Here is a 69,772-nt window from a genome sequence, read left to right on the forward strand (position 1 = left end):
CAACAACTAGAGGGGGGAGTATCTAACACCCCTCCCCTCTAGGATGGAACATTCTAGTGAGTGACGTAGTCGCGGAGGTAGGCGGGCCTTTGGGTCAACCTGCTGGACCTGCGCAGTTCAGATGGTTGGGTGTCCTCACGCTGGGCGGTCGGACCCGTTGCTTCTCCGGACTCGTCGGACGGGGACTCCTGGAACCTACCGGAGGTCCCGGGCGCCGCCGAGATCATTCGCCTCCAGGAAAACCTCGAACCGCAGCATATAGGCGTCCCAGTCGTCTGTGGCGGGGTTGAACGGAGGCGGTTGGGCATAGGTGGCCATTCTGACTCTCTCTCTCTGGGTTCACAAATGGCTAGTATGCCTTCCTGTGCTCCAGGTGGAATCGCTGCCTTGTGACCAAGCTCTTTGTAGTGAGTTTCGTTCTTTTGTCTGCCTAATTGCCTTCCAATCCCACCTTCGTCGCCAGTGTTAGATAGGGTAATGTAGGCACTCAAGGCAAGAGATAACATCAGCTCTTTATTAGGTCAAGTACAGACATCCACTGAATGAGTGGTCTGGCAGCTCCCTTTTTAAGGGGAAGCTGCCCAGCTCTTCAGCCAATCAGGGGTCTCTCTGTTCTACCTGAAAAGAGAGGACCTGAGTGGAGACTACTATTGTCCTTGTCAACAACTAGAGGGGGGAGTATCTAACACCTTTTGAATCAATTGTCCAGAAATTAATAGAATCACAATTTTAAATATCCAATCAACAAACAGTTGAAACCCAATTTAAAAAGAATGTCAAGGGGTTATCTCTTCCAATCACTTTTATTTGTTCAATAATATTCAGGGATCTCCTGGATAAAGTTCTTATTTGATGTCTAAATCTCCAGTGTTTTTAAAGTAAGTAATTATGATCCAGCATATATAAACGATTATTCCCAGAGTTGCACAGTTCTCCTATTAGCAGCACATGGCACTCTACTTCAACTTGCTACAGTCTCTCTGTATTATTATTGTTGATAATTCTGATTTTAGTTATTTTAAATTATAGATCCAATAAATCTAATAAGTGGGCAGAATATATATATTTGTGTTACAACCCCGGTATGCCCAAATATGGGAGGGAGCTCACTACTCCCCCTTTCAGTCCTTCGGCTCATTACAGAAGACCATCCAGACAGAAAACCATATTTTTATTTTTAATGTTGCCTTTGCTGTGTTTGTGTTGTATTTGTATATACATACATACATACATACATACATACATACATACATAGAGAGAGAGAGAGAGAGAGAGAGACAGAGAGAGAAAGAGAGAGAGAGAGAATCCTAGGAGCTGTATTAAAAATGCCTTTTCAATACCATGTTTTTATCTTTAAGAGTTCAATTTTCTTTTTCTTGTTTTTTTTTTAATTTTTTCTTCTTAATTCCTCCAGTATTTTTTTAACACACTGTATGCCACTGGCAAATAGTTCTAAATATGCTTCCCCCTTGGATTCCTTGGCGTCATTTTTCAATATAAAGTATTCTTTCACCCAGTTCACACACCACTCACTTTCTCCGCTCCAGCAGTCTTAGGTGTTCAGGATGTCCCCCGGCTTCATGGCAGCCATGCTTGCTGCCTCTGCTCCTCATCTTCGGATAAAGGGGCTTCCTAGTCAGGGAGGAGAGAGGTGGCTCTCCTAGACCTGGCAGGTGGCCCCTCCTTTACTTCACCACTCTTCCAGAGTGGCTATGGCTCAATTTGAGCCTTCTGACATAGAGGGCTCGGATTGGGGCTGCAGAGCTCACGGTCCTCGCTTCTGAAGGCGCTGGAAGTACAACCGGAAGGCCCTATTGTTTACATTTTGTTAGTGCTTAATAAACATCATGTTGTCTGGGTTATTCACTTTGCTTAACGTAATCTGTGTTAGATTACGTTCTTAATCTCCACCTCTTTTTCCAACCACTGGTAAAATAAAGTCCATGTTTGATAATAATGTGTCTTCTTTCTGTTTAGCCTTCCGCGTAAGCCTGTCCATTTCTGCACAATCCAGTATCTTCCTAATTATCTCTTCATCTTCTGTTCTTCATTTTTCCAATATTGTGCAAATATAATCCTCGCTGCTAAGATGGGCAATATTAAATATATAGTTTGCTTATCAAGTTTTTCTGATATTATACCTAATAAAAACAGTTCAGGTTTAAAATCTACATGTTTTCCTCTTCTCTAACCAAAACGTTTTTGCTTTTACACAAGTCCACCACATGATAATACCTGTTTTTTGGTTACATTTCCAATGTCTGTTAGACATATTTTTAAACATTTCAGCTAATCTAGCAAGTGGTAAGTGTCATTTTATATACATTTTCTTTATAAGAAGTTGCCATTATCAATTAATAGTTCCTTTCCCATAAGTTTTGCCAATTCTCTAATTTTATATTATAAGAAAGGTTTTTTTTTACCCACAATGCCATGGTGTCTTTTACTTGTTCGTCCTCCATTTTCCAGGTTAGTAAAAAAAGTTTTCTTAATTTTTCATCAGAGTTCAACAATATCTGATTATAAAAGCCATACTTTTTCATGTCTTTATTATATCTAGATTGTATTTGCAATTGAGGCCACCCTGTTAATATAATGCCCTGGTCTTCAAGCTCTTGCTTAGATTTTAATTTCCCTTCAGTGTCCAAAATATCTTTATGTCACAATTTTTTCGAACTTCACCAGATTTGGGTATGCGTTTGAGGCAGGACATAAAGTAAAGCAGGACATAAGAGTGAGACAAGACATGAAATGAGGCAAGACAGAAAGAAGGAATAAACAGGAAATTTAAAATTCTCACCTGCCTCATGTTCAGCTAAAATGCAGCCAACCACACTTATTTGCAAGTCACCTGTGACCTCGATCTACGAGAGGAGACCAAGATGTTTATCTACTTTTGCATAGTAACAATAGTCTATAGATCATGTGACCAATTAATGCTGACATATTACATTTCCGTGTCTTGCTGTTTTGGAAAGATATATAAGAACTGACTTCTCTATAAGTCTTTGTTCAGATGTTAGCTTCGGCTTGAATGCTCTGAACTTTTGCGCAAATAAAAACGACTTCTTTTGGTTCCAAAGTCTGAGTCTCTTAATTTTCTGCAACACGTTGAGAACCATTCTGGGATTTTCAAATAAATCTTATTTTTTATTTTCCCCCATATAGATAATAGTTTCTTATATAGTGATTTTGAAAATATCTGTGAAAGTTATTCTTCTCATACCATAAGAAGGCATGCTAATCCAGTTGTAAATCATGTCCTTCTAAATGTAACAGTCTCTTATGTCTAAGGGTTATCCATCCTTTTAGCTATGTTATCACACATGCTTGGTAATAAGATTCTTGTAACATTTTCAGTGTAATCCTTGCCAGATAAATTCCAGGATCAGTTTGTTCAAGTCATCAAATAATTTTTCAATTTTTATATTAAAAAAGTATAAAATACCCATTTTTACAGTAGCAATCCTTCCCAACATTGATAAATGGAGATTTTTCCATTTTTTCCAAATCTAATTTTATTTGCTTAAATAATTTTATATAGTTATGCTATTTTATAGTTGCACATCTTGCCGTTAGGTATATTCCCAAGTATTTAACCACCTTAACTATTTGCAAGTCCACTTTTTCTGCCAATTGTTCTTTTTGTTTGTGTATAAGGTTTTTTGACTGTAACTTTAGTTTTTTCTCTATTTTCAATCTTGCTACCTCTCAAAAAGCCTTCTTTTTTAATAGTTTAGGAATTGTCTCCAATGGTTCTTCAACAATAAATACTAAATTGTCTGTGTAATGATGTATATATGCTTTATGTTATATCTCAAGTTCAATTGTTATGCCCAGTTCTTTATGCATGTTAGGAAACATTTCTAGTCATGTGATCTGGGGGCAGGAAGTTGCTGTAAGACGGCTGTTGCTGAGTAGACCAGCCTCTGGTTCAAGCTCCTTGCTGTCTGTCTTTATATTGTGTTAAGTCATCACAGTCTGCAAATGCTTGTAAATTATATCTTTCCTCTTATCTCCATTCCTTTAATTTCTGAATCTTGTCTAATATTCCTGTTCAAGATTTCAAAAGTCAATATAAATAGTAAAGGGTGATTGCAGGCATCCTTGTCTTGTTCCAGGACAATTTCTTAATCAATTTTTTCAAACTTTGTTCCTGTCCTGGCAACGCATTTGGTGTTCTAGTTCCTTAGTATGTCTCCTGCAAATCCTACATTCAGTACTGAGGCACAAATTAGCAGCAACAGTCCTCTAACTGCCAGCGTAAGATTTGGTAGCTGTTTTTTTGAAAACTGTCCACAAGGCTACCAGCATGGAAAGGTTTGAAAGGATAGTTAAATCATGAAGTGTAAAGCCAACAAGTGTGAAAAACATGGGGCTATGTGGGTGCAGAGGTACATGTAACTATAACAAATGCGAGGATGAGGCAGCTTGCAAATGAAAGGACGGACAAACCCTCGTGGGTAGAACTGTATAAAACTTTAATACAAAGTTGGCTACAAAAGAAACCTCTTCCCAGCCCACAGGGCTTCTCAAGAATTGTCCCAGGGCCTGGGCAGGCTGACAGGCATCTGCAGCGGGAACCTGGCTTGCAGAGAGAGCAGAGGAGGGGTGCAGCCCAAGTGCATAGAACCATTCTCAGAACTTGCTGTTAGCTGGAGGGGAAACACGGCTCTGCAGAGGTGGAAGTTTTGGGGAGAATGGCTGAAAGAGATGCAGGTGTCTGGATGTACCAGGGCAGAGATTCATTCTCTGCTGTTGCCCCCCAGCGCATGGATCAGTAATAGACACCCCCCCAGCCCCAACTCTTTGGGCTCCAAGGATCCGCTGAGATTTCGGGTCAGGTCCCCTTCCTGAAGGAAGAAAAGGCCAGCTGGCTAGGAGTTGCAGGCTTGGCCCCAACTCAGGGTGAGGGAAGAAGTGAGGGGGCTGCTACCTGGCTTGGCTGGAATGCATAGCAGCCACAGTGGTGGCACGATGGGGACTCCTGCGCCGGATGAGGGGGGCTGAAGCCGAGTTGATGGCCAGTCCTTGCAGGGCAGCATGGTTGAGAGGGGCTCCAACAGACGGGAAGGGGAAGCTGCTGTATATGGTGCCTGCGACGTTTCCAGGGTGGGACAGGCAATTCAGGGAGCTGGGGCTCAGGTACAGGGGTCTCTTGCTCGAAGAAACTCTGCCTGGAAAAGGAAATGGCATCTGGAGGTCTTGGGCAGAACCAGGCAGGAGATCTGCAAGTCCATAAATGGACCCGAATCTCTTCTGCACCCCAGGATCCACAGCAGCTCCAAGTCCAGAATCCCCTCTGCCCCTTTTCTGTGGCCAAAATGATTGCCGGAGGTGAGGTGGTTCTCAGAGGCAGAATGGCCTTGTAGCCAAAACTGACTGTGGGAAGGTGCTCCCCTTCCCCCCAATACTATTTCCTCCGCACAGGGCCAAAGGGGGCAAGGAAGTCTCTTGGTCTGGCCCAGGTTTGCTACTTTCTAGAGCCCTTGTGCTCTCCTGAGCCCTGGAACGCTGCCCCACAGGGAAGGCCCCTGCAAGGACCCCCAGCTCCCAGCCAAACACTCACTGCATTCTGCTTTATTCTTGGCACTGGCAAAGCGCCGCCCTCCTGCTTTCAGCATCCGTGCCAGAGTGCAAGGTTCGCCCACCATGGCTGTGCCCAGCCAGCTGAGATTCCTGGGTGGCTGGAAGTGGAGTTGTGGCTCGCGAGGGGGGCCAAGGCCCGAGAGGGCTCCCAGGATAGTTGGGATGAAGCCTTGGTTTCCCAGCAGCTGGACTCGTGCTGTGGGTTGCTGCTGCAGGATCTGGCGGCCGAGCTCCTGAGCTGAGCCCCTCAGGAGGGAGAGGGGGACAAGGGTCATCAGGTCCTGGGTGTTGTGGTTGTTGAACACATCCTGGAGAAAGTGCGGCTGGAAGACAAAAGCATCAAATTGGAGTTTTGGGAAAACAACCTTCCTGTCCCATCCACCAGTACCCACCAGGCTCTGAAAGGTGCAGGTTTTTTGCAATGACTTACCCTGCCCTGTAGGGGGCAGGTTGTTTAATACCTCAGATTGGGAAATGAGAGTCGGTTTGGTGCCGTGCTTAAGGCACCAGGTGAGAAGTCAGCTGGGTGACCACAGGTTGGTCCCACTCTCTTAGTCCGAGGAGGGAGGCAGGAACAAACCACTTTTGAAAAACCTTGCCAGGATAGCTGCAGGGACTAGTCCAGGCCATTGCCAGGAGTCAAAACGTTGACTCAAAGGCACACCACAAATCAGAAAATTATTAACGGCATATTTGGGCCTTCCAAATTAGGCAATTGATTGCTTTATTCTGATTTTTTTTGTCAAAAAAAATTGCCATCATTTTGGTGGGCATGGCTTGGCAGTGGGTGTCATGTGACTGAGTGTGTGTGAGTGACATCAAGTTGATCATGGCCACTCAGTCACATACTCCCCCCCCCACCTAGCCATGCCCACCAAACCAGTAGTAAAAATTTTTAGAACCCAACACTGCTCCACAGGATGTCACACTAAAGATTGTTCTAAGAACCTGAACATAAAATAATCCATTTAGGTTAAGGGGGGTGGGGGGGGGTGGGGAGAGAGATACTGGCTGAAAGTTGGGAAAAACTAATGACAGTAAAAAGACTGAAAGTAGAAGCAGTGGGTGTTAGGGATGTAACCCTAGGCTTGGCTTGGCAATGTATATAAGCTATGATTGTTACAAATGTTATTGTTACTTTAAATGCTTAAGAGATGTAATTGGTTGTTACCTCAAGCAGCCATAAGAGGGAGCCAGAATGACTGTTATCTCTGTTTTGTTAGAAGCTGATCGGTGTATACTGAGGTATTGTGGTTTGTTACTGTTTAGCTATACTTTGTGTGTTAGACTGACTATTTTGATAACCGAATTACTGAACCGTGTATGACTTGGACTGTTAACCGGACTCTGAATACTTCTATATTTCTACATAGTAAATTACTATATTTTTGTACTATTCAGTGTCTCTGTATGCTGGTTTGTGCGTGTTCTTCTATACCACTCTCATTACGCTTCTCTGCATACTCGCTCTCCTAACGGGAACCTTAATTACTTAACAGTGGGCTCCCATTCATCAGATGGGAAGTCTTTATTCTGAATTTCTGCCCTGAGCTGGGCTCGCATCACATGGCCAAATGGTCCTGCCCAGCTACAGGCAGCCTTGAGTTTCCCCATTGGACCACGCTGGTGCCCAGCCCTTTCCGGGGATGACCGGTCTGTGCAGAGAGTCACCTGGCATTCAGAGACATTGATGTGGGGCCTCTGGACTTCCACAGGCTTTGGCTCAGCGCTGCGCAGCAGGCGGGTCAGCTGGTCAACAATGCCAAGCCCCCGGATGAGGTTTTCTCGCCGCAGGAGGGCCTTGACTCTCTCAACTTCTTCTTCCTCCACTATGGCTTGGGGAGTCATGCTGTCATACTGTAAGGAGACCATCTGGCAAGCAGAACAGCAGCTTGTTAATTCAAAAATGCACATATGCCCATTTAAATGAACTTTTAAACACTTTCCAGAAAGCAAAACCAGAGGCTCTTTTGCTATGCATTCCAGCCAGAGTCCTCAGTATCAGATTTCAGCCACTTGGTGGCTTCCTTTGAAGGCAACACCGATTTCTCCCAAGTTCATGCAGGCCTGTGTAGAACTCCACCTGGACTTCATTTGGGCAGAAGTCCATGTATTTGCCATGCAGAAGCTAAGGGAGTCCCCCACCCCCACCCCGCTCGCAGGGCACCTTGGGGCTCCAGGTCTTGCTGTGGCTGTACGCCATTCGGGTGAGGGCAGCCTTGCCCTTGATCTTCTCCTGAGCCTTCTCTCCAGCTGACTCCCCCTGCAAGCTCTCCTTCACTTCCCGTTTCTTCCTCCCAACTGTGTTCTCCCTCTGCTCCTGCTTCTGACGGATCTCCTCCAGCTGCTGCCTGGGGCGGAAAGGGCCACGCAGTCAGCAGTCACAAAGACTGCTCTTACACTTGCAGACTTTCATTAGGACCCAAAAGCCCCATTTCTAACCGCCCCCCACCCCACCCGCGCGCTACCTGGCACACTCTTCTCTGGCCTTGGAGGCTACCGTCTCTTGGAAGAGGGATCCACTGTGCTTGAAAAAAGGGCTGTACTTTTCAGTGCCATGTGAGGGAAAGATGCGCCGGTAGTGGCCCAGGTGACTGTTCTCGTACTTCTCTGCTTGGGCCAGCCAGGCGGCCTGGCTACTCTCCATCTGTTCACGCCTGGAAGATAAAAAAGAGCTGGCCCTGAACCACAGACCCACTGGGCCATAGGAAATCTTCCTGCACTGGGCTTCTCTCTCTCTCTCTCTCTCTCTCTCACACACACACACATACCAGCCTACACTGTGCAGTGTGTGCACATTAGACAAGCTGTATTTTAGACGATTAATTTTATTATTGAAGGACTACAGTGCTCTTGCTCAATCCAAAGTGCTAATAAACCTCAACCTGAATGTTGAAGAAAGTAAAAGTGAGTTTTTGGTTTTCTTAGGAGAATATCTGTGTGCAGAATTATTATGCAACTAAATGAAAAATGAAATGTTCCCCATCTTGCTTGTTTTCATCTATTAAAGTGAGAATAAACAAACAACTCAAAATGTACAAATAAACTTTTCTGACATTTAAAAAAATACAGTATATCAGTGACCAATATAGCCACCCTTCTTTTCAATAACAGTCATAAGCCTTTCATTCATGGAAACTGTCAGTTTGTTGATCTGTTGACAATCAACTTTTTGTGCAGCAGCAACCACAGCCTCCCAGACACCATTCAGAGAGAGCTACTGTTTTCCTCCACCATAAATCTCCCATTTAAGAAGAGCCCTCACGTTCTCAGTAGGTTTCAGGTCAGGTGAGGAAGGGGGACATGTCATTATTCTGCCAACTTTAAGCCTTTACTGGCTAGCCACACAGTGGAGTACGTTGATGCACGCAATGGAGCATTGTCCTGCATAAAAATCATGGTCTTCTTGAAAGATACATACTTTTCCGGTTCCGCTGCTTGAAGAAAGCGTCTTCTAAAAACTGGCAGTAGTTTTGGGAGTTGATTTTGAGTCCATCTTCAACCCAAAAAGGTCCAGCTAGCTCACCTTCAATAATACCAGCCCATACCAGTACCCCACCTCCACCTTGCTGGCGCCTTGAGTAGAAGTGGAGCTCTGTGCCCATCACTGATCCAGCCACAGGCCCTTCCATCTGGTCCGTCAAGAGTCACTCTCATCTCATCAGTCCCTAAAACCTTTGGGACATATTCAGCTATGTCTTGGCCCAGTCTTGCCGTTTCAACTTATGTGTCTTGTTCAGTGGTGGTTGGGTTTCAGCCTTCCTTACCTTGGCCATGTCTCTGAGAGCACTGAACACCTTGTACTTCTGGGCACTCCAGGTGGGTTGCAGTTCTGGAAGATGACAGCACTGGAGGATAAAGGGTTCCTGGCAGTTTCACATTTGATTCTTCTCAAATCTTTGGCTGTTAATTTGCGTCTTTTTCTCAACCCATTTCTTGCGGCAACAAAACGTTTGATGGTTCTGTGATCCCACCCCAATATCTTAACAAGGGTGCTGCATCCCTCTGAAAGACCTTTTACAACTTTTCACTTATCAGAGTCAGTTAAATCTCTTTTTTTCGCACATTTTGCCTGAGGAAAAGAAGCTGCCTAATAATTATGCACATCTTGATATAGGGTGTTGATCTCCTTAGTTCACACCCTCCCTCAATACACCAATACAGATCACCTGAATGGGCTTGCATCCACTAAGCATTCCCGTTTATACAGCTTGGAGGTAGAAAAATGCATAAAAATGATGATATAGTCAACATATTTACTTGCCTAATACAGGTCAACTTATAACCACAATTGAGCCCAAAATGTAAGTTGCTAAGTGAAAAATTTTTTAAGTAGGCTTTGCCCCATTTTATGACTATTCTTGCCACAGTTGTTAAGTGAATCACTGCAGTTGTTAAATTAGTAACACGGTTATTAAGTGAATCTGCCTTCCTCATTGACTTTGCTTGTCAGAAGGTCACTAAAGGTGATCACATGACCCCAGGATACTGTAACCCTTTTATCAAGACAACCCAGTTACCAAGCATCCAAATGTGAATCCCATGACGAATGGGGATGATGCAACAGTCATAGGTGTGAAAAATGGTCATAGCTCACTTTTTTTCAGTGCTGTTGTAGCTTCAAATGGTCACTAAGTGAACTATTGCAAGTTCAGGATGACCTGTAATTGTGTACAGTTCAGATTCTCCGCTTGCTCTATGACTGCCTCCCCTGCGGTGGCTGGAGAGAGAATGGCGAGGGCCCTCTGGCAGGGGCTCACAGAGTTACCTGGCCTCTCGGGGCTGCTGGTGGGGCTGCAGAAGGCGCTCCTTCACCCGCCTCTTGTCTTCTTCCAGCACCTTCTTCTTATCACAGGCCCGCAGGTTGATGAGATTGATAGCATCGCAGAGTAAGGCATCCTTCACTTCCCGGTCCAGACGTGAGTCCGTGGTAAAGCTGGGAGAATGGTTGACCTGAAAGAGTGATCAAAGATGCCCCCCCAAGGCAGCATTTGTATTCATTTTGACCTGAGGAACCAGGGGAATCACAACGTCTCTTTGATCTCTCTTCTTGTTTTCTAATTTCCTAAAAAAGCAGCTTCGTAAGGCTGTATGTAGGACCTAGGTTAGGAGAGAATACTACTAAGAATATCCCAAGAGGCAACTCGACTTTCCAGTTTCTCTTTGAAAACGTTTTGCTTCTCATCTAAGAAGCTTCTTCTTGGATGAGAAGTGCAACATCTTCAAAGGGAAACCAGAAAGTTGAGTTGCCTCTTAAAAAAGCACCTTTGGGACAACCATGACCGGGACAGCTGAGAATCTCCATAGAAACTACTCAGAATAAAACATGGGTATGTATCCCTTCAGGCAGAGGAAACTCTTCCTTTGGGTCTCAAAGAGAAGCACTCAGGAAATTTTCTGCTGAAGGAGATGATGGGAAGGGGTGGCAACAGAAGCTGAGTGGACGGTTCTTAATTTGAAATATCTGTTTCTACTGCTTGATGGATGTTTAAATAAATTGCCCTACTTCATCCCCAACTTTCAAAATCTCTGAGCAGGATCTCATTCCCATTTATTTCAAAATTCAACATCTTCTAGAGCATGTAAACCAAAGGGCAAGACTTCCTGCTTCAGATGGGAGCAGATATTTAATTTATATCTCACCCATCTCACCGTTGAAGGGCTTGGGGAAGGATACCTACCTCCAGAAGCCACGGTTTGAGCTTCCGATCAAGGAGGATGTCAAAACCCAGGATCTCAAAGCAGGCACAACCAGAGATGTGGTTGGGGAAGCAAGTGCGATAGTTGTGCTTCAGAACCGGGTGAGCAGCAATGAGCGTTTTGATTATGATGTCCTCAATATCCCGCCACAGTTCAGCTGTGTCATAGCTATGCTCCCGCATCCAAGCGTTCAGGGTGGACAGCTTCCTGTTGAGTCAAGGGAGGGGGAAGAGCTGCCCCAGGAGCAATTCTACTCCAGCACTGCCCCAGGGTCACTGAACAGCAGCCACCCCCACCCCCCCGGCTTTCCCTTGGTGTGCAGCCACATTCCTCCCAGTCACAGAGGGGTGCAAAGAGAAGCCTATGGCTCCCAGCCTTGTCCAGGGTGGGTACAGCCATTTGCTTGAGGGCAGAGAGACTTCTCCCAGCTGAGATGGAGATCCTGACAGGGCCTTTCCCACCAGGACGCAGGTTGCCTTGTTGCCCCCTCAGAAGCTGCACAGATGAGGCAAGTCAACTTCTTTTTTCAAAGCAGCTCTTTCATGGAGTTGAGAAAAGTGGAATTTCCTACAAATGGGCACCTGGTGTCCTATTCCACACACACGCACACACCCCCTAGTCCCTAATAGCAGAAGTGCTGCCTCCTCTCCTGCAAGGGAATGGGTACAAGCAATACCTCTTGCTGCCCATGTTGTCATCCCGCACAAAATTCTCATTATGCTTGTTGATGGCATAGTTGGTTAAGTGCATACAGATGTCATCCTACGAGAGAAACATTGAGAGGGGGAGCCTGACTCTCCACTCCTGAAGGCCGCTGGGATTCTCCCATTGCCCACCTGCCTCACCTTCTCCTTGTTCCCCTGTACCAACAATATGCCAGCCCAGGGAGCCCTGCAGGCCCAAGGATGGCATTCACCATGTCAGGTTCTCCATAGTCATTCCCAAAGCCCCATCAGACACCAACAGCTTATCTTCCTACAAAGCGAATGCCAGTTCCTGGGCTTCTTTACCAGGTTGCTGCTGTTGGGCTCGATGTACCTCATGGTGGCAAAGCGGGCCAGCCCCTCCTCATAGACAAAGATCTTCAGGGGGTCGCAGGAAGTGACCAAGACATAAATGCGCATGTCAAACTTAAAGCCATCAATGAGGAAGGGCTACAAAGAGAGGATGAGAGACTGAGGGAAAGGAACAATTCCCAGAGCACCCGTAGCCAAGACCACATTCTCAACTGTCTGGGGCTCTTGTCTCTGTCCCAGGGCTGGATAACTGTTGGCCCCCAGGCTCCTGGGCCTACCTTAGTAATATACTGCTGGCAGATCATGTGCTCGCCATGCTTTATTTCCTTGGGGTTCCGGGTAATGAAGATGCCCCGCCCCTGGCAGCCACTGTCCGGCTTGCAAATGTACGTCCTGTTCTTCCTCATTCGTCCATAGGCTTGGAAGTCCCCATAGCTGCAGAAAGACAACATAAGGCAGTGATGACGAACATTTCTCTGCTCGAGTGCCAAAGGGCCCATGCACAATACCACACGTCTGCGTGCCCACACCCATAATGCAATGCCCTCTCCCTATGCATGCATGCATAACTCCCCTGCACTCCCCCCCACGCATGCCTGCAGGCCTCACAGAAGCCTCCGGATTTCCAGTAGGCCTGTTGGGCCATTTTTCACCCTCCCCAGGCTTCAGGAAAGCCTCCTGAGCCTAAGGAGGCAAAAAATGGCCCCAACGGGCAAACCGGAAGTTTGTTTCCAAACTTTCGGTAGGCCCATTGGGCCCGTTTTCCGCCATCCACCTGCTCCGGAGGCTTTTCTGAAACCTGGGGAGGGTGAAAACGGCCTCCCCCACCCCCTGGAAAGCCAAAAATCATCTGGCCAGCATGCACTTGCACGCTGCACCTGACCTAGGGCAATGCCTCGTATACCCTCAGACATGGCTCACGTGTGCCATAGTTTTGCCATCACAGACATAGAGACTGGCATGTAACTGACCCACGTGCCTCCAGCATCCCATGCCATGTCAACTGAGAGGGTTCCCTGTGGCTGGCACAACCATCACTGCCTCTCATTCACTCACTCAGCTGGCAAGCACCAGGTGCGAGGGAAGATGCAGTACTCCTTGGGAAAGAGCCTCAGCATCCGGTTGAGGTTGCGGGCCAGCAGGTCCTTGCGGCAGATCTCGGCCATGCCAGGAAAGTGGTTGATTTTCTGGAATGAAACAAAAGCAGGAGAAGGAAATGGAAGTGTCTTGGCACAGCTTTCATTTTGTTGCTCTGCAGAATGCTTTGCCCCACTCCTCAGTCACAGAATGCATCTTCCCAAACAGTTTTAACATTTAAGAAAATGATTATGAACACATGTAAAAACAAAACAAAAAACCCAACCTCCATAATAAAAAATAAAGGCACATTAGCAACTTTTTATTCATTTCACCCAATAACTAAACAAAGTGAATTGCTACATAAGAGAACATGGGGGTGGAGTGGAAATACTATAGATAGGAACCCAGCTATGGCCCCCTTCAGGTGAGTCCCTATTCTCATGCTTCTGAGGCTCTTCTCATCTTTTCCCACTGTTGGGAGCTACATGGAACGGGCAGTATAAGCCCTGCCACAAGATATCCCAGATCCTAGTGCCTCTCCCTTTCCATCTCCCAACTCCTCAACTCCAAGAAAAGGCTTCCCACTTTAAGAACTTGGCAGTCAGCCATCCTTCCCAAGCTATAAAAGAACGGAAACCAGAACTTCATTTTCTCCGCTCCCTTCACCCGGCTGTGCTGGGTACCTGGAACCTCTTCATTTCCATGACACGCTCCAGTGAAACTGAGCAGTCAGTCCAGTAAACAGTCCACTCCTCATCCTCCCCCACTTCTTTCAGGGCACAGCGCCGAGCAGCACGCCTAACTGCAGCAAAGTAAGCAGATGGACAAAGCTGGTTCCAAGAGGCATCCAATCATCTTCTGGCCTTGCTTGCAGGACCAGAAGCTACAGGTACCTGAGCATCAGGAAGGATCATTCAGATTATTCAACCCCTTCAAGGGAGTCCCTGGAATCCTCCCTTTCCCAGCAAGAGATCCAGTGGCTCTCCTGGCCCAGATCAGACAGCACTGGCTCATTCCTGCGTTACTGCACAAAGCTAATCAAGGAAGACTTTATAGCCGACTCCTGCCTGCTTCTCCCCTCCCCCACTCCAGAAACCCCCGGAGATTTGTTCGTTAGACAGGAGGAGGAGAGGAAGTCAGGTTACCTCCGGTGGTTTCGCTTTTGCTTTGGTTCTGTGCCAATCTCTGGGTGCAGAGGGTGCAGAGGGAAGCGCCAAAGAAGCCGCCTTTACTCACCGCTTTCGTATTTGCAGTTCGCGAGGTTGATGGAAAGCAGCCTAGGGGGAGAACGGAGAAGGGCGTCGCGCAGGGCGGGAGAGGGGCAGCCGGCGCTGCTGGCCTCCCACAAGAAGCCCTGGCCGGCCGGCCGCAGGAGGAAGCCCGGGCCCGGCGTTGCACCCCGCTCCCGCCCGTCCTCAGGGAGCGCACCGGTGCCTCCTCTTCCTTTTTGGCCGGGGCTCCTCCGCCTCGGCCTCCTCCGCCGTGGGTTCCTCCGGGCCGGCCCCGGGCTGTTCCCGACCGGGCTCTGGGCCTCTGTCTGGAGGGGAGGCGCGCGGAGGCTCCTTCGGCTCGGCCTCCGGCCTCTTCAGGCATTCGTTGGCAGACTCGTCCGACAGGCCGCCGTCCTCCTCTTCCTCGTCCTCCTCGTCGCTCTCGTTCTCGGACTCGCTGCTCTCTTCTCGGCCGATCTTCATCCTCTCGGGCCCTGGGGCGAGAGCAGCGGCCGGGCCGTCAGTGCGGCGGCAGCGATTGTGACAAGCGCAGCCATTATTACTGCCAGCCTCCCGCCCGCCCAGCCGGGACACGCTCCCCGCGCACCGGTGGGGAAAGCCTCGTTCGCGGTGGGCCGGCCTGGCTCGCCCGCCCCGCTCACCGAGCCCGGCGGCTCTCCTGGCACAGCGGCGGCGCCTGAGGCTCCCTCGGGCCGCGACGCGGTCACCATGCCGACCAGGAGCCCCGCCCTTCAGGCGGTCTACGGAGCGCGTGCGGGGCCCTGGCGCCACGGCAACGAAGGACGCGAAGCTTTCGTCATCTCTGGGCGACGGGATGGTCTGGCGGGGCGCCCCTTGCGGCCGAGAGGTTTCTGCTCGGCCCGTGTCGGGCAGCGGCAGCAGGCGAGCGAAAGTCGCGCGACCGTGTTGCACAACTCTCAGCTAATTTTTTGGAGCTACCAGGACCCGGTGAAGGCAGAGGGAGGGGTGAGCTTTAGAAAGGGGGGGGGGTCCCCTCTGTTCAGCTGTAAAGCTCTCCAACTGGCTGATCCTTACAGGCGGCAGTAAACTAAACGTACATGCAACTGATGTGATTTAGGGTTCAATAGGAAATAAGATAGAATCCCTTGAAGACGGCGGTGATGCCAGTCACTGGTAGAGGTCTTTTAAGGCCCCCACAGGATGATTTAATTGGGTTTACTGTAATGAAAAACTCAGCCTGTGATTTCCCTCCTAGTAGCAGTGAAGCTCTTCCTCAAAATTGCTTACAGGCCTCTTTAAATACCCCCATAAACAAACAAACAAGCTTCTTTGCCAGAGGTATTTTATTTTCCTTACCAGTTATTAAGCTTTGTGCTTTGTCTCCCCAGTCTTACTCCTTAGTTTATACATCTTATTAGTCTGTAAAGAACACTATCCATGCCCCATAAATGGCTGGGCTCATCTGGCTGAACTTGGACTATCTCAAAATTGTAAATTCAGTCCAAATTTCATACATGCAAAATCAAATTTGAGAAGGGGAGTTGGGTGTCCCAGAAAGACTCGGCAGAAATGCCTCCGCCTCCGAGTCCCCCAACTTTCCTCAGCCTGGCTTCCTCTAGAGCAGCCTCACCTGGGGAAGGGAAGACCATTGAGGGAAGGGAGCAAGTCTCGGAGGAGGTCCACAAGTTCTCGCTGGAGCTGGGCTAACTGGCTGTCTGGCAGGAGACATTGCTGAATCCTGTGAAGTGCTGAGGCCTCAGTGAGGCCTTCGTATTCCTGGACGGTTTTGGTGGGCAGGTGTCCTGCTAGTTCACAAACGGCCACATTGAAGGCCAATTCTTCTTTGGTACCGAAGCAGGCTTTGCGCGCCCAAAGGAGGACCCGGAGGCCAGGTCGAGCTCTGGAGCCGAGGGGGCCCGCGGGGGCAGCCCCGCGAGTGGCGAACAAGTTGTGGGCAATCTCTCGCTGGCTCAGATGGCGGGTGGCCCGGCCGATCCGATGGGCCAGCGGCTCCACCTGCCGCACGTCGTCGCAGTAGAAGAGGAAGGCGGGCGCTGGGGCTTCCCGCAGCAGGTAGAGGCCCGCTTCGGGCAGGAGGGGCTCGCCGGGAGCGGATTCCACCGAGAGCTCCCAGTCCAGGTAGAAGCCGTGCAGGTGCAGGTGGTTGACGGAGGCGAAAGCGCCCAGGCTGTTGAAGCCCAGGCGGAAGCCGGGGTGGGCGCTGAGGAGCACGGCGTCCAGCCCCGCCAGTAGAGCCTCCGGGGTGAGGACCTGCGGCAGGGCGAGCGCGGGGTCCGGGATGAGAAGCACGTGTCCCCGCTCCAGCGGGCTGACGTTGATGGCCACCAGGGTCCGGGGCGAGCTGGCCAGGTCGGGGCGGCGCCGGCGGAGGCAGAAGAGGATCTCCTCTCGCCGGATCTGGCCGAAGTTGAACTGCCGGGGATCGAAGCTCTGCCGGACGCTGCGGACCTCCTGGGGCCGCCGCCTCTCGGTCGCCCGCTGCACGTTCAGCTGGGCCACCAGCGCCAGCCGGCCCGGCAGGACCCGCGTCTGCAGCCGGCCCAGGCGGTAGCGGAAGAGGCCCCGCCGCAGCCGCTCCTCCCAGCCTTCCAGGAGCGCCCTGTCGAAGCGCGACCAGGAGGGGCTGCCGGCCGGCCCCGCGCCGCTCCTCGGCCACTCCGGCCCGCGCAGCACCAGCTCCTCCGGCCCGTAGCCAAAGACCTCGGGGGGCTCCGCGGGGTTCCCGCCGCCCTGGCCGGCCTCCCCGAGCCCCTCCGCGGCCATGCGGGATGCCAGGCGCGGATCCCGCGGCGGGACTTTCGCAGGGAAGACGCCCGGCCGGAGGGCCCCCAGCGCCCGCCTTGGCCGCCCCGAAGCTCCGCGTGGCGGCGGAACCGGCTCCCGGCCGCCCTTCGACCCCGCAGGCGCTCCTTCTGTCCGAGCCGGCCGGCTGGCGCGCTCCCCCTCCCGGCGCCGCGGGGTTGTCGGGCAGCCGCTCCGCCCAGGGGTGGGACGAGGGGGAGGAGAAGGAAGAGGTGCGCGAGGGGAGCCGGAGCCGCGGTTGCCAGAGGGACTGATGGGGTCTTCGGGCAGCCGCCTGCCGCGCGACTTGCTGGGCGAGTACCAGGTGCGGGAGGCGAGTACCAGGGAGGGGGGGAGGGGGGCTGCTGGGGGTCCTGCCGGCCTGCGCGGCCCCTGACCGTCCCTCTCCCGCAGGAGCTGACCTTCCTCAGCAAGCAGGAGATCCTGCTGTGAGTACGCGGGGCGGGGGGGGGAAGGGGGGGAAAGAGCTGCGGGGGGAAGGGGGGGCGGGGGGGTCCCCGGGCTCCCGGAAGCGCCGCAGGGGCCGAGCCAGCCGCCGCCCTTTGCGCCTGGGGCCGGAAGCGCCGCCTGATCTCCGCCTCGCCTTGCAGCGCCCACAAGCGCTTCTGCCAGCTGCTGCCCCGGGAGGCGCGTGCCCAGGCCCTGCAGACGCGCGTGCCCGAGAGCCGCCTCCTGACGCTGCCCGAGCTGCGGGTGAGCCGCCCCGGAGCCTCCCGCTCCTCTCCCGGGCTGGGCGGCGGGGTGTGCGTGTGTGGGGCCGGCACTGAAGCCCCCGCCCGGCTCTTGCAGGCGAACCCCTTCCGCCACAGGCTCTGCCGCCTCTTCTGCACGGCGGAGAACGGCGAGGCGGCGCTCTCCTTCGAGGACTTCCTGGACCTGCTGAGCGTCTTCAGCGACTCGGCCACCCCCGAAATCAAGTCGCATTACGCCTTCCGCCTCTTCGGTAGGGCGGGGGGCGGGCAGGCTGCCTCTCTGGAGGGGGGCTTCGAGGCGCTTGGTGGGCCAGAGAGGAACGCCTGGGGGGGGGAAGGCTGCCTCGGGCTTAGGGTGGGGCTTCAAAGGGAGGGTCCCGAGGTGGGGGCTGGGGTCCCTTCTCTCCTGGCCTCTGGCTTTCAACCAGCCTGGGCCATTCCTCGCCCTGGAGCCTCTTTCACCAAGCAAGGCAGGGAAGTTCATCTGCTTTCATCTCCCCCCCCCCTTGCTGATTACATGGGGGAGGGTGTCTCTGTGTCCTTGAATCTGCGTCTGTTATTAGAGACCCCCTTTCACCTGCCAAATGGGGGTGGGCTGGTCTCTCACACCTGAATGAACTCGGAGGTCAGCCTTTCCTCCTAAAGACCCCTTAGCAGAGCTGAGAAAGCTTCTAGCTTTGGGAATGCGAAGTGCAGCTTCTTGCCCCATTTTCTCCCTAGATTTCGATGATGACGGCACTCTAGATAAGAAGGATTTGGAGAAATTGGTGAACTCCCTGACTGGAGGAGGAGGAGACAGCGGGCTGAGCTTGTTGGAGATGGAGCAACTCATTCAGAATGTGAGTGGGGGGGGGGGGACGTCAGGAGGGCCAGCAGAAGGGGCACATCCAACTCTGACCCACAATGCCCCCTCCCTCTTTGGGCAGATCTTAGAGGAATCTGATATTGACAAAGATGGGACCATCAACCTCTCCGAGTTCCAGCATATAATTTCCCGCTCTCCAGACTTCACCAGGTACTGCCTGTTTTTTTGGGTGTGTGTGTGTGTGTTTAGCTTTGGCTGAATCAGTTGGGGTTTTTTGGGGGAGGGACAGTTGTGCTTTAGAAGGAACCCGGTCAGCCTTTGATGATGAAGTCGTCCTATCTTTTTCTTCCAGCTCCTTCAAGATTGTGCTCTGATTCTTTTCTTCTACAACTTGCTCGAAGATTCCACATCTCAGAAAGTGGCTCATTTTCTCACAGAAGCCCAAACCTTGACCCCGTCTAGCTCCTAGAGCCCCTTAAATCAGGGCCTTGCAGCCATCTCAACCAGCCAGTATGGGGAGGGCAAGGACATTGGGAGCTGTGGCTGCCATTCTTTGCTTCTGCCTCACCTGGAGGGTCTGTGCGATGGCTGTGGGAGATCCAAACTCTAAGAGCAAATTGTGGCAGGGCTTTGATGTCCCTCCTGCTCCTTCTGCCTCATGGAGCAATGGAGACTTTTCCTATTGCAGGGTCTGAATCACTGGACCATTTTTCTTGCTTTCTGAGTGGTGGGGAAGAGCAGCAGCCATTGGCCTTTGATAAATACATGGGTGACGTGATTTTGCCTGATTTCCAGTTTGCTAAATAAAACTCAATAAATGGAACCCACTCATGTTCCTCCATCTTTATTTCACTTACCAAAGAACAAGCTCCTCTGTATCGCTCCCAGCACGGCGGAAGGAGCCCAGCTTTGCCTTTGAAGGCGCGAAGAACAGAAAAACAGGACTTTTGCCGTCTTGCCAGTCTTTTCACACATTTCAATCCAACCCTCTCACGTAGATGGGAAGCTGACAGGAGTAGGACTGCGGGAGCCCTATCCGGTCCTTGGCCAACAGCTGTGGCAGCTGCCCCGCTCTCTTCCCTCTGGGAGCCCAAAGCAGCCCACCAAGAAGCCTGCTTCCAGTGGCGCAAGGAACTTTCCCTGGCGGGTCCTCGTGGAGGGTCCTCGGCCCATCCAGGCTTTTGATACCTCGGGTGGGTGGGGACTCGGCCTTTTCACAAAGCAGCCGCTCCAGTTGGTGGAACAGGCCAAGGGAGACGGTTTATGGTCACAGACCACAAACAAGGATCAGCTAATCAACAAACTCCTAAACCAGAGCCAAGCCCCACGTCAGGGCAACTGTACCTGAGTTCACCAGTGAAGAGATCTGCTGGAAGCAAATGGCTTCCCCCTCTTCAGGCCAGCCAAGCATTTAGTAATGGGGCAATTATTTAGAGCACCAGATAAGGTCTGAAGGGCAGCACAGGAATGGCTTAAATGGCTTCACCCGAACACGGTGCAAGAGTCACTACTCTTTCCGTCCCTGGAAGGCAAGAGATTAAACCTGTGTGAAACAGACGGATTATTAAATGTTTCGCTGTGATGTGATGATCTGGAGTCCGGATGATGGGAGACAAAACTTTTGAAATGGGCTCCTTTTACGAGCAGGCTGAAGCTTCTGTTGTTCTGGAGGACACCCTGAAGGATGCTCCTCGATGCTTTCTGCTCATCAGTGGGTGTCGCCTATTACCCACTCCCTTCCCCAGGAGCAGGTCTCTGGTTTTACACACAAAGAAACCACACGGGGGAGTTTTTCTGACACAAAATGGTGCACTAATTTCCCCCCTAGTGCACAGTTCATTAGCGGTCAGACCAAGGTATCTCCCAGGCTCACCTTCCCGAAGACAGGATGATGCTCAACCAGGGTATCTCCTTTCACAGGTGACTTCCAGGCGGGTCTTTGGTACCACACAAGCTACCCTCCCAGCAACGGTCCCCCACAAGGCCGAAGAAAGGGGAGCCAGGTGCCCGCAGACCCTGAAGAAGCCCACAGGCAGGTTGTCCCATTCTGTCCCCTCCTGGCAGTGCTTGTAAGGGCTGCACCGCTTGAGCTGAAGGGCAGCCTAGAACAGGAGGCTGTACCTGGTTCTACATCTGGAGGCTACCCCTAAGTGGCATTACTGCCATGGCAGGAACCCTGCCGCAGAGCTAGAGTGCCTGGCCCTGTTCCCTAACTGAGTGGGGCTGCCCTTCTGCCAGAGTATGATGACACCAGAAGACTCCGCCCTGCTCCTTTCAAGCCCACAGAACGGCACCTCTTGGGGAAGGTCACACAACTGAGTCCTGGATCTCAGAGCCAAGGCGAACCCGAGGGCGCTGGGCGGGACCCAACACCTCCACAAAAGTCTTGGATATATTAAGTGGTCGCCGATCAGACTCCAGAAAAGCCACAGTGGGGCAGGCCAGGGACTCGTGCCCAGGCGTGCTCACCACCAGACTCTCGCACAGAGCCTGGTAGCCCTTGTGGTCTGCCAGGGCACCAGACACGTTGAGGCCGGAGAGGGGAGGCATACTCTCAGCGGGCAGAGTCTCTCTGTCCTGCGAAGTCCTGGGCTGGGACCAGCTGCATCGGCCTTGCTTCAGGCAGACCTTCAGGCTGACCTGGTGCTTGTGCAGCGTGAAAAGGATCAGCAGAGTCAGGGCAACACCGAAGAGCCCACACATCACAAGGAACTCAGTCCAGTAGGTCCTGCCCTCCAGCAGCCCTGAGATGTCCTCTCCCGAGATGCTCCTGGAGGTGCTGAGGGTCTTCAGGGGGTCTTGGGCAGGCACCAGCTGGGCCCAGAGCCCTGGCTCCACACTCACACAGTAGCTCGCCATCAGCTGCCGGAAGCTGCCCTCATGAGACCAGCATTCGTAGCGCCCCACCTCGGCTGGGCTGCCCACCAGCAGCAGCTCTCCCTTGGGCAGCACCAGGACGGCGGAGCCAAGGGCAGCCCCGTTGCGCACCCAGTGCCGAGAAGCCAGGTTGGACAGCAGTGGGCAGGGCAACGGCATCACAACATTGGGCTGGAGCACCACCTGCTGACACGGGGCTTGCTCTCCTGGAGGAGAGAGAGAGCCCGTCAGAGCTGGCTTCGTAGAACCAGCATTCTCAACAGCCAACTTGGCTCCAGCACAGGAGAAACCGCTCCCCTCCTTCCCACAACTTTCAGATCCCAACCCCATCAGATGTGACCCGTTACCTTCTGAATGGCTGAGTTCCACGCCGCTGGTCTGGCAAAGCTGGCTTGTCTCAGCCCCTTCGATGTCCTGAACCCAGGTCCTGGTGGGAGAAAGAGGGTGAGGCCTGGGAGAAAGGGGGAGCAGCAGGGGCACCCCCGAGGACCACGTGCCCCTGTAAGTGCACCACGTAGAGAAGAAGGGCAGCAAGGGACCGGGACAAAGGAGGGGCTGCTTCCCTCACACCAAAAGGGTTGGAAGCCAGCCTGTGGCTGGATCCAGGAAGCACTCACGCTGACTGCAGCGGCCAAGGGCTGGGGAGGAGCAGCTGACAGGCCCCTCCACTCCAGGCACAGTAAGGGTCTCCAGCCAGGACACATTCTCCACAGCTCCGATAGAGGCTGCAGTTGGCTACGGGCACCTGTGCCAGGGCATCATACGAGGCAGCATAAACCAGACCCTGCAGGAAGAAGAGGAGACCTTCCGGCATCTTCATCCAAGAACGTTGGAAGAGGCTGTGCCACAGTTCCTCTGCCACCTCCCGAGGGCAGAGGCATTGCCCTGGCATCAGGAGAGATGCCTCTGCTTTGATTAGGGGGGGAGGGGGTGGGCTTCTGTTCTGATCCAGTGGCAGCCGTCTCTTGCGAACGAAGCAGGGAGCCAGGAATGCATCCTTCCCAAGCAGCAGAAACAAGGCAGCAGCAGCTGCTGCCTGCCTGGCCCTGATTCAGAAGCCCACCAAACCCCTGGCCCAGAGGCTGCCCAGCCACCTGCTTCTCTCCCGCAGGGTCCCCCGGCCTCCTCTTGGCTTCCGCTCTTGCCTGGGTAGAGTCCAGCAGCAGTTCCAGGACAGGTTGCTCCGGAGGGAACAGCTGAATCTCCTCAATGATCCGGACTCCTCGCCTCGTGATCACTGCCTTATGCAGGCGGCCATCATCTGCAAGGCACAAGAGGGGCCCGTTAAGAGGCCCTCATGGGCTGCCCCCATGCCCCTCTCCTCCTTCCCTGCGAGGAGGACTCCTCCTTTGCTTCTTTGCGTCCACCATCTGAGCTCCGAGAAGATGGGAAAGGCCCACCTTTAGATCTAGCATCACCTCTGCCGTCTTTCCTTGGCTTGCATTGATCCCCCCTCCTTTTTTCCCCTTCAAATTCCGTATCCGCAACTCACACATTCTGCACACAAAGCCATTTATATGCTGGCTTGATCAGCCTGAAGCCGTGGCAACAGAATCAATGAATCTGGCTTCCCTGCCCACCTTTCTGCCAGTCGTGCTCACCTGTGCCCAGGAACAAGACATCGTAGGTTTTCTGCAGACTCTGGACACGCTGCACACTGAGCTGCCGGTAACGAGAGCGAGGCTGCACAAGGAGGGCCTGGCTCTTCACCGCGCTGTTCATGAGGAAGTGGTCCTTGAGGTAGTTGAGAACCCGGTCCGGCATCTGCAGCGAAGAGCTGATCTTCATCTGGCGGCTCTTGCGGTTGATGCACTGGGAAGAGCAGGAGGTTTCTGGTGAGCCCTGGGATGGGGGGTCTCGAGCAGAGCCTTCGCCCATCCCTGGGCCTCCCTCCCTCCCTCCGGATTGCTCTGGGGAGTTCCTCTTGGGCCCACTGCTCTGCGAGGCTCCTAGCCTTCAACTGTTTTAACCGAGTGTCCCAACAGAGGCTTTCTCAGGAAGGAACTTTGCTTGCTTTTTCTCACCACCACCCCCCAAAAAAAAGACTAGAATTTGGATAGTGCTAAGTTTGGAAGTTTAACCCAAACACAAAAGGTAGGAGCAGCACAAGAATTTACAAAATCTGTAGTTCAACTTCTGTAGTTTTTAAAATAATGCAGTTAAGATGTCTAGACACTCACAGAATTATTCTGCCAATAACATGCAGGCAAAGATGAGCATTTGCCGATCTACGGCAAAAAAGCAGAGCAGCAGCACCAGACTTGCTCCTGACAGTGGCCAGGGCGCATGGCTGGCTTCCTGAAATGTGATGGGGAAGAGGAAACATCTGCTGCACCAGGAATCTGAATGGTGGACAGGGAGACCCGCCGTGAAGGAAAGCTGCAGTTTCCTTTGCATTTCAAACGGCCCACCCCCCCTCCCCCCCCAGCACTGGCCTTTGAGCTGGCTGGCCCTGAAGGGTGTCCCTCTTTCGGCCTGGTCCCAGGGGCTACAGGGCTGGGCTACAGTTTAACTTGGAAGCTTCTTTTTCACAAGGAAATCACATTTCTGGTGCATCCTGCTTAATCATGGATTAATCACTTGGACCAGTTGGAAGTTTTTCCAGCCCCCCCCCACCTTTTTTTTTCTGTTTGGAGCAAAGGGGGCCCATTCCAGTCACCCACTTCAACTCCTGCGGAGAAAGCAGCCCAGTTAAGGCACCCCCAGAAAGTGGCTGTTCAACCTCGTCTTCCACACAGCACCAGAGTTTAGTTAGGTGTGTGGATTAAGTGAGGGGACAGCAGTGACTTTTTGAGGACACCGGCTGGGACCACTCCTCACTTTGAACCCGTGAGGGGCTTCGCTGGCTGCTCTGATTTCGATTTAGCAGTGATCTCAATTCCCCATCAATTAGCATCAACCAATGATAACACTGACAAATTAATTTGAAGCCTTTATAGGAAACAAGACGACTACGAGAGCTCTCAGCAGAGTCCTCCCTAAAGGACAGGGAGCAAAAGGGGAAATAAAAGGAGAAATTAAATCACCAGCTTCTCCCAGCTACCCCCAGTTGTGGAAAACTCCCATCAGAATCCTCACTGCTCCCTCCTCCCTCCTTCAGGGGTGATGCTCCTCCACACGGGAGCAACCAAAGCCGCCCGGGGGGCCTTTGCTGTCACAGAATTCCCATAGTAGCTCAGAAGAAACCGTTGGGCTGAGCAGCTGGAATGGGGGCAAAGGATGGTTCCTGGCTTTTACACAGCGGCTTCCTACCAGGCTCCTGTCCTTTTCAGCCTGGCACGTCTTCCAATCCCAACAGTCAGGAGGACCGTTACTAACTGCTCCATTTTGGAAGGTCTCCTGATGCGATGGGCAAAGCCCAAAGGGGGGACTACCCAAAATAGAAACTGCAGCCCCCCCCCCAATACTTCCTCACACGACCCTTTCCCAAAGGCTGCTGGGCCTTCGGCAGTAGCCCCTCCCCTCTGCAACCTCTGTATAGCAGATATTAACCAGACCCCCTTTTAGCCCAGACCTTTTACCCCCCCGAGCTCTGGTGAGGTTGAAACAGGTTGGTTTGGACTCAATCATGGAAGTATAAGATTTTATTTACTCTCAGATCCATTTGATCATTTCAGCTTTTATAATCTGAAATGATCAAGTAGATTTGAGAATATTTAAAATCTTGTACTGTAATCAAATATTTGTTCCGTCAAGCTGGCAGTAAAAGATTTCAATTCCCTTTATGGTACAGTTGCTAAGCACAACGTCACAATGACTGTGACTTGCAACTTTCTGCTGTTTTCCCCGTTGACTTTGCTTGTGGGAAGAAGGTGGCTGTGAAGGGGACAAATTGCCTGATGCAACAGTATGTGTGAAAGACCTTGGGAGCCAGGAAAAGGAGGCTCCTGAGGGAATAGGAGAGAGGGCTTGTCCACAGCAGCAAACTGGGTTGGGGGAAAAGAGGAGACCCTCCCTCGGTTTTTGCACTATAAAGGAGACGGCAGACTTGCCAGACAGAACACCCAACCAGAGAAGCTAACTCTACTGAATTGTAGAGCTCCACTAACAGAACCCGGCAGGTCTCCCTGTCTCCCACACACCATTCCATGTGGCCTGGGACACTGGTGCCCACTGCAAGTGCCAAGCGCCTGAACGGCAATCCCTCGCTCTGCAACCGATGCTGCAACAGCCACAACTTCAAGGATCAGTCATCAACATTTCTTTCAATGTCACTGCAACTTCTAGTGTTCACTGAATAAGCGGTTGGTAAGTGTGAGCGGCCTGTACACCTCTCTCTCCCCCTCCCTCCCTCCCTGTGTGTGTGTGTGTGAGAGAGAGTGTGTGTGTGTGTACCCAGAGCAATCAGTAATGTTCTGTTCAGATTAGACGGTCTGTCTTAGTAGTAACCTAACCAAAGAGGGAGGAGAGGAAGAGAGACGGGCAGTGGAAGCCACTTACTGCTCCAGGGCGGGGTTCTGGCACAGGATGGACGTCTGTGTACCACTGTTGGGTCTCCCGGTTGACCTCTTTGTAGAGCCCGTCAAAGGCTTCCTTCACATCGGAGATGGAGAAGGCACACACCGCTGCAGCCCCAGGGCCTTTCCTATCCCTGGCAGAGAGGGGCCGGAGAGGCAGCGTGGGCCATGGCTGCCCAGAGAACACCCTTCCCCCCATTCGCCTGCATGTTGGGCCTTAGTCACGAGGTGCCGCTCTGCCTAGGCCAGCCCCCTCTGTGGGTGCTTTGGTGCCAGTCCCCCTCAAGACTCACCACTGAGAGGTAAAGACCCCATAGAAGACCGTCTCTGGCCATCCGTCGCCTGACGTCAACACAAACATGTCCTGGAGTACGTTGAAGAGGAAGCCGTCCTCTGGGTGGGAGCAGAGCAGCTGAGCCTTCAGGAAGGTCGTCCATCGTCGCTGGAGCACACGCTCTCCGCCCAGGTCACCCTGGGAGGGGGGGAGGAGGAGGAGGAGGGAGGAAGAACAGGAACAGGGGGAAGAAAAGCCAAAGGTTGCCTCTCCCCAGCCACTTTCTCTGCCTCCTTTTCACCTCGGAACGGCCCCTCAGCCACTGAGCTCTGCCCCGCCAGCCTTCCGCCCTTAACGGAGCCCTTTGAGCCCCGGGGAAACTCTGGCAGCCAGGTGCAGGGCAGAGAGGATGAGGAAACCAGGACAGCTGCCAAGGGCCACGCAGCCCCAGCACTGGTTTCTGACAAAAGCTTAGCAGAGAAAGGCAGGACGGATTTTTGCACCAAACAGCCATTCGCTCCTTTCCATCTCACTGGGAGGGGATGAAAAGGTTCACCGAGTGATCCTGGAATCACTCAGCAGACAGCGGCTCCTCCTCCTCTACCTGGTCCCTTCAGGGAAGGAAGGTAAGATGGGCACCAGGCAGACTCGGAGGGAGGCCAGGAGCCTCAGCTGGAAGAGCAACTCTCTCGTCTCCCTCCAGGGCTGCCCTTCCCTGCTACCCTGAAGGAGTCCTAGCAAGAGGAGCAAGAGTCGCTTTCCATCTGCCACCACCCACGGATTTGAAGGGAAATGCCCCTTCTGGGGGAGCCCCAGAGCTGCCCGAGGAGCTGGCAACCTCCCCCGATGGTGCTTTGAAAGAACTAGCTCCTTGTTCCGATGCCGGAGTCGAGTTCTCCCCGGAAGGCATCTGGGAAACCAAGCGGTGCGCTGGCTGCCTTTTGGCACTCAGAGGGTTGCCAGCCTGGTCAGGACACCGCAGCCAGCGTGGCACTGCAGAGGCAGAAGCAGATTTTGCCCCCCCCCCCCAATGCCTCTCACCTTGCACACGCGTGCAACACGGGACACGACAGTGTCTTCAAAGAAGTCAAACTCCTTGCCGGTTTCACTGAAGAAGAAGTAGATCTTGCCATCCTCATCCTCCAGGCTGCTGCTCTCCTGCAGGAAGGCTGAGCCCACAAAGAACGGCTCTGCCCAAGACGAGGGGGGTCAGGCCCTTCCTTTAAGGGCCCCAGAAGAACCAGGAGGGAGGAGGGGAGGGGGAGCTGCTGCCACTGCCCAAGGGCTTCAACAGCCTTCAGGGTCCTTCAGAGCGGTCCCAAGTGCCAGTCTCTGGGCACAGACTCCGTTGGCATACATAGGTAAAGTGGTGGGACCTCCCCCTTCCCCCTCTTATTCCTTTGGGGAAGAACTCCCCTTTGAATATTTATTTGGCCAAGTGGGATTAGAGACACAGGGAATCTGTCTCTGGTGCAGAAGCTAATGATGATAATAATAATACCAACAGGAGGGGGCAGTAAAGAAGACAATAAGGATAAATAATAATACTACAGCCATATTATGGGTAAATACACAAAGACATTAGACTGAAGAGGGCCAGCCAGGGGTGGGATTTAAGGGTTCGCCGAACTGGGCAGGTCCTCAGCTAGAGGATCACCCGAACCCGTGCGAGCCCACAGTAGCCCCCTCTTTTTAACGGTTTAAGCACGTTCAGTTCCAGATTCTTCCGGCTGCACCTCAGGCCGGTTGTTCAACCTCCCGTCTATATGCAGAGCGAGCACCGTCTCCACACGAGGCCAATGACTGTTGTATCATCTGCCAACGTCCCTACTTTAACCGAGAGGCCCTTAGAGACGCAGCCACTGATAGAGTCCTGGAGAGAGAGAGCCCACCGCCCTCCCCATTGGCACCTGGGCTAATTGTCCTGATTGTGATTGATGTGACTTTCCGTAGCTTCACCTGCTGCTTCCTAGCTCTCAAAAAGCTGATGGTCCACCTACAAACATAAACAGGCTCAGTAACCTGAATCAGTTTAGCGTGGATAATTTCTGGAATGATGGTGCTGAATGCCTAAAAGTCTACGAAAAGACCCACGCGTGGTCCCTGGGGATTCAAGAGGTTGCAAGCTCCTCACCGTAAACAAAGACTTGGAAATGCCTACACTGAACAACCTCCATGCACAGCAGTTTCTGCAAAGTGGCCAGAATAAGACATGAACGTATGTGGGAAGCAAATCCAAAACTGCTATAATTACATCTTTTAACCTGGCTGCTTTTTAATTTCATTTAATCTCATGTTTATACTTCATGTTTTAGGTACAATTTTCTGACAGGGTACTAAAGGCAGCTTAAAAATAGATGAAGCAAGATAACAATGTTGTAAACATGTGACTGCAATAAAATGAAGGGTAATCAGCAGTCACATCAATCCAGCAATTGCCCAAGAAGTGATTTGCTCAGATCCTAGAACCTTTATGGACCTGCCTGTGTTGGCTTCGTGGCAAGAGCCGAGAGCTCTGGGACTCCACCTAGGAAGCAGTCACAGATTGCCCTGGTGGAGACTCATCCAAACCTGGCCAAGATCACCCCAGAGCTGCCCCATGCCGAGTAGCCAACGGGCAGAGACCTCCACATCCAACATCAGAGCCCAAAGAGAATCTAGGAAAGCTACTGAAAGGCAAGGACCTCTAAGTCCATGGAAAGAGCACTCTGCCCTGCTCCGTGCTTGTCCACCTTGAGTGGCAGGGATGTTATCTAAGCACTGTACAAATTCAATCATCCCTCCCCACCAGGTGCCAACATCATTGCACTCCTCCCATCCACTCATCACACACCTTGCAACCAGTTGAGGGAACTTTCTGTCTTGATGGGCGGGCGGCTGCCAAGGCTGCGGAAGATGGTGGGCTCGTTGCCCTGAAACTTGCTGACAGTCCCCGTATACAGTTCCCCATCTGAAAGAAGGCGGCAGCCATTAGAGGGCCATGGGAAGCTTCCTGCCTGCACCACCTGGATCTCCCCACCAAAAGAGTGGACAGAAGATCCTCTCCCCCATATTGTTCATGGTCAATGAGCCCAGGGGAGCTTGTCCTTCCTTGCAGGCAGCAGCCTCTCTCCCTCCACCCGAAGGCACCCAGGGTGGGCTCTTTGAGAACCCCAAAGCTCCTTACCAACCATGATGGCTGTAGATCTGTATTCTGGGTCAAAGGGGCAGCGTCCCTTCCCGTCCTCCAGCAAGAGCTGTCCCGAAGGGCCTCGCTGCAGCTGGAAGGCCGGCAGGCTCTGCATGAGAAGGAGGCAATGACTGGTGAGTCGCCAGTCGGAAAGGGTCGGAAAGGGCAGACCCACAAGCCCCACCAGCCTGAGCTGCCCAACTATGCACAGCCCCATTTTCAACCTGTCCTCTCTCCTGCCCTGCAAACTGATCTTCCATGCAATTTCTGTCTTGGGGAAGACCCTGGATGCAAATTCTAGCAGGGAGCCCACAGGAGGAGGTTGCAGAGCCAGGCAGTTGTGCCCACCTCCCCCCACAGCGGGCAAGGGGCGCTGTCCAGAAGGTGGCTTCAGGCTGGGTCTTCCCACTACTTTGGAAGAAGAGGGCTTGATCCTGCACAAGACTGATGTCGGGCACAAAGAAACACACGTTATGCCTACAGTCTGGCAGCCTCTCTAAGGAACAACTAGATAAGGTTCCCAGGAATTCAGGGAGGGATGGTTTGGGTCCTTTGGCAGTTGCATGCAGCGACTCCAGACTAGCTCTGTGCTTGATCCCCACCCCCCCCACCCGGCTGCCCAGAGCAGCTGTGAAAACCCTCCACCAGGGATTCACTTCAGCCTGGGGCTAAAACATGCCTTATTCTGAAGATTACCATCTCAAACTAGATTAAAGACATTCAGCTTTTCTGGAGTGGGGGGGCACTCAGAACTCTGAGCCTGTTCATGCATAGTAGGCAGGACAAGCGTAACAAGGAAACCGGCTCTGATGCAAATAAAGTTAGCCTCATTATTCTGTTCCACAAAACATTCAACTATTTGCAACTACTGATGGCCTCAGGCTAGGCCTTGCTAAGCCAAAGGAGAACAACAACAAGGGCTGGGGGGGGGGGGGAGAGGTGGTCCTCACAATGTAGGTGCAAGTGGGGCTGAAGGCGCTGGTCCCGCAGGTGTATAGGTGGGTCTCGTTCAGCTGCAGGAGGACCTTGATGTAGTTGTGGCAGTCTCTCTGCAAAGGGAGGGCGGGAGGAAGAGGAGGCGGCTTCACTCAGGACCAGCCAGCCACAGGCAGCTCCTGCTGGGTTTGAGTTGCCCTGGGAGGAAGAGGCAATGCCCCGATGGGTCCCAGGCTCCCAGCGGAGTTGAGCCCTGCTCTTCTTGCCAGAGTTTATCCGGCATTACCCACCTGAGGGTCCTTGCCCTTGAAGATGCACTGCTGTTTCTTTTCCTCCTCGGCGTGCCAGATCAGCTGCAGGAAGGAAAGCAGGCTGCCATCACTCACCTGGCCTCTCCAGGAGGATCCTTGTCTTGTAGCGCTTCTGGCTGGTTTCTTGAGCTGCCGAGTCACCGGTGCTCCCCTCAAACCTCACCAAGCAATGCCAGTCATGAGCAAATTGGCAGGCTCAGTTCCAGGTCCAGACACTGAGACGGAGGCAGCCCCGAGGCCGGCCACAAAGCCGATCTTTTCTTGTTTCTACAGGCAACGGCTGAAGGCGGAACCCCAATCAGACCTCCCCGTCACCCTCAGCGTTTCAAATATGGTGGCTGCGTAATGAGATGGCAGGTAAGGGACTCCACCCAGTTGAAGGCTGGGAGGGAAGAGCACCCAGGGCCTCTTCTGACTACCCCTCTGAAGCAGAGGAGACCCAGAGACCAGGGCATCCGGACTGACCTGCTGGTGCTGGGGCCCGGGAGAGAAGGCCCTGGTGTTTAGAGCAAGAAGCATCTCGCGGGCACCAACGTACAAGACCTGCCCATCTGGGCTCAGCATCATGGTGGTGTAGTTGGAGACTCCAGGCATCTGAAAGTTGCTCCACAGCCGCCTCCGGGGAGAATCTGGGGGCGCAAAAATGGGAGGCAGGAGGAGAGATGACTGTGAGTGGATGCCATGCCCAGGCGGCCTCCTGGCATCTAGCCTGCCGACAATGGCAGAGGCTACAGGATCAGGTACCTGTTTCCAACCAACGGTGGGTAGCATTGTTTCCGCTGTGATTTACGTTTGTTTGACATTCAAGAAGCTGCTGCGCAAATCGAGCATCACATTCAGAGCAGTGGTGGGTTTCAAACGTTTTCACTACCGGTTCGGTGGGCGTGGCCAGGGGGGTCATGTGACTGAGTGGGCTTGGCCAACTTGCCATCATTCATGCCCACTCAGTCACATGACACCCCCCATCTAGCCACACCCACCAAACTGGTAGCGAAAATTTCTCCTTTGCTAGCTGGGAGGCTTCTTTGCCAGTCAGCCGCTTCCAGGAGGCCGGCGAAAAGTCCTCCGGTCGGTGAAAAAGCAGCTGCTGCCGCAAGCCAAAAGAGGAAGGGGTGCATCAATGTCATTTAAAAAAATATATTGCATGTCTGTGATGCTAAGAGACAGATCTGGCAGATGTGAATTAAAATGCTCTGATCAAATACATGGTTTAAACATGTTGATTCCATGTATGTGTGGCAAAGAATAGAATGCAAGTCTAAAAGCACAATTCATTTGATAGTTCATGATGGAAATTTGAGAGAATGAGTGAAGGACACAAGGGCAATGAGAAAGCAGAAGTCAAGAAAAGCATTAGAAGTGAATCTTCCAAAGGACCGAAAGGAAAGGCTTGGACCATAGGGGGGGGGGGGGGGATTACACTTCAAAGAACGACAGCCATGTGGTGTTTCATGTGTGGGACGTATAAAAAAGTGTGTGGAATTATGAAATGCTAGAGACCGCGTTTAAGGAAACAAGGTAGGTAACAGACGAATCATAAAATTAAGTTGCTGTAATAATATGCAAAGAGAGAAAACAATAGTTGCAAATAAAATAGTCAAACAATAAGAATACTTTAAAAAAAGAAGCAGAGAAAACACAACTTGGAGGGGAGAAAGGGAGGATTATTTTGGAAGTGGGAAAGAAAAGGGCTAAAGAAGGAGCTACCTGAAGGGTAAATGGCATTAAAAATACAGGTGATAAAATGAGACAAAATTGGACTGATTGAAGGAAAAATTTTGAGATTTATATTGGTACTAGCTGTTATTATTTCTTATACAATTGGAAGGATAACAAAAAGGAATGTAAAAGTTATTGGGGAATTAGCTTGTTTAAGTGCACCTAGAAAGAAACAAGCCAATTACTAAAAGCCAGCATGGGTCATGCCAGACAAACCTCATTGCCTCCTGTGATAAAGTGATTAAATTAGTGGACCAAGGAAATGCTGTGGATGTAGTTTACTTAGACCTCAGCAAAGCATTTGGCAAAGTAGACCACAGTCTACTTCTACTATAAGATAGAGCAATATGGGTTAGACAGCATCACCACCAGATGGATATGCAACTGGCTGACCAATTGCATTCAATAGAACTGCATCTTCATGGAAGGAAACATACATTGAAACCTAAAATATACTATTAGTAAATATTTTTGTAAATATAAATTCAACACTCTTCAACATCTTCATAAAAGACCTAGGTGAGGGGACAGAATAGGAACTTATCACAGGGCCCAGATGGTTGGGGGCGAGAGGCTGACTCTGTAAACTGCTTAGAGAGGGCTGTAAAGCACTGTGAAGCGGTATATAAGTCTAAGTGCTATTGCTACTTGCAGATGACACCAAGGTTGTGGGGAGATTGTTAACACTTTGGATGATAAACTCAAGATTCAGGACTTTGATGGACTTGAGCATTGGGCTCTATCCAACAAGATGCAGCTCAGTGGTGAGAAAAAATCCTCTTCTTAGGCAGGAAATGCCAGATGCAAAGATACAGGATAGGTCCTACCTGGTTCAACCGTAGTCCCTGTGAGAGAGAACTAGGTGTCCTAATGGACCACTGCTTAGATATGAGCCTGGAGTGTGCTGCAGCTGCCAGAAAAGGTCAATGCAGTCCTAGGATAACATCAAGGTCATGGGAAGTGACAGTATTGCTGCATTCCTGTACTAGCAAGGCCATCATTGCATCTGGTTGTGGTCACCACCAATGTTCCAAGGTGCGCGGCTGCGCACATGGCAAGAAAACACAGTGCAGCAGTTTTCAACTGCCGTGCAGTGATTTCTACTGCCACAGGCTCCGGAACCTGGGGAGGTCCTTTGCAGGTGGCTAGAACTGGCCGCCCGCAAAGGACCTCCCCGGACTTGTTTTGATGAGCACGGGGCGACTGACGGTAGTTGTGATGCCCCAAAGCCCCCGCCGCCACCGGATTAACTGCTGCCACCTCCTCCTCCTCTAACAGGACTGCCGGATTTGCCACCTGGTGCTGCGGCTGAAGTGAAGCCGCCAAAGCTCCAGCTGACATCCCCACGTGTGACAGCGGCACCTCCCCCTCCGCTCGGAGCACCTGAGCTGAGCCCCGCGTCACCCCTGCCCCCTCCTCCTCCGCCGTGCTTTTGAGGAGCCATGAGGCTGCAGGAGCCAATAGGAATAGGCGCCCAGGAGCAGGGCCTTCTCTGTGATGGGCCCAGCCCTCTGGAATGACCTCCCCCCGACATTAGGATTACTACCGACCTCCGCTCCTTCCGTACAATAATAATAATAATAATAAATATTTATTTCTTAGCCGCACCCTCTCCCGAAGGACTCGGGGTGGCGTACAACGAAACATATGAAATAAATATGTGGACAAAACAAACATATAACAGAGACATATACCGAGACATACACAAGGAGGAGGTCGGCTGACAAATAAAACAATTAAAGTACAGTATTTAAAAACCCCTAGATAATTAAATATAATTAAAATAGCCAATAAAAACCCGTCAGGAGCGATATGGTTAAATCAAAGTTAAGCCCGGCCAGCTGCTTGGAATAGGTGGGTCTTAAGCTTAATACGAAAGGAGCGGAGGTCAGAGGTATTCCTAATATCCGGAGGGAGGTCATTCCACAGGGCTGGGCCCGCCACAGAGAAGGCTCTACTCCTAGGCGCCGCCCCCCGACACTGTCTAGTGGACGGCACCTGGAGGAGGCCCTCTCTGTGCGAGCGGATTGGTCGCAGGGATGTATGGGGCAGAATACGATCCCGCAAGTAACTAGGTCCTGAGCCATGGAGCGCTTTAAAGATTATTATCAAAACCTTGAAACGCACCCGATAGACCACAGGAAGCCAGTGCAGCTCGCGCAGGAACGGTGTCACATGGGAGTACCTAGTACTCCCCATAATTACCCGCGCGGCTGCGTTCTGGACCAACTGTAGCCTCCGGGTGCATTTCAAGGGAAGCCCCATGTAGAGAGCGTTACAGTAGTCCAAGCGGGACGTCACCAGCGCATGAGTGACTGTGCGTAAGGCGTCCCGGTCCAGTAGGGGGCGCAATTGGCGCACCAGGCGAACCTGGTGGAACGCCCCCCTTGCCACGGCTGTCACATGGTCATCCATGGACAGCCGGGCATCCAGGAGGACGCCCAAATTGCGCGCCCGCTCCACGGGGGCAAGTTGAATGCCCCCAATGGCCAATGATGGAATTAATTGGCTGAACCGGGGAGCTGGTACCCACAGCCACTCCGTCTTGGAGGGGTTGAGCTTGAGTCGGTTGTCATCCATCCAGATCCGTACGGCTTCCACACACCGGGACATCACTTCGATGGCCTCGTTGGGGTGGTTCGGGGTGGAAAAGTACAGCTGAGTATCATCAGCGTACAGATGGTATCCCACCCCGAAACCACGGATGATCTCACCCAGCGGCTTCATATATGTGTTGAAGAGGAGTGGAGAGAGGACCGACCCCTGTGGCACCCCACAAGTAAGGGGGCGTAAGGTCGACCTCTCTTCTCCTGCCAACACACGCTGCGTCCGGTCAGAAAGGTAGGAGCCGAACCACCGCAAAACGGTGCCCCGGACCCCCAACCCCTCCAGCCGGCGCAGCAGGATACCATGGTCGATGGTATCAAAAGCCGCCGAGAGGTCTAATAGGACCAGGATAGAGGAACAACCTCTGTCTCTGGCCCTCCAGAGATCATCCTCCAACGCGACCAAGGCCGTCTCCGTGCTGTGACCGGGGCGGAAGCCGGACTGGCGCGGGTCTAGATAATCATTTTCCTCCAGATGTCGTGGAAACTGGTAGGCCACCACACTCTCTACAACCTTCGCCAAAAAGGGAAGGTTGGAGACGGGACGATAATTGGCCAGCTCCAAAGGGTCCAGGGAAGGCTTCTTGAGCAAGGGTCTCACCACTGCCTCTTTCAAGGCGGCCGGGAGAGACCCCTCGCTCAGCGAAGCATTCACTAGGCCCAGGAGCCAGTCTCGTGTGACCTCCCAGGATGCCAGTACAAGCCAGGAGGGGCACGGGTCCAATAAACATGTGGTGGGTCGCAGTCGTCCACGCAATCTGTCCAAATCCTCGATGGCAACCAAGTCAAACTCCTCCCAGATCGATACCTCAAGACTCGCCATGGACGTCTCCATTGGATCACTGACAGGAACCCCATCTTTCCGGATTTGAGCGATTTTATCCTGCAGATATTTACCAAATTCCTCTGCCCTGCCCTGTAGGGGGGCCTCCCGCGGCCTCTGAAACAAGAGGGAGCGGGACACCCGAAACAGGGCGGCAGGGCGGTTCTCCGCGGATGCAATGAGAGTGGCACAATATTGGCGTTTGGCCACTCTCAATGCCACAAGGTACGTCCTTAAATGGGCTCGTGCCTGCGTTCGATCAAATTCGGAGCGAGAGGATCTCCAACGACTCTCTAGACGTCTCTTGCGGCACTTCATCACCCTTAGCTCCTCGGTAAACCAAGGGGCTAGGGTGGATCGTTGCCGCCGGAGAGGCCGCAAAGGCGCCACCCGGTTCAAGGCCCCGGTAGTTGCATTATTCCACGCAACTACCAGGTCCTCTACCCGGGGGCGGGTCAAGGTTACAGGAGGTGGCCCAAGCTCCGTCTGGAACCTATCAGGTTCCATCAGGCGCCTGGGGCAGAACCATCTGGAACTTTCCGGTTCCGCCTCCCCGCAGCGGGAGGTAGCACCAGGGAAGTCAAGACGAAGGAGTGAGTGATCTGACCATGACAGGGGAGTGATGGATAATATTAAGCGAGAAGGAAGATGGATCTGAATAATAATGCGTCTTCGTAGTTGAGAGCTGACACCGCTATGAGGGCACATATCAATCAATGAAATAGAAAACCAATTGGCTTCTGGAAAAACAGCCACTCTCTGCCTTGCTGGGTTTTTTATGTCATCCTGTTTCTTCCTATCCAGATCCTCTCAGCCATCAGATGCCATGTTCTGCTACCTACAGCATCCCCTGCCTGGCCCACAGTAGAAGCATATGACTGGACATTATCTGTCCATTCATGACACCCACCCACCCACCCGGAACCAAGGATGGCCTCTCCCAACAGCTCTACAGATGCTAAACACAATGGGAGGGAACACCGAGCGCAGAGGCCTCCCCTCCGACTGGCCACAATGGCATCAAAAGAGAAACCTAAAAGGAACAAGATTGCCTCACTTTCTCCATTCAGGATCAGTTGGAGATAATCTACAAGAGCAAATACTCACTTTGTATCTAAGTTTGGATTCTGACTGCATTGGATCTGGATAATCTCCCCCCCCTCCCCCCCCGTAATCCTTGACAAAAACTATCACCGAAAAGAGAAGTCTGGCGACAGGGTGAAAGTTTCTTACTCATTTATTTTACCTAACTTCTAGACTGCTCCAATCACAAACTCACTCAGGTTAGAAACAACAGAATGCAAAGGATACAAAAAACAAATCCTAATCAACCACTGTCTGGTTGGGTTCTGCAACCCAACCAGACAGACACAGACTTAATTAGAACTGCAGAAAAAACAATTACTAACAACCTGCCTTCCATTCAGGACCTGCACACTGCACAAGTCAAAAAGAGGGCTGTGGAAATATTTACAGACACCTCGCATCCTCAACATTGTTTCAACGTCTACTCTCAAAACGATGCTATAGGGCCGTGAAGGCGAACCTATCACCAGAGCCATTTCTCCTGGCACGCGGAGCCATCACCAGTTCCTCTTCTGGGTCTTGACGCGCATTGGCATGCCAGAAAGCAAAAGTGGAGCCTCCCGGTGCGCATGCGCATGCCAGGAAAATGGTCTTTTTGTTTCCAGGGTGAACATGCGCGTCGGCCATTTGGTGATCTGGTTCCTGGTGCACATGCACACGCAAAAACCAGCAACAGGAAGAGCAACGGCCACACATGCCAAAAGACGCGGAGAGGGGCTCCCGGCCATCGCTTCTTAGCGGAATAGAGATGTGGTCGGAGCTTCCCTGCTCCCCGCCTGAGGAGGCTTCTTGCATAGTCCCAGCCCTCCAGCCTGTGGCTCATCTGCGGTCTGAAGTACCTGGCCGGCTCGGGTGCTCCAGAAAAGCAGCGGCGGCAGCAGCCACAAGGGGAAGGGCAGGAGCGACCAGGCAGCCACCACAGCTCCGTCAGCGAGCCAGGCCCTCGGTGGCATCTTTGTGAGGGTAGCTTTGTCCCTTCCCCAACAGCGGCTGTTGTGCTTCCGCTTCCAGCCAGGATGCTTGCAGAGGAGCTGCTGGCAGGGAGGTGAGCTACCCGCATCGAGGACCTGGCAGAATATATCTCGGCTGGAAGTGGCAGCACTCTGGACCGCCAATCCTCATCAGAGCTGTGGGCTGGAGCTGTGCAAGAAGCCTGCTCGAGCGGGGGGAGGGAGGGAGAGCCTTGGCTGGGTGGGCAAAGGAAGTGGTTGGGCGGGGCAAGCATGGTGTGGACGGGTGGGGCGAGCAAGCGGCGACCGGGGGGAGCAACCGGGGGGAGCAACTGGGGGGAGGGGCAGGCCAGGGGAGGGAGTGTTCCGGTACGGGGCCTCCAGATGATCAGGTGTGGGAAGGCACGCTGAATTTCATCAACCGGTACGCCTGTACCAGTGGGTACCTGCTGAAACCCTCCCCTGTTGTATCCTTACAATTTATGTTGATATAAATCGGTACGGAGGGTGGTTTTAAGCGCTCCAAAGGCTTCAGGGACCGTCCGGAGGCTTCCCTGACGCCTTCGGAGCGCTTAAAACGACCCTCCGAGCAACCTGGAAGTTTAAGCGCTCCGAAGGCTTCAGGGAAGCCTCTGGACAGTCCCTGAAGCCTCCGGAGGGCCTCCGGGGGGACGGGGGAGGCTCTTTTCGCCCTCCCCAGGCTCCTACAAAGCCTCTGGAGCCTGGGGAGGGCGAAAAAAGCATGTAAAATGGGGGGGGGGTTGTGCGTGCATGCGCACTGGGGGGGGCGCACATTGCATTATGGGTGCGGCACGCCCGCACACGACCCCCCTGTGCTCCCCCCACTTGTGGCACGCAAGCCAAAAAAGGTTCACCATCACTGGTCTAGTCAATTGAAGACCGCGAAGGGGAAGGGGTTCACATAAGTCTTTGCCACTTTAAGAGGTGTCTATATAAAGGTGGCCATGAGAGGGCGCCTCTCCCTCCCTCCCTCCCTCCCTCTCCTTGTGGGTACCCAGGTAGTGTTAAGAAGATTGATTGCTTGTCAGGTATTTGCTATCACGGATATGTCTGCCCCCAAAGGCTGAGGCTTGAGGAAGAACCTTTGAGGGAGGAAGTTACCCCAGGAGATGATGGGGTCCTCTTCATGCAGGGCTCCCAGGAAGTTAGAGAGCAATTCATGGGGATCCCTTAATTGGACTTTAGCCCTCGGGACATTCCCCCCGTCCCCATGGCCCACATTCGCTCTGAGCAAGACGGCAATGCTCCCTCTCACTTCACATGCGCAGAGATGGGCGGATCTCCTGCCAGTTTTTCTCCTAACCCCCCCACCCCCCCCCCATGGGGTGGAGAAAGCAGCCCCAGGTGTGGGCATCCAAGTTTTACTATTTATTTAGATTTAATTTAATTTAATTTCTATTATTCATTGTGTTTCTGGTGATAGGATTATTGATCTCCCAGGGGACAAGTAGCCTTATGAAATTACTTCACAGGCATTATTAATGCAGGGGCAATCTGGGCAGTAACCCAGAGAGAGATGATTCTGTCACTAAAACAGAAAATCAATAGCTTAAATCAAGCAAAGCACCTTCCAAAAATCTGCCCAAATGATGGATTAGAAGAACTGGTCAGAAACCCAAAGCTCTCCCCCCCCACCCCGCCCGGAAGCCATTTCCCTCAGTAAATTATAGTGTTGGAAGGGACCAAAGGATCATCTAGCCCATCCCTCTGCAAAGTGCAGAAAAACCTTTTAGACACCCCGAGATGGTGAACCTGCAACTTCCACAGGTAAAGTCTTCTCTGCAAAGGAAGTTGCAGGTTCTCTCCTTCACAGGAACTTTTTCCTCCTGCTTACATGAGATCTGGGCAGCTGCAACCTGTGCCCAAGACTTCTGGGACTACTTTCTGTGACCACTGATGGTGGCTCCTCCCTGGAGCTTCTGCTTGTCTCCCTGGACACAACTGCCAGGCCTCCCTTCCGTCCAGCTCCTCCAGCCCATCCCTGACCCCTGCATCTTCTTTGCTGCTCTTCAGGGACGCATAGAGGCAGGACCCTTTCTTTGCCCATACAAATCAGAGTTTTTTGAGAGCTGCTTCTGCCCCTAATCCAGTCTCTTTTCTCTCAGCCAATCCCCTGCCCTTGTGTGCCAGGAACAAGAGGAGAAAATGACATCCTCACTCATCAAAGTCCAACATCCTTTGGACCCCCAACCCCAAAGTCCTGCACCCCTTGCTTCTATAAGAAGCAGCCATCAAGGAAAACTACTCCAGCTAAGCTTGGAAGCATTCTGGAATTATTAGAGCAAAACAGGGAAAGTCCAGACAGATGACCTCAAATTCTGTCAGCAGTTGAGCTAACGTAAAAATGCCTCTTTTTATTTTAAGAAACACTAATTGTATTCCCTCGTGCTGAGCTAAATGCAGCCCTTGCCCCAGCTCGTTCGCCCCCTGCAGGACCCTGCGGGGCTGAATATGCGTGGGCTTCAGGCACAGCCTACATGGCGTGCTGCCCCTCTCCTCCTCTGGGGTGGCCTGGCTTGTCACTTAGTTCAGCAAAAGGGACGCTGGGCCGGTGCTTCAAGCCCCAGGGGGGGTCTCGGCCTCGGATCGACCGAGCCAGCCAGCTGCCAAGCGGAGCCGATCAGCAGCAGCTCAGGGCTGGGCTGGCAGCTGGGCCTCTAATGCTCTTCAGAGCTGGATCCACCCACTGCAGGACGGAGCCTCAGGGCCCCCTGGCAGTGTGGAGGTTGGGGGCATCGCTCCCTGGCATTCAAGGTAAAAGCGGGGAGGGGCAGACTCCTCCAGCAACATGGTGGCTTTCGAGCCTGGCTAAGGCCCCCACCCAGCGGGACTTGCCCCACCTGGAAGGGAAGGCCTGCCCACTGACCTTGGCAGACCTGCTCTGCACCAATCCTGCTTTGGGATGGAGCCTGTTGGGAACCTGTTGGGACTGTCGGCAGCAAGTCTGTGCTTGGTGGCAGGTCTGGATGGGCTCCAGCTTGCTCTGCTCCAGGGAGGGCTGGCACGCCAAGGCCGGAAGCTCTCCCAGCATGGGTGGCAAAACCCAGGCAATTCAGGCAGCTTTGTGCACGCCACAGGACGGTGGAACAGCCCCATCCCGGAAGCAGCCTGCAGCCGGCCAATTCCCAAAGCAAGAAATGGATCTCTCTCCCAGCTTCCTGCAGGGGCCTCTTCAATCATGGTTTAATCTTTCACAGGGGCACAGAGTGCAACCAGTGGCCTTCACTGCCCTCCACGGCCCCCAGGAGAAAGTGGTAGCCTCTGCCTGGCAGCCACACCAGATTCAACCAGGAGGCAAAGACCATAAAAGAGCTGCAACCAGATTCCAGAAGCTTCCCCCCCCTCCGCCCCCCATACAGCAGCACTGGGTGGTTAGATCCAGACTGTGTGATGGTGACCACAAAATGTCCAACCGCACCTTTGTTTCGTTGAGAATAACTGGGGCTGTTTAGCCAAAGGTCCCCCCACAAGGAAGAACAGGTGAATGCACTGACCACCCATGTTCCACCAGTCTCCTTTTCTAACTCACAGGCTTCTTAGGGGTGCCCTGCTAGAGGCCAAGGAAGGGAGCATTCCACGGACAGAAATTATTTAGGTAAAGAGAACTGGCAAAAAATAAGGCCTGGAACTCATCGCTCACCCTTCCAATGTGAAGGACTTTGGGAACGGTCCAAGGCAGCTTGGAGCTAAGAAGTAAACAGGTGCAACCTGCAGCGGCTGAAGCAGGCAAGGTGGAAGCAGCGGAGAGTAAGGCCAACTCAGTCTCCTTGACCCAGTGACCAGTTTAATTGCTCTTGTGAATGCAACAGGTATTCAGCAGCCTCTCAAGTGATCCCAGTTGAGAACAAGGCAAAACGTGGGCTGGACTTTGTCACATGAGATGGGTGGGCAGAGCCTGGCAGAGCGTGTTGCATGGTGCCCTGTGCCACACAGCCTACCTTAGGCTCTTTCCACTTCCAACACATTTATAAAGGACTCGGATGAGGGGCTGGAAAATAGGATAGTAGCATTTGCAGATGACACAAAGACAAAGAAGATCACAAACATTTTAGAAGATGGATCAAGACTGAGAAAATTATCAGATATAGAAAGTAGCAAAAGGACTTCTGAGAGAGACAAATGCACCACCCATCTTGCTGACCAAAGGGGGATATTATCTACCTTGATTCCAGAAAATCTTTTGATAAGGTTCCACAGGACATTTTCACAGACAAACTGCTTTGGATAGCTCCACTCTGAGGAGGGTCCACAATTGACCCCACAACTACTCGGAAGGCTCCAGGGGAGCAAGGCAGGCAGAGCCAAGGACTTCCCACAAGGATTTCTCTTGGAGCTGCTATTACTCAACGTATCAATTCATGACCAGAATAAGGGCTGCTTATCACATCTGTGAATTATAGGTAGTTCTCAAATTATGACCCCAATGCAGCAGCTGTAAAGCGAACTCTGCAGTTGTCCCGTGAATCCACTATTTGGTATGGCAGAGTTTTGCCGTGTTGTGGCCCACTAGTGGCCAGCGGAGCTGGAAGCAGATTCCGACAATGAGGAGGTGGGGGAGGAAGATGAGCCAGTCCTGGAGTCTGACGAGGGCTCTGCGTCGGAGGCAGAGAGGGGGCCAGGGCCATCTGACAGTTATCAGCTGCCTTCGGAGTCAGACATCAATGAGGCAGAAGAACAGCTGGAGCCTGTTCCCAGTGTGCGCATGCACAGAGCTGCCAGAAGGGAACAGCTAAAGAACAGGGGGCAACTTGGGAGGGAGGCCACAGGTGGACGGGGAGTGGCCCCTCCCTTAGGGAATATAAGAGGAGCGAAAGGGGAGGGGTGTTTGCAGGAGACAATTGCCAAGTATTGCTGTGTCTGAAAGATATCGGCCTGGCCACTCTCCAAGCCTGATAAAGGTTGGTAATTGTGAACCATCTTGAAAGATTGTGGGCCAGGACTTTGCTGGAGAAAAATTTACTGTCAATTAAATAAAAGGGGTTTATCAAGACGAAGACTCAGCTTCGTGCTGCTGTGGAAGCCCAGGTCAGAACATGCTGAAAACTGGAAGCAATTGCTGGCTTTCGGTAAAAGTATTGTAAAATGTGGTTGCTGCCGGTGGCTATGCGGGAGGGAGCAGACAGGGCAGCCCGGGGGCAGGGCAGCTGTGGCCCTCCACAATGGTTTCTCGTGGGAAAATGAATTGTCCACGCTTGGGTTAAAGGGAACAAGACATCCTTTAATAAGAAGCAAGAAGTGTTCAGTTTAGGCACAAGGTGTATGTACAAGGTGGGGTATTCATGGTTTGGAAACAAACAATAAGTGTGAGAAGATCTTGGGGTCATTGACAATAAGCTGCACCTGAATCAATAGTGCAAGGCAGCTGTGAGAAGGGGTCTTAAAGAAAAAAAAGTAAGTCCTAAACATGTATTGAGAACTTCCTGTGCTCGGGATTAAAGGAAACTCGCCCAAAGTTGTAAAATATGTCCATCCAAAGGTTTCTAACAGCTGAAAATAAGTTAACAAGCAATTTCGAAAAGTGATTAGAAAAGGGAGTCTGCGAACTCACTCCCAGAATGCTAAACCCAGAGACGACCTCTGTCTCGTGACCTCCTCCTGAGGAGTAGCTGCCTGGAGCACTTGTTGTTGTTGTTAGTTGTGTGTGAAGTCGTGTCCCACCCATCGCAACAATCTCAAGTCCTCTCGTCTCCAGAGAAATTATGAAGAGCTGGTAGACTACGGGTAGTCTTTGACTTATGACTGTAGTTGAGCCCCAAATTTCTGTTGCTGAGCAAGACAATGGTTAGGTGAGTTTTCCCCCATTTTACAACCTTTCTTGCCAGTTATTGAGTGAATCCCTGCAGTTGTTAGATTAAGTAGCACAGTTGCTAAATCAATCTGGTTTCCCCATTGGCTTTGCTTGCAAAAGGTGATCACATGACCCTGGGACACTGCAAATGCCATAACTATGAACCAGTTGCCAAGCGGATGAATTTTGATCAGGGGGCTGCGATGGTCCTGTGAAAAAGGGCCATTAAATAACTTTTTTCAGTGCCGTTATAATCTCCAATGGCCAATAAAGGAATGGTTGCATTTGCTGGCTCTTCCTTCCACTGGGATCATGATCAGCGCTGCTTTTAGCAAATTCTGGCTGGCCAAAGACTGTAATAAAGGTATTTGATTTCAGTCAAGCCAGGTTCACAGAGGGCAATGGAGATGATGCAGGATCTTGAGGACATATGAGAACAGACGGAAGGAATCTGGGATGCTCAGTTGGGGGGGGGGGGAAAGACCTGGGGGATTTTATGAGAAATCTATGACTACAGGGCTATGAAGAGACCACAACAGATAGCAGGACTTACGAAAAGCATCTAAGTGTCTCGATGATCACTAATTGGAGATGAGTCAATTATAGGATGCAATGTGATTCAGTCTACAAGCCAGCACAACCCCAGACTGCTTCAACGGAAGTAGAGCATTAAGATCAAGATCAAGTTCCTCTCTATTCTGGATTGGTCTGACCACACCTAGAAGGGCAAGCACTGTATCTCAGCATCAGTGAAATACTGTGGTATGGTTGAGGGCTACAGTTTAATAAAAAGGAAACGGGAGTCCTAGGTGCCAATGCGGTTCGGCAGGCAAGAAGAGGGCAAGAGAGAAATTAACTACGAACTCAAGTCTTCAGGTCCAGCTTCCTTCCCTCCCAGGTTATCACAGGAATCACCAAAGCCTTCTCTGTAGTCTTTGAAAATTCCTGGGGGGCTGGTGAGGTCCCAGGTAATGAAAATGTCAATTTAAATTTCAAAAGTGGGGAGGAGACAACTTGGGAAAACTGGAAATCTGCCACCCTGATGCCCATCTTGGCAAAGTCTTCAAACAGATGATCAGGCAGGAGCTAGCATGGACTCCTCTCCCACAAATTGGGCCAGGCTTACATTAAGTGGCCAGAGCAGTAAATCAGATCAGGAATGACACAGAAGTATTTGGACCTCACCAAAACTTTCCACAACCTCCACAATGTTCTCCTTCAAAACAGAGTAAAACCTGGGTTAGATGATACAGATTGTCCTCGACTTACAACTACAATTGATCACAAAATTTCTGTTGCTAAGCAAAACCGTTAAGTGAGTTTTGCCCCATTCTACCACCTTTGACACAGGTGTTCCCACTGACTTTGCTTGTCAGAAGTTTGCAAAAGGTGATCACATGACCCATAACCCCACAACTGTCATAAATGAGAGTCAGTAACTGAGCACCTGAGTTTTGGTCACGTGACACAGGGATGCTGTAACGGTTGCAAGTGGGGAAAATGGTTATGTCACTTTTTCCAATGCCATTGTAACTTTGAACGGTCACCTTGTAAGTCGAGGGTTACCTGAGGAAAGTACTGAGCAGAGGCCCACAAGGCTCAGCGCTGTGTAACGTTTGGTTCCCACGAGGCCCCTTGGAGGCAACACAAGTTGTGCAAAGGCATTGTGGAAGCCATCACAAAGGGCCAGCAGCTGCATTGGCCAGGCAGGCCTCAGAAGCAGCTGGAGAAAGAAGGCAGTAACGGTGGACTTGGGGTGGCTGGACAAGTCAAAGGGCAGAGATGGGAGGAGACAGGCAAGTCGGGGAGTTGAAACACCCACCAAGGAGATAAATAATGCAGGCGCAGCTGCTAGGTGCCCCAGTGCCTATTACATGACCCTGGGGCTGCTGCAAAGGCTGTCACTTTGATGTTGATCACTGCCAGCTGGACAGCACCTTGAAATTTCAAATGATCTCTGAATGAATACTAATTGAGCAAGCAAGTTCAGCAGATGCCTGCAAAGAGGGAGGTATCTGGAGCACAGAAGACGGGTAGAACTCATTCCGTGTTTCCTAGACCCAGGACAAGACCCGGGCCGGGGTGGTGGTGGTGGGGTTCTAACCACAAAGGAAGCATCAGAACATCTTTCCAGAAGACCTGCTGCTACACAGTGGATCAGCTGCCTTGGGCGTGGTAGACTCACCTTCACCAGAGGTGTTTAAAGAGCAGCCAGGTGAGCATCAGCCAGGATGCTGAAGTACAGGATACCTGTCCTGGACTGGGGGCTGGACTCTAATCTTAGACTGCATAATGGCATTACAGTGAAGTCATGAAAGTGCAGAGTGGCTGTGTAGAATTCTTCAAAGGAGCAGTGAATTGTCTTCCCTGAGAAATGTTGTGTCTGAACTCTCCTTGGATCATGCAAATTGTCTGTGGTGTGACAAGGGCAAGCACTCACTTGAAGCTGCACTCCCCGAAAGACGAGCTAGGGCCACTTTTACTCCCACTGGCCCCACCCTCTCTTGCATCCTAGAGGGGAACAAGCTTCAACACCAGCCTGCAATTCAAGAAGAGGCAGCCTGGCCACCCACCCACCCCCAAGTCCTGGGGCCCCGGGATTTAAGTGTCCCATCCCATCCCAACCACCAGTAGGTCAGAAACCCCTCCAGGAGAACCTTTTGTTTCCAGTCTAGTTTTGTTAGTGTGCACTTTGTTGCATGATGACTCAGGGAGTGCATGGAAGTAAACATTTCATAGCTTGTTCTTCTTGGTCCTGGGCGGAGAGTCCAAGTGCATAAGAAATGGAGACAAGACAAAAGCAACTATAAGCTGCTCTTCCTCTGCTGAAGACTTCAAGGTCTCTTGTCCTTGCCACTGAGCATTCTGGGAAAACCCAGCCTGTTTAGGGTTCAGCTTCTGGGCAATTACAACTTTTGGCTTTGCATCCTAGTCCTCTGGAAGGAATTCACTGCCTGCAAGACGGAGTTTCTCTGGAAGATCCACTGATTTGTTGAAAAATATTTCATGTCAGTTCATCAGAAAAAGGAAACCTGGCAACCTTCTATACTCTGTTTTCAGGGAATAAAAGTCGCCTGCCATATTGTACTTGTAGTTCTTCTCCTCAGAAACCCTCTTTTGTCTTGTTCTGGCAGTTACAGGCGCTCACTTCAGGCTGCCCACCGAAAAGCCCTTCCAAGCCCCCCCCCCCCCGCGCGATTCTTCCTCTCGGCTCCCTTTCAAGCGAGACAAAGCCGTTCTCCCGCCCGGCCCTTTCAGCCGCCCACGGGCTGGCCTGGAGGACCGAGCCGTTCTCCGCCAGCCGGGCTGGGTGATAGACCCCGCGGCCCCAGCCCAGCCCGGCAGAGGCCTCGGCGGCTCAGCAGGGAGTCGCGGGTCGCGCAGGAAGCCGCCCCCCTTCCTCCCCGGGGTTCTCCGGCCTGCCCGGTAGCGAACGCGCCGCCCCGTCGCGGAAAAGGACGCGGCTCCAGAGCCCCCCTGGCGCCCCCCCCGGGAGAGGACCGCGTGGCGGCGGGAGGGGGGGCAGAGGCGGGGGGGGCTTCCTAAGGGGCGCATTGAGGCTGCGCCGAAGGGAAACCGGGACCCTCGCGAAGCTCTGCGGCCTTTTGCCCCTTGGCGGCTCTTGCGCATCCCAAGCGGCCGGGGGTCCCAAAAGCCCCGAGAAGCGGCAAGGGCAGGGCCGCCGCCGCCGCCAACTTTTCACCTCCGGCGAGCCCGGCTTACAAACGCGCAAGGGGCGCCGAGCCCGCCCGACCCTCCTTCGCGCCCCGGCACGGTTGAGGCCGCGACTCCGCCCCGCGCGCCCACCCACCCGCGGCTCGCCTACCGTGGCCGAGGCTCAGTCGGGGCACCGCCTCCCCGGGGGCGGCCGAGGGCAGCAGCGAGCCCAGCAGCGGCAGCAGCGGCAGCAGCAGCAGCGACGGCCCCATGGCGCGCGGGGCCCGGCGAGCGGCGAGGTCGGCGAGTGCGGGCCGCGGCGGCGCCCAACCCAACTCCCGCTGCTCCAGCTGGCCGGGGCGGGCGTGGCAGCGCCTCCGCCTTCGGGGCGTGGCGGGCAGGCCCGTACCTGAGCAGGAGCCGCGCCCGGCCCTCCCTGCGGGGAGGGCGGAGCTGGGGCACCTGGCGCGCACCTGCCCGCCTCCCGGGGCGACTCCGCCGTGGCGGCCGCCGGACGGGCCGGGAAAGGAGGCGTCCTGGGGGGAGGGGGGGAAGGAGACCCCTCGTCGCTTTGGCCCCTCGAGATCCGCTAGTCGCTCCCCCGTGAGCCGCGCGCAGAGCCCGGGCACTGCTGCGGAGCGCCTCTTAAGGCCTCTTGGGGACGTCCGGCGCCGCCTTCTTCTTCTTTCTGCTCTGGTTCTTTCCCGCCGCCCAGAGTCGCCAGAGTGGGGAGTGGTCCGATGGCTTCCTTTTGCGGATGCGCTACCAAAACACGCCCCTGGAGGCGCTGTTGGGACCCATGCCAGGAGCCGCCGGTAAGGCCTGAACTCCGAAACAAACAACGTTGCAGAAGGAAACTTTTATTGGGAGAAAGTGATAGCAAGGAAAGCAAGGAAGGATCTGAAATTCCCGCTCAGAACCATTAAACACTGCAAAAAACCCTCCCCTTGTCCAGTCAGAGGCCAGGCGAGCCAATCCACAGGGGCGAAATTGTTGTGAGAACTTGAGCTGAGAGGGGGGGGTGTTTTGTTTTAAAAGTCTATGTACTTTATTATCATGTTGTCAAAATGTTCATGTTTTTGTTTATAATGTTTATTTTTTTAAACACGAATAATACAAACAGTACATATACAACTGAATACAAAAAGAAAAGAAAGAAAAGGAAAAGGAAAAAAACCCCACACATTACAGTGCACTCCCTGGAGACTTCCTCCCCTTATATTTCTTAGATATACAATATATTCCAATTGTGCCCTTATCCCCTCCAAAACAACATATATTCCTTTAGTAGGTTTATTCCCCTTGCCTTCCACCAACACTGATTTTATATCCCCCCATATTTCATTATAATTATTTACTTTAATCATCCCTTTTTAAGTTTAATTTCTGTTGTTAATTTAGCATTTGTTGCCACACTCCAAATTTTATTATACCACTCATTTCTTTGAATATCCGAATTTCGTCCCCAATATTTAGCCATCACTAATCTAGCTGCCATTATCAAATTTACAATCAATTCCTTTTTTGTTTCATTTATATCCTGTTTTTCCACCAGCAACAATAATGCAATCCTCGGTGACCTCTCTAGATTTACATTCAACAATGCTCTAATTTCTCTAAACACCATGTCCCATATTTTTTGTGCACTATCACAATCCCACCACATATGTTTATATGTTCCAACCTCTTTCTTGCACCTCCAACACATATTTGTATATGTACCATCTATTTGATTTAATTTACATGGTGTTAGGTACCACCTCCATATCACTTTATATCCATTTTCCTTAACTCTGACATATTCTTATATACTCTTCCATTCCAAATATTTTTTCAATCATTATTTCTTTCTCCCAAACCTGATTCCCAAATTAATTTTAAACCTTTTGCCTCCTCTTCTAATTCAGTTAATATTCTATCTATTTTCCCTATTCTTCATTTTCCTATATATTCTTCGTTCAACTCACATTCTTTTACAATCATTTCAAATTTTGTTGGCTATCTTTCTCCTTGAATCTTCCCTTCCACTTTTATCCATTTCTCTAACTGTATTAAATTCAACCAATTTAATTTAATATCCGGGGGCGGCCGAGACATCTGCTAAAACATTTTTAGTTGTGTTATATTCTTTATCTTATTTTTCCAGTCTTCCCATTTATAAATCTGATTTTCTTTTTATTTACTAATCCATTCTTTCAATTCAATCTTTGGGAATTTCTCCATTTCCACCACTGGTGTTAAAGAAGAGATTCCTGGCCTTAGCCAGTATCTCCATTTAGTCCATAATCCCATCAAGTTTTTTTAAAAAGGGATTTTGTATCCTAACAATTTTTTAAATATCCTTTTTAAACCAAAACATTTCTCTAGGATCACCTAATCAATTTTCTTTTTTTTTCTTTTTTTTTCTTTTTTCTTTTTATTTTTTATTTTTATTTTCGTTTTTTTTTTATTAAAAGAGTTTTGTACAAACAAATTTTCCCCCTTTTCACCCCCCTCCACACAATATAAATCTCATACAAATGCTATACCCCCCAACCCCCCCGCAAAAATTCACATTCAAATATTATACCAAACACTTTACCCCCTCCCCTCTTAATATAAATTTCTCCCAGCCTAACAATGTTTCATTAGTCCCATCTTCTAATTTATTCATACATATATATTGCCCCACCCTCCACCCTAACCCTCCCCCACCTCCCACACAAACCCACCCCCCTGACTTCCGCTGTATACCACTCTAACAATTCCAAACATCCCATATACTATTTACTCTGATCATCTATCGGTCTAAACATTCTTACCTAAAGGCTAGATAATAACTCCTAGTCTGGTATTTATTCTGTATATAATCAATCCATTTTGCCCATTCCTGTGTGTAATCCTCCTGTTTCTGAGCTTTTAAGAAAGCTGAAATTTTTGCCATTTCAGCGAACCCCGCCACCTTCTGAATCCATTGATCAATTGTCGGCAAAAAATCTTTTTTCCAATGTTGCGCAATCAACAACCTAGCTGCTGTAACCATATACAAGGCCAATTTTGTTTCCCCTTTGGTAAAATCCTTAACTATACCCAATAAAAACATTTGCGGAGTGAATTGTATTCTTTTCTTAAATACATTCTGCATAACCCACCATATTTTTATCCAAAAAGCTTTAACCTTGTTACAAGTCCACCATACATGAAAAAAGGTAGCATCTAGACACCCGCATCTCCAACATTTTGGTTGAACATTTGGGTACATGCATGATAATTTTTTAGGATCTAAATACCATCTGTAAAACATTTTATAAAAATTCTCCCTTAAATTCTGTGACTGTGTAAATTTAACATTCTGAACCCATATTTTTTCCCACGTTTCCAACATAACCACTTCACCAAAATTCTGAGCCCATTTAATCATACAATCCTTAACCAATTCACTTTCTGAGTCTCTTTCTAACAGTACATTATATATTCTTTTAACTTGTTTTGGACCAGTCTCTTTTATCTGCTTAATCAATTCCACTTCTTTATCCATAAAGCCGACCCTGCGATCTTCTTCCCATCTCTTCTGAAGCTGTATGTAATGTAACCAATTTAAAGTAATTCCTTCTTCCAACAGCTGTTCCAAAGTTTTTAACTTCCATTCGCCCCCATCAGCAATAAGCACATCTTTATATAAACAACCCCCGAGTGACTTAATATTCATAATCCCCATGGTGTCTGCAAGATCCAACCAAAGCGGTATTTTATAATCCCAATTGGGCCGGTGCTTCTTCCATATTCTCATCAAGGCACTACGGAGAACATGGTTGTTGAACACTTTATCCACCCTGTCTTCATAAAAAAGATATGCATGCCATCCCAGAACAAGATCATGGCCTTCTATATTCAGCAATTCCATTTTTGTTTTCCCGAACCAATCTGCTACATGCGTTAATACCGCAGCTTCATAATACAATCAAAGGTTTGGGAGTCTGAGGCCGCCTCTTTCACGTGTATCTTGCATAATCTTCATCTTTACTCTCGGTTTTTTCTCCTTCCAAACAAATTTATTTAATGTTGTTTGCCAATTTAACAAGGTTTTATCTGACTTAAGCACCGGAATCATCTGGAATAGAAAGATAAATCTAGGTAGAATGTTCATTTTAATTGCTGAGATCCTTCCAAGCAAAGACAATTGTAACTTTTTCCACGCTTCAAGATCTTTCTATATCTTTTGCCACAACACTTCATAGTTATTTGAGAAAAGTTTTGTGTTTGATTCTGAAATTTGTATTCCTAAATATTTAACTTTAGAAACTATTTCAAAACCTGCTAAACTTACAAGTCTCTTTCTTTGAGTCTCTGTCATGTTTTTAACCATCATTTTCGTTTTGTTTTGATTTAGTCTAAACCCAGACACCATGCCAAATTCTATTATGATATTTTTCATCTGGATTATTGATTTCAAAGGATGTGAAAGGGTAGCAACCAGATCATCGGCGAATGCTCTAGTTCTGTATTCCTTTTGCCTGATAGCTATGCCATCTAAGGATTTTGAGTCCCGAATTGCGTTCAACAAGACTTCCAAAGTTAAAATAAATAACAATAGGGATAATGGGCAACCTTGTCTTGTGCCTTTTTGTATCTCGAAAGTTGTTGACAAATTTCCATTAATAATAAGTTGTGCATTTTGTTGCTGATAAATTGCTCCAATCGCCTGCCGCAATCGTGGTCCCATATCCATCTTTTCCAAAGTCTTGGTTAGAAAGTTCCAATTCACTCGATCGAAGGCCTTCTCTGCATCCAAGAAAACCAGCACTGCAGAGATCTGCTTATTCTTATCAAGATAGTCAATTAAATCTATGAGTTGCCTTACATTCTCCTTCATATGTCTGCCTTCAATAAATCCTGCTTGTGTCAGCGTTCCAAATATCATGCAGAATTAAATCATTGTCCAAGGCAAAGTAGTCCTTAAAACTCCAATTTAATAAGACAGGCATGTTGGCATTAAGCTGGTGAAATTTCAACTCTAAGGTACATCCGGTGAATTCCCCAAGTTAAAAGTTCATCATCTATCCCCACACCCCATAATTCATCACATGGTCCAATCTTCATCTTCCACTCTGGCATGTACACCCCTCTTCTTCCGGCCAGGTGTCGAGGTGCGGAGACAAAAGACGACCTTGAGCTTCTAAGAAATCCATAACAATACATTCCACAATCCTACTCCTTTCTATTCCCCCCTCCCAACTACTATACCAATGAAACAGCATAATATGTATGTTTTAATTATGTGGCAGGCCAAAGATCCTAAAAGGAACAGAATTACAGGCCTGACAGGCGGCCTCTCCTCAAGAGAAAACCGTTTCCTGAAAAGAGAATAACATAAATGTTAACTATCAAAATTTAACCACCTCTTCCTCCCCCAGGGGGACCCTTTGGCTTATCAGGGAATTTCTCATGGAATTGCTTCACTAATTTATCTGCTTTCAGATCCCAACTTTTCACCCACGTAGCTTCTGACAAAGGGTATCCCTTCCAATGCACTAAATATTGTAAACGACCTCTATACAGCCTGGAATCTAATATTTTTTTCACTTCATAATGTGTTTCCCCTTCTACCACTACGGGAGGAGGTGGAGTTTGGGTGGATGGTCTCGTGCTAGACTCCCTTACCGGCTTCAATAAGCTACAATGGAATACCGGGTAAATTTTCCCTAAGAGTCTGGGTAGGCTGAGTCGAACTGTAACTGGGTTAATTATCTTTTCTATTGGGAAAGGACCTAGAAATTTTGGACCTAATTTCTTACTAGGCATCTTTAATCTTATGTATTTAGTAGACAAAAAAACTTTGTCCCCCACTCGAAAGGGGGGTTGTAGGGAACGATGTTTATCAGCTTGCTTCTTGTAGGCTTCTGCCGCATCTGTTAGTGCCTTTTTGGTATTCTCCCATCCTTTCTTTAGTGCCTCCAGCCATTCATTCAGGGACATGGATGAGGGAGGTTCCTTAGGTAGTTCAGGCATGGGAACGAATTCCATGCCACTGGTAATCTGGAAAGGAGTTAATCCGGTACTGCTGTGAACCGTATTATTATATGCTACTTCAGCGAAAGGTAGCAAGTCCGACCAATTGTCTTGCTGATAGTCCACATAACACCGGATATACTGTTCCACCATCGCATTGGCCCTCTCTGCTGCCCCATTTGTGCTGGGATGAAATGCTGAGCTGAGTCCCTGCGTGGACCCGATCGATTTTAGGAATTCTCTCCAGAACTTGGCGGTGAATTGAACTCCGCGATCTGAAATGATCCTTTTTGGAACTCCATGTAGGCGATAAATGTGTTTCACAAACATTTTCGCTAATTTCTTTGCGGATGGTAGGCTTGAACAAGCGATAAAGTGTGCTTGCTTGGAAAACAAATCAATAACTGTCCATATTACTTTATTACCACTGCTATCTGGAAGTTCGACAATGAAGTCCATTGCTATCTCTTCCCATGGTCGGCTAGGGTTGGCCACTTGTTGTAGTAGTCCAGGGGGCTTTCCCGGACGGGTTTTCATTGTTGCACAAGTAGCACAGCTTTTTACATAATCTTCCACCTCCGACCTCATCTTTGGCCACCAAAATTGACGTCTAGCGAGGTGGAGAGTTTTCAGGAATCCGAAATGACCTCCTAGTTTCGCATCATGACTCCGCTGTAGCACTTGCAATTATGTACTGCATGAATACTGCGGGTGCTCCTTGTAGTCCGAAAGGCATGACTTTATATTGGAAGCTGCCTAAGGGAGTATTAAAAGCGGTCTTCCACTCATCCCCTTTCCGGATTCGTATACGGTAATACGCCTCTCTCAAATCCAGCTTGGTGAAGATCTTGCCCTTAGCCAAGTGGTTCAACATATCTTTCATGAGAGGGAGGGGATAGGTATTCTTTTCGCATACCGCATTCAAAGCTCGTAAGTCCACACAGAGGCGAACCCCCCCATCTTTCTTTTCCCTGAAGAGCACTGGGGCTGCTACTTTTGATTTTGCTGGTTCAATAAACCCTCTTTTCAAATTGGTGTCGATGTACTTCCTCAATTCTATCATCTCTTTAGGCGTCATAGAGTACATTTTGGGCTTTGGTAAGGTTACCCCAGGTTTGAACTCTATGGCACAATCTGTGGCGCGGTGAGGTGGAAGGTAGTTTCCGTCTTCCTCACTGAACACCTCCGCCAGATCCCAATAGATCTTTGGGACTCGTTGGATTCCCGGAAGTTTAGTGTCTGCTGCGGTTGCTGCAGGTTCTGGATGGGTTGGGCTGTTAGGTTCCAATGTTCCTGGGTGGCCTTTTGGTTCCACTGGTGGTAACGGCCCAAGTCCAATAGTCACCTTTCTAACGCCATCCTCCCACTTTATGGTAGGTTCCCACTTGTCCAACCATGCAAGCCCTAGGATAACTGACTCCTGCATTCCAGGGGCCACGATGAATCTGAGGAACTCATAGTGGCGGCCTATCACCAGTTTTACTAACTCAGTGATCTTTGTAGCCGGAGCTCCCCCAATTAGGGTTCCATCCACTTGCTCAAACGGAATGGGTTGTTTCAGGGGTCTGGTGCGTATACCTAGTTGCTCCACTATTGACATGCTGATTAAGCATCGGGTGCAGCCGGTATCTATAATCACCCCAACTTCCCCTTCTACCCCCGTTTTCGGTATTTGGAGTTTGGCTTTTATTTGGAAGGGGCGGATAGGTGCACTCACCATTGGGTCGTCTTCTGGGTTTCCTTCCTCTTCCTCCTCTGAAGTGTCCAGGGCGTTTTCAGTGGCTCCGCTCTCTGCCCCTGCTGGCTGTTGTGCCAGACGACTTTTTTCTGGGGGTTTTCTGGGGGCCGGAAGAAGAGGGGTGTACATGCCAGAGTGGAAGATGAAGATTGGACCATGTGATGAATTATGGGGTGTGGGGATAGATGATGAACTTTTAACTTGGGGAATTCACCGGATGTACCTTAGAGTTGAAATTTCACCAGCTTAATGCCAACATGCCTGTCTTATTAAATTGGAGTTTTAAGGACTACTTTGCCTTGGACAATGATTTAATTCTGCATGATATTTGGAACGCTGACATTATTTCAACTCTAAGGTACATCCGGTGAATTCCCCAAGTTAAAAGTTCATCATCTATCCCCACACCCCATAATTCATCACATGGTCCAATCTTCATCTTCCACTCTGGCATGTACACCCCTCTTCTTCCGGCCAGGTGTCGAGGTGCGGAGACAAAAGACGACCTTGAGCTTCTAAGAAATCCATAACAATACATTCCACAATCCTACTCCTTTCTATTCCCCCCTCCCAACTACTATACCAATGAAACAGCATAATATGTATGTTTTAATTATGTGGCAGGCCAAAGATCCTAAAAGGAACAGAATTACAGGCCTGACAGCTTGATCATGATGAATAATCTCTTGAATAACCGGCATCAATCTGTTGGCTAGTAGCAAATATTTTATAATCTGTGTTCAGAAGAGATATCGGCCTGTAATCCTCTGGTTTCTTAGGGCCCTCTTTATCTTTAGGTATCAATGAGATAAAAGCCGCTTTCCATGAGGGAGGTATTTTACCTCCTTGTTGTATATTACAAAATAGTTGTGTAAGATATTCAATCATTTCCAGTTGTAAAGTTTTATAATACATTGCAGTCAAACCATCAGTCCCTGGAGCCTTAGCTAATTTAAGTTGATTTATAACTAAAGTGATCTCATCAGCGGTTATAAGACGTTCCAAATTTGCCTTTTGAAGCACAGAAATTTTGGCAACCCCTTTTCCTTCCAAAAAATCATCTATTAACTTGTTCTGTATATTATCCTGTGCATATAGCTTAGTATAATAGTCCACAAATGATTTTTTAATCAACTCTTGTTGATATACCATCTTCCCTCGAAACTCAATTTTATCAATAATTCTGTCATTCATATTCCTTCTCAAAGTATATGCTAACCATCTACCAGGTTTATTAGCGTTGGCAAAGGTATTATGTTTAGCAAATTGTAAATTAGTTGCTGTTTGTTCTGCTATAAGCATCTGAAATTGATCTTTCAACAGCTTCAGCGCCATCTGGAGCGCCTGGTCATTCGGGTTTATTATAAGCAGCTGTTCCTTGCGTTTTATTTCATCTTCCAATTCCATTCTCCTTTTCTGTCTAATTTGTTTATGTTTAAACTTCATATGTATCAGGACCCCACGCATATAAGCTTTACTTGCATCCCAAACTATTTCAATGGGAGTGCCCTTATTCATGTTAAAACTGAAAAATTCCTTCATGTGTTTTTTAAGTTCATCAACATTTTTTTCATATCTAAATAAATTTTCATTTACTCTCCAAGACCTTCTTGGCCTCATCCCTAATTCAATTTGTAACCACACCGGACTATGATCGCTAAGTGTCCTGGCGAAAATCTTGGATTTCTTGGCTTTAGGAAGTAGATCCGGTGTTAACAAAAAGAAATCAGTCCTTGAAAAAGATTTATGTCTATCTGAGTAGAAAGAAAAGTCCATCTCATTTAGGTGTTGTGTCCTCCAAACATCTTTTAATTTCAAATCGTCTTGTAAATCAAAAAAAGCCTTTGGTAATTTGGTAGTGAATTTAGTCTTTGTACTCTTATCTATCTTTGGAGAAATCACTCCATTCCAGTCTCCCATTATTAGAATACTCTTAAAGTTCCAGTCTAAAATTTTTAAATGGAGCATCTTATAAAAGCTTTCTTGGCGTTGGTTAGGAGCATATATTCCTAAGACCAAAATGGGACCAAAGTCTGTATCAAATTGAATTGCTATATATCTACCAGCGTCATCCGCCTCTATAACTTTAGTTGAAAATCTTTTATTTATATATATCACCACACCATTTTTCTTTACCAAATCAGAGGCAGCATAAGATGTTCCCAGTTTTGAATTCACTAAATACTTCTGGTCTTGCAGCCTAATATGAATCTCTTGAAGGCAAACAACATCATTATTAAATTGCTTCAAATAATAAAATATTTTTTTCCTTTTTTGTGGGGAGTTCATTCCATTCACGTTCCAAGATAATAGCTTAAGCATCTTTAGATCTGGTCTGGAGCGCTGAAAGCATTTGCTGAAGATCTCTCTCCACAAGACTGATCTTCGGCCCTGCTCCTCCCATGGCTCCAGTTTGCTTCTTAGCTTCTTTCTTAGCACATTGTGTTTGAGGGTCGACGCGCTTGTGAGATTCTAACATTTGTCTAGTCGTGGATCTAGTAATACGTTGTTCGACAGGTTTAAGTATCGGCATTTCAGTGAGAGACTTAGAAGGTCCTTCTTCCAAGAAGGAACACAACAGAGATCCAGAGGGGTCCACTCCACCTACAGCACCCTGCACCTCCTTCTCTTTTTGTGTCTGCATTCTTTGTTCTTCTGTCTCTTTCTCAAACATCCTCTGCTCTAAGACATCCAAATCTACTGGTGTTGGTGTAGATGTACATGGGGGGGTTGCATTTTTCTTAAGTATTCCATGATAAAAGTCTCTGGCTTTGTCTATTGTATTCAGACGGTACCTCACCCCTTCGTAACTAAATATAACACCAATTGGAACATCCCATCTATACTGTATCTCGCTCTTCTTCAATTCCACTACCAAAAATCCAAAATCCCTTCTAAGCTTTAACATCGCTGGGGGTAATTCTTTAAAGACTCCGATAGTTTTTCCATCTATTTGAATAGATGAATAAAAAGAATTTTGCAGAATATCATTTCTAAAATTTCTCTCAGTAAAGTATATCACAACATCCCTTGGTAGTTGCCTTTGTGATGCAATACGTGAATTAACTCTGTAAATTTTATCAATCCTTGCAGAAATCTCAGAAGAGTCCTCGATCTTCAATAACGTGGCCAAAGCATCAGCACAAACTTTTCTTAAGTCCTCTCTAGGGTTTTCTCTGATACCCCTCAGTCTAACAGCGTACTCCATAGATCTGAATTGCATCATGATAATCTCCTTATCCATCCTCTGCATATTCCCCTCCATTTCAACAAATTTCAAATCTGTTTCCTTCGTTTTAGTTTCCAAATCCAAAGCCAGATGATCAACTTTCCTGTCCACCTTAAGAACAACTTCTGACAGACCTGTGGCTAAAGTGTGTAATTTTTTGTCAAGCTGATCATGTTTTTTAACAGTATCCTGAACCATTTCTTTAACCTCCTTAATTTCTTTGCGTAAAAAAGCATTTTCTTCCCTTATAAAGTCCTTGAAATCCTGATAATTTATTGTGGCACCTGGTGAAGCTTTTTGTTCCGTTGCCATAATTAATAATTCTTACAGCCACCTCTAGCTGTCACCATTCAATTAACTTTCGTTTTCCTTAGGTATTCAGCTGTAAATTAATACTTGCAAATGTTTCTTTCTAAGTTGCTCGAAATTAAAACTTTGACATTTAAGTAGTTCAGGTTATGTAAACTGGCTTAAAGATTGTTAATAGTTAGGGTTGTTTCAACCGTTCCGCCTTTACTGCCCCGGCTATCAGCAAGTAATTAGCTTTCGTTTTCTGTAGGTTTTCAGCTATAAATCAACGCCATTTTGAATCCTTTGTTCTAAGCCCACGCCTCTCAAAGTCAGCAGTAGCGTTCTTTTTAATGGGATTTCCCCCCCCCCCCCCCAATTAAGACTTAAAATACTTGCAAAAGTCTTGCTTCCTTCTTGGGATGTTGAGATGTTAAAGCTGTTCCCGGCGACTGGTTCTGCTAATTAGCAGAGGTTATCAAAAAGGCAGGAGAAAACAACAATTGCGAAGGGGGGCAAACCTCGTCGGACTCCGGAGGTTATAAATCCTCCTGGAGGGTACACGAGGACTCAACCCAGCAGCTGAATCTCTCCCTCATAAATTCCAAGAATTTAAGAGTGTCCGAGGTGTTAAAGATCGTAAAAAAACACCTCTAACTGCCTCTTGATCTGACAGGCTCAAAAAAAGCCTGCCATCGGCACAAGGAACAACCCGGAAGCGCCCCCACCTAATCAATTTTCAAGCAATTGTAGAATAATGCAAAATAAAAAGGAACAATTTAACATCCACAAAAATGAAAACATTAAATAAACAAAAGCATTGTATTGACTCTCCTATATTCCGAATTCACCTCTGATGATCTTGTTTTTTTAAAGTAAGCTTTTGGTGTTGACCAAGTTTCACCCTTTTTCCCAAAGGTAAAATTAAAATTCCTGATTAACTGGACATAGCAGGGATTATGGTTGTGATGGCTCACTGGCCAGGATGCTTCTCTGAATCTGAAGCTCAGGGACTGAGAGGGCTTAGGGTTCCCTCTGGCTGCAGGAGCTTCTGGTTGCTGCTTCTCGGCTGAGGAACTTGGCTTGCCTTCCTTGTCCTGCATGTATTTGAAGCACACAGTCACCTAGGATACTATTTCCTGTCAGGCAGGCAACACTGTGCACTGCCCAGGTATACAGCAAGGAAAAGAAAAGCTGGTAATGGAAACAGGTAAAACTCATTTACACCATCCCTATCCATCACATCTCTCCTTTTTTTTCCTATCCTTGCAAGCCATTTCATCTGTTGCCTTTTGGGAACAACAGTGGAACTGTCTGCTATGAATGTCCCTTTTCCCAGGATGGTCTGAGAATTTCCGTGCTGGGAAGGGTTGGACTAGGAGAGCTGCAAGGTTCCTTCCTGCCCAAGGAGTCTAGCCTTGTTTATACTCATCTACTGCGTTTCTTCCTTTGCACGGTTCTTTGCACCTGGATCTGAATTCACCTCCTCTGCAAGACCAGACCCCCGAAGGGCTAGGTATTCCAAGGCCTGGTTCTTCAGTCCGGGCTTTGCCACCCACCCACTCAAGTTCCTTTGATGTTTCTCCTCACACTCCCAGCGACAAGGAAGTTGGAATCGATGTCCTTCTCTGCCCTTCCGGCTGCTTATTCCACACAAGGTACCACATCCGATCCACTTCCTTTATGCAGCATTTGCAGGTCTCAAGGTTTCTGCATCCTTTCCCCTCTTCCCCTTAAGAAGCATTCTGTCCAGTAAACAAATCCATCCACTTGCTCTAATTGTCACCATTTATGGATAACTTGCACATTCCCCCCATTTTCCCTGAGAAAGACACCTAACTCAATCCTCCACTCATTAGTTTTTAGATCAAAACGTCTTGTTGTGTTACAGAAACTGTCACTCAGGTTCAGACACACAATCATGTCTGCAAACAAGACACCTTTGTTGTCAAGCCTTCCTTTTTCTTATTTTTACCATGTATCACCTTTTTTCCCTACAAGGGAAAGGACATTTCTTTGTATTTCAATATATTAACAATAAATACTGTATATATAGTTTTTTTTTAAACCCTTCTTTATACGTTCAGTCATTAACCCCTTAAACAACCAAGGAAAGATCAGCCGCCACCTCTGGTTCTGGGCTCCAGGCTGAGCCACCTGCTAAGCGTTTATTTGACAGTTGCACAGGCTTTAGTTCCCCCATAGACCACTTTTATCACATTCCACCACCAATTCCATAATAATAGGAAGAATTTCATAATTCAAGTCACCTTCTTCTGAATCAATAGATGTTGATAAATGACTTCCGGGTTGTTCCTCGGCGCCGCCGGCAGGCTTTTTCTGAGCTTGTCAGATCAATAGACAGTAGAGGTGTTTTTTTACGATCTTTAACACCTTGGACACTCTTAAATTCTTGGAATTTATGAGGGAGGGATTCAGCTGTCGGGTTGAGCCTCTCGTGTAGCCCTCCAGAAGGATTTACAGCCTCTGGAGTGCGACGAGGTGTGCCCCCCCTTGCAGTTGTTGTATTCTCCTGTCTTTTGATAACCTCTGCTACAAGCAGAACCAGACGCCGGGAGCAGCCTTAACTTCTAACAACATCTCAAGGAAGGAAGGAAGACTTTTGCAAGTATTTTAAGTTTTAACTGGGGGAAAAAATCTTTTTAAAAAGAACGCTACTGCTGAGTTTGAGAGGCGTGGGCTTAGAACAAAGGATTCAAAATGGCGTTGATTTATAGCTGAAAACCTACAGAAAACGAAAGCTAATTGCTTGCTGATAGCCGGGGCAGTAAAGGCGGAATGGCTGAAACAACTATTAACAATTTCTAAGCCAGTTTACATAACCTGACCTACTTAAATGACAACGTTTTAACTCCGAGCAACTTAGAAGGAAACATTTGCAAGTATTAATTTACAGCTGAATACCTAAGGAAAACGAAAGTTAATTCAATGGTTGCAGGATTTATTGAAGGCAGGCATATGAAGGAGAATGTAAGGCAACTCATAGATTTAATTGACTATCTTGATAAGAATAAGCAGATCTCTGCAGTGCTGGTTTTCTTGGATGCAGAGAAGGCCTTCGATCGAGTGAATTGGAATTTTCTAACCAAGACTTTGGAAAAGAGGGATATGGGACCACGATTTTGGCAGGCGATTGGAGCAATTTATCAGCAACAAAATGCACAACTTATTATTAATGGAAATTTGTCAACAACTTTCGAGATACAAAAAGGCACAAGACAAGGTTGCCCATTATCCCCATTGTTATTTATTTTAACTTTGGAAGTCTTGTTGAACGCAATTCGGGACTCAAAATCCTTAGATGGCATAGCTATCAGGCAAAAGGAATATAGAACTAGAGCATTCGCCGATGATCTGGTTGTTACCCTTTCACATCCTTTGAAATCAATAATCCAGATGAAAAATATCATAGCAGAATTTGGCATGGTGTCTGGGTTTAGACTAAATCAAAACAAAACGAAAATGATGGTTAAAAACATGACAGAGACTCAAAGAAAGAGACTTGTAAGTTTAGCAGGTTTTGAAATATTTTCTAAAGTCAAATATTTAGGAATATTTTTTTCATGTATGGTGGACTTGCAACAAGGTTAAAGCTTTTCGGATAAAAATATGGTGGGTTATGCAGAATGTATTTAAGAAAAGAATACAATTCACTCCGCAAATGTTTTTATTGGGTATAGCTAAGGATTTCACCAAAGGGGAAACAAAATTGGTCTTGCATATGGTCACAGCAGCTAGGTTGTTGATTGCGCAACATTGGAAAAAAGATTTTTTACCAACAATTGATCAATGGATACAGAAGGTGGCGGGGTTTGCCGAAATGGCAAAAATTTCAGCTTTCTTAAAAGCTCAGAAACAGGAGGATTATACACAGGAATGGGTAAAATGGATTGATTACATACAGAATAAATACCAGACTAGGAAGTACTATATAGCCTTTAGGTAAGAATGTTTAGATTGATAGATGATCAGAGTAAATAATATATGGGATGCTTGGAATTGTTAGAGTGGTATACAGCGGAAGTCAGGGGGGTGGGTTTGTGTGGGAGGTGGGGGAGGGTTAGGGTGGAGGGTGGGGCAATATATATGTATGAATAAATTAGAAGATGGGATTAACAAAACATTGTTATTTTAGGAGAAATTTATATTAAGAGTTATATATGTTAAATTAGCTTAGAAGATGGGATCAATGTGCTATTATTAATCTAAGAGAAATCTACATTGTGTTTGTTGGGAGGAGAGGGGTTACAATACGAGTAATTTACTTTAAGACGGGGGGAGGGGAGGGGGCAAAGTATTTGGTATAATATTTGAATGTGAATTTTTGCGGGGGGGTTGGGGGGCATAGCATTTGTATGAGATTTACATTGTATGGCGGGGGGGTTGAAAAGGGGGAAAATCCGTTTGTATAAAACTCTTTTAATAAAAAAAAATAGATGTTGATAAATGTACAGTGATTTTCCCCCATTCAAACAATAATAAACAGATAGTAAGATCATATTAGAATGTTAAGATAGCATAGAAAGCCTTTTAATGAACGTGATTAGCACAATTTTTAATTCACATCTTCCAAAGCATCAATGAAGTGAGACTGGGAATCGGAGGATCTCCCAGATGTCGTACAGGCAAAAGAGCCGCCCTCCTCTGGACCCTTCAGCACTTCTTACACAGAGGCTGCTCAGCCAAGTCCTGTTTTTAAAGCGGTCAACATCTTGAATTAAGCCAGGAAAGCAGAGGACAGTCAGAGTGGATCCTTTACAGGTAGTCCTCGACTTACAACAGTTTATTTAGTGACCATTCAGTTATAACGGCACTGAAAAAAGTGACATGACCATTTTTCACATTTACGACCATTGCAGCATTTGTCTCATGTAGATGTTCAACAGCTTTGCAATGAACAGATATTTACTGCACAATTCTTTGGGCAAAGTAAGACAGGGTGAAAAGGGGTGACCTTTGCAACGGCATCATCCCCCGATCTTGAGCTGACTAGATGACCCAAAAAGAGATCATGGTTGGCATAAGAACAGTGACACGATTCCAAAGGCTCAGGACCTCCAGTCCATAAGGGGCTCATTTGTTCTCCTGGGCCAGTAATGCAACCCCCGCCCCCCCAAAAAAGCCAGTCCAATAAAGGCTTGAGAGGCTATTAATGTTTCTGAGTGTAGTTGGGAATTGGGTGAGTCAGAGAGCTTTTTGTTATCAAGCTCTTGCAAGGTGAGTTGTAACCAACTGCTAGCAGGAGGAAAGGACCCAGGGCCACAGTGGCTGCCCCGGCCTGGTCGAGGCTCCGAAGGCAGGGCTGGCTGCAAGAGCCATTCCTGTGCCTGATTGCCCCACTCCTGTTTTTCGTGTTTTCTTCCCACTTTCCCCCTTTGCTTGGACAAGCGATCTCTTCCTAAACTGCTTTTCTCTGCCAGGCTACTTAATTGGTCCTGCCATCTAAAATTGGCATGATCCTGACCAAGATTGCCCCGAAGGCTTCTTTTGGCGTTTTAAGCTAGGAGAGCAGATAAGCAAACAGCACAGAAAGCACCAAGGCATTCCTTTCTGTGTCTTCTCCCCATTCTGTGCTTGCTTGCTGTCTTCCCCTCCAATGGTTGTCAACACAAACAGTTTCCACCTTGCTATTCTAGCATCAAGGTGAGGGCTACAAAGGGTGGGGGGGCAGGGAAGAGGGCTGTAGGATTTACCCCTTTTCCCAAACTTTCTCGTGAGTCATATTCCAGAATATGAAGCTTCTCTGCTGTTCTCTGCTCACCTGGCTGATTGTGGTTGTATCCTCCTGACAGGTAAGTATTTAGAGGCAATTTCTTAATAAACCTTTTTAAAGATTTATTGAAATTCTTGTGTCTCTCTTGATATTCTTCTTTGGTGGTCATCCTGCACCGTCCAAATTAAATATCGACATACGGATTACCAGAAACAAACCCCAAGAACCCAAGCCTGGAGTTGGCCCCCGTAGGCCTGTAGGCTGCTTTGGAGGTGAATGTGCCTCAATTGGGGTATGCTGCCCACTCCTTCAAGAGACCCTCTGATTCCCTTTGCCCAGATCTTCAAAGTGGCTGGTGTGCTCTTGGATCAGGGGTCTGCCAGAACCTGGCCCCTTATTATCTTCAGGGGTTTCCTCTGCTCAGGCTCCTTGTCTGAGGATTCAGGTGAGGCTGTTACAGGCATCCAAAGCACCCACCTGGTCCCTTCGCCTAGGCCAAGCCAATGAACAGAGCCCAGGAGGAGACTTTCTGAGCCCAAAGCCCACCCCCCTCCCGCCTCTCTTCCCCTCCCCTTTGCCAGGACTGAGCCCTTGTGTACGTCCTCTGACTGGTTCTCCTCGTGACTCTTGCATCCTTTTGTCAAGCTTACCCTCCGGACAGTTCTTGGCTGAAAGCTTGACTAAAACCGTTCAAGGGCTGTCCAGCTTTTCTGAAAAGGCAACAAGCCTTGGCCAACTTTCCCCAAAATAACCTGATACATCTGAGACCGGCCGGACCTTTTCCCAGACCTGCTGGGTCAACAGATTTTTGTAAGGCCTGTCTCAGCCCCTCTTTTAAGCCTTCCTTCTGTGAATGAAGGGATGGCAGATACTTCAAAAATACGAAGAGCTGGGCGAGCCGTTGCCAAGTTGGCCTTTCTGAGGCTCCCCAGCTGAGCTTGAATTAAATCACGGATCTCCAGACTCAACTCCTCTGCTTGGTTTGGCAGAAGATTCCCAGACTCACCTCGGCTCAGTCAGAAGCTTTACTGCAGACAAGAACGAAGCCACTGATTCCCACCATCATGCAAAGCTGTCAGGGTCTCTGTAGATTCCCAGAGTAGAAGAAGAGGCTACACCTCATCTGGCAGCCATGGAAGATATTTTAGGAAAAAGGTTCATACCACCAGAATAATGTCCTTTGGGAATATGATCGATTAGTTATGGAACACTATATCCCAGGGGTGTCAAACTCAAGGTCCGGCCCGCAATTTGGTTAGATCTGGTTCTGGAAACAGCAAAGAACTGTCCCATGGCGCCTTGGCCCAGCCCAGGCTGACCAGGCGCTGATCTACAAACCTGGCAGCGGCCATTCAGACCAGGACACAGCCGGCCTTAGATCCGCGGGGTCACCCTGGAGCCAGTAAGAGGCAGCCACGCTCCACCCCTGGGCATGTGCAGAGGAGGCAGCGGGCATGCACAGGGCCTGGCATCCCAGAGCCCGTCTTGCCCTGTAGGCAGACTTGTCATGAGTGCTTCCCTTTCACCCAGGACACACCCGCTTCTCTGCCTCCTGTGCACACCCCCAGGGGGCAGAATAGATCGGCGCCACATCCACACTAGCACCTTAAGAAGCTGGACTGGGACCTCAAATATTATACAGGTGAATTTGAAAAGCTTTGAGGGATTATAAAAGTAGGGCTTTAAAAAAAAAAACTCCTGAACTAGATAACACAATATAAAGTGGGGAGAAGCATAGCAGCAGTGACACCTGCTGGCAGACGTGGGAGGTGCAAGAAAATAAAAAGAAAATATGAAATAGAGCCTTGAAAGAAGATAAGGGCTGGCTGTCAAAACATCTGTGCTAGCAACCTGTTTCTGCCAGACCGAGAGCGAAACACTGGGACTGTTTAAATAAGGGAAGCTCTTGGAATTTAAGTAGGAGGTAAACAGACAAAGCAGACAGCAAATACTTTGCCTCTTTTTTATTGTTGCTCTGTGAACTTTCCCTACAGGACAACTGACTGGTGGACTTCTGGGATTTGGCCTATGTGGATTTGGTAGAGCAATGTAAACTCATTCAAGGTCCCCAAGTGACTGAACCCGATTTTACAACTGGGTTTACTATAGTTGTATAGTGATAAGGCATGCTAGCGGAAGGATAAGCTCCCACAGGCTGCTCACGGAATCCAACAAACAGGAGGAGCAACTCTTCAAAGTTAAACCGGCAAGAAACACCATGCAAACCAACCATGCCAGGCAAGCACCCTACTTCCAAACCCCCACCCCAAAAGAAGGCAATCACTACAGACGGTCCATATGACCCCTGCAAGTGTTTCATCTGTACCGAAGCATTCGAGGAGGATGAAAGTTTCATAAAGTGCTCCCTATGTGACACGTATGCTCACCATAAGTGCTTGGGAAGAATCAAAAGCATAGCCCAGTTCCTACAATCTACTTCACTTAAAACCACCCAGTTTGTGTTTCCACTGTTCTGCCCATCATGCAAGCCTAGCCTGGACAAATTTATTATTTTAATAGAACAGGTTGAGACCATAGAAGCACGATTAGCATCACTGGAAGACAAAGAAAAAACACAGAAAAGAGAAACCCCAAAACCCGAAACCCCACCCCACCCCATCAACCCCAGCCCCAGGAAACCACTAACCCAGCAAACAACATCTCTATCCTTGTCAAAGACGTGATTGAACATGAACAGAAGCGTCCCAACACGATCTTATTTGGACAGGACGACGACGACCAATCTGATGACATCACAAAGGTTCGCAGTGAAACACCTTTTATCCATATGAGTCTCAATATTGTTGGGTAGTTGTTCCACTTCCACATCTTTTAAACACCATCTGTTTATAGAGGCAGACGTTCTTAAAGTTAACTCCCAAGTCTATGTTCAAAAATAGTATTCAATGACTTCCGGTGGCACCGTAGGCATTGAAGGACGTTCCTTTGGGAATGCCAGCCTCATGATCACGTTTAAGCTGCTAGAACAGCGTAAATCAGCTGTCAAGCGGCTTAAAAACTCTCCCCTTGGGAAAAGAGGGGGAGAAGAGCAGTCAGGCAAGGGTAGAGCTCCCCCGCAGCCCGACAAGGCTCCGCATCTCAGGACGCTTCTGCTGCAGCAGAAACAAAACGCCACGACCACCCCTGCAATCAATGTTTTAATCTACAATTGAATAAGAAGCAGGCAGAGCAAAGACAGGAGCGATTATAATTGCAAGTATAAACTTTAACTTGGACGCAGTATCACTTCCTTCTGTGAAGATTGAGGAGAACAAAGGGTAATAAAGATGGCGTTTTCAAGTCAAAGGGTGTGATCAAAGCGAGACTTAAAAGGAAAGTATTTGTTAAGTGTTTGTTAACGTCGTTAAAAGACTCAAGAGCTCAAGATTAAAGAAAACAGTTTTGGGGATTAAGTGGACTTTTTGGACTCAATAATTTGGTTGTTGGAAAGTGTGATGTGAATATTCGGAAATGCCTTCAAAACAAATCAAAATAAGTGCCTCTAAGTGTGCTGGAAGTCACCCGGCCCAGCCACCTAAATTACAGTCTTTATTATCTTTAGCGGATACACAAACAGTGACATTTGAAACTCTCCAAGGTACTTTAAAAGCACAAGCCTCATTTTTGCAAGAAAAAATTACATCTGCCCTCAAAGATGTGTCTGATGAAATGTCTCTAATTAAGGACTTAATTCAAACCCACAATCAGCAAATAAGAGAGGATATAGTGGATGCGTTTAATGGTTTGTTTGCTTTTGTAACATCATTGGACAACAGGGTGGAAGAAATTACCCAGTCTAATGTGAATTTGGAGAATAAAGTTGATGAGATTCAAATCAAGATTGAAAAATCAGAGGCAGAAGTTACAATGATACAATACAGAGCGATGGAATTTGCTTTGAGAATAAGAGGCCTGAAAGAAGATAACCAAGAAAATTTGAAAGAAATCTTTGCAGAAGCTTTCGCTCACTTAATTGGTGAACCAAAAGCAGAATGATTGGCAGATTGACAAAATTTATCGTGTTAATTCATGGATTGCCAGACAGAGACAACTACCAAGAGAGATTGTAATCTACTTTGTTACCAGGAAAACAAGGAATGGAATATTACAAGCGACTTACAAAAGCAGACTACAGGTGGCAGGACAGGAGGTGGCAGTACTGAAGGAAATTCCTTTTAAAATATTGAGATCCAGAAAGGATTATGCATTCCTAGTTGATGAACTTAGAAATCGCCAGATACAGTATAGATGGGAGGCCCCAGCCGGATTGGTGGTGAATTATTTAGAAGAAAGATATCGTCTTAATTCAGTTTGGAAGGCAAAAGATTTTTACAATAATGTACTAAAGGCTGGATATCCACCATCCCCAGGATAAATCCAAAAGAAGAATCAGAAAAATAACAGGATGTGAGATAGTAAAAAAGGTTATCCACTTAGGACTCTATATTACAATTTTAAATGGGAGATTACATAAGTATAATTATGACCATTATGGCACAAAATATAGATAGAGATGGATAAATGGGAGAACTTACAATAGTTTTTGCTGGGAAGGATAAATAGTAGTAAAATGAAAGTCTTGTTTAAGTTTTTATTTTTTCTTTAAATGATACCATGATTTTTTTTAAAAAAAGGGGGGGAAGATGCAAATATGGAAAAATGGTAGAAAGGTATTGATAATTTTGTCTAATAATGATGGGAATATGGGAAAAGATTTGGGTAAGAAATGAAAAATGTATGCAAGATTAAAACTTGATAGAGAGTTTTTATAAGATGTTTTATAGACGGTCTTTAGATCTTAAAAAGTTAGCTTGTGTGTATCCCAATTTATAATTTAAATGTTGGAAATGTGATTGTGTTGATGCTATGTATTATTATGTATGGTAGATTTGTAAAGAAGCTAAAGCATTTTGGATGAAAATATGGTGGATTATTTTAAATATTCTCAAAAAGAGGATAAAGTTCACTCTTGTTTTTGCTAGGTATAATTACAGACTGTACAATTATAGAGACTAATTTGATTTTGAAATTGATAATGGCAACAAGATTGCTGGAAGAAGGAAGAATTGCTTACTATTCAAGATTGGACGTTAAAAGTAGTTAATTTAGCAGAGACGGCTAAAATTTCAGCATATTGGAAAGACTATTCAGAGGAGAAACACAAGTTGGAATGGAGAAGATGGATTGACTATATTCAAATAAACATTGGACTAAGGAACTTCA

The 69,772-nt window shown here is 48.9% G+C and overlaps 4 protein-coding genes across 6 annotated transcripts; 1 reads left to right on the top strand and 3 right to left on the bottom strand.

The window, feature by feature from the left end:
• Positions 1 to 4,466: 4,466 nt before the first annotated feature.
• Positions 4,467 to 15,498, bottom strand: TTLL13 (tubulin tyrosine ligase like 13). Of its 3 annotated transcripts, XM_081964923.1 has the most exons (16): positions 15,204 to 15,497; positions 14,814 to 15,090; positions 14,622 to 14,662; positions 14,069 to 14,187; positions 13,362 to 13,492; positions 12,584 to 12,740; positions 12,300 to 12,443; positions 11,966 to 12,051; positions 11,271 to 11,496; positions 10,358 to 10,542; positions 8,058 to 8,246; positions 7,757 to 7,940; positions 7,261 to 7,461; positions 5,570 to 5,912; positions 4,937 to 5,177; positions 4,467 to 4,704 (listed from the first exon to the last, which is right to left on the bottom strand). In XM_081964923.1, the coding sequence occupies exons 1-16, from the start codon at positions 15,325 to 15,327 to the stop codon at positions 4,533 to 4,535; spliced, it is 2,820 nt and encodes a 939-aa protein (XP_081821049.1). In that variant the 5' UTR covers positions 15,328 to 15,497; the 3' UTR covers positions 4,467 to 4,532. The 3 variants fall into 3 exon arrangements, with proteins under 3 accessions (XP_081821049.1, XP_081821050.1, XP_081821051.1); XM_081964924.1 differs by lacking the exon at positions 11,966 to 12,051 and having other exon boundaries at positions 12,328 to 12,443; positions 15,204 to 15,498; XM_081964925.1 differs by lacking the exons at positions 14,814 to 15,090; positions 15,204 to 15,497 and having other exon boundaries at positions 14,531 to 14,655.
• Positions 15,499 to 15,715: 217 nt separating this feature from the next.
• Positions 15,716 to 17,362, bottom strand: GDPGP1 (GDP-D-glucose phosphorylase 1; the record flags this gene model as incomplete). The annotated part of the gene is made up of 1 exon (XM_081964942.1): positions 15,716 to 17,362. One exon carries the CDS (start codon positions 17,360 to 17,362, stop codon positions 16,205 to 16,207), a length of 1,158 nt encoding a protein of 385 aa, XP_081821068.1. The 3' UTR covers positions 15,716 to 16,204.
• CIB1 (calcium and integrin binding 1) lies at positions 17,260 to 19,729 on the top strand. The gene is given in 8 exon segments (XM_081964951.1): positions 17,260 to 17,613; positions 17,616 to 17,705; positions 17,795 to 17,829; positions 17,992 to 18,094; positions 18,191 to 18,344; positions 18,814 to 18,932; positions 19,020 to 19,108; positions 19,251 to 19,729. Coding segments are annotated over 8 exon segments (858 nt in total). The 5' UTR covers positions 17,260 to 17,367; the 3' UTR covers positions 19,273 to 19,729.
• On the bottom strand, positions 19,727 to 47,987 carry SEMA4B (semaphorin 4B). The gene is made up of 14 exons (XM_081964926.1): positions 47,742 to 47,987; positions 31,388 to 31,551; positions 30,902 to 30,964; positions 30,626 to 30,724; positions 29,673 to 29,784; positions 29,340 to 29,456; positions 27,548 to 27,696; positions 26,526 to 26,704; positions 26,216 to 26,366; positions 23,377 to 23,587; positions 22,921 to 23,036; positions 22,393 to 22,559; positions 22,123 to 22,202; positions 19,727 to 21,981 (listed from the first exon to the last, which is right to left on the bottom strand). Exons 1-14 carry the CDS (start codon positions 47,842 to 47,844, stop codon positions 21,206 to 21,208), a joined length of 2,487 nt encoding a protein of 828 aa, XP_081821052.1. The 5' UTR covers positions 47,845 to 47,987; the 3' UTR covers positions 19,727 to 21,205.
• Positions 47,988 to 69,772: the final 21,785 nt, after the last annotated feature.

The sequence above is a fragment of the Natrix helvetica genome (genome assembly GCF_964273705.1).
Source record: "Natrix helvetica genome assembly, chromosome: 12".
NCBI lineage: Eukaryota > Metazoa > Chordata > Lepidosauria > Squamata > Natricidae > Natrix > Natrix helvetica.

Excerpts from the sequence above, each read along its gene's own strand:
- TTLL13 (XM_081964923.1), bottom strand. The coding sequence starts at position 15,327 with ATGGTGACCGCGTCGCGGCCCGAGGGAGCCTCAGGCGCCGCCGCTGTG. Across the intron at positions 12,052-12,299 it reads AGCCCAACAGCAGCAACCTG|GATGACATCTGTATGCACTT; the intron begins GTAAAGAAGCCC and ends TTTCTCTCGTAG. Across the intron at positions 7,941-8,057 it reads GCCAGAGAAGAGTGTGCCAG|GCAGCAGCTGGAGGAGATCC; the intron begins GTAGCGCGCGGG and ends TTTCCGCCCCAG.
- SEMA4B (XM_081964926.1), bottom strand. The coding sequence starts at position 47,844 with ATGGGGCCGTCGCTGCTGCTGCTGCCGCTGCTGCCGCTGCTGGGCTCG. Across the intron at positions 31,552-47,741 it reads CCGACTGAGCCTCGGCCACG|ATTCTCCCCGGAGGCGGCTG; the intron begins GTAGGCGAGCCG and ends TTGCGCCCCCAG. Across the intron at positions 30,965-31,387 it reads CCGGGCCCCAGCACCAGCAG|CTGATCTGGCACGCCGAGGA; the intron begins GTCAGTCCGGAT and ends TCCTTCCTGCAG.